At 43.6% G+C, this 72,089-nt stretch overlaps 3 protein-coding genes across 4 annotated transcripts; 2 read left to right on the top strand and 1 right to left on the bottom strand.

Moving 5' to 3' along the window:
- The first annotated feature begins 15,593 nt into the window (after positions 1 to 15,593).
- Positions 15,594 to 18,234, top strand: LOC123049599 (uncharacterized). Its single transcript, XM_044472494.1, has 4 exons — positions 15,594 to 15,883; positions 16,364 to 16,592; positions 16,905 to 17,057; positions 17,450 to 18,234. Exons 1-4 carry the CDS (start codon positions 15,641 to 15,643, stop codon positions 18,121 to 18,123), a joined length of 1,299 nt encoding a protein of 432 aa, XP_044328429.1. The 5' UTR covers positions 15,594 to 15,640; the 3' UTR covers positions 18,124 to 18,234.
- Positions 18,235 to 43,380: 25,146 nt separating this feature from the next.
- On the top strand, positions 43,381 to 44,960 carry LOC123049598 (uncharacterized). The gene is made up of 3 exons (XM_044472492.1): positions 43,381 to 43,952; positions 44,323 to 44,495; positions 44,601 to 44,960. Exons 1-3 carry the CDS (start codon positions 43,452 to 43,454, stop codon positions 44,737 to 44,739), a joined length of 813 nt encoding a protein of 270 aa, XP_044328427.1. The 5' UTR covers positions 43,381 to 43,451; the 3' UTR covers positions 44,740 to 44,960.
- A 1,189-nt stretch (positions 44,961 to 46,149) lies between these two features.
- LOC123053881 (nuclear transport factor 2) lies at positions 46,150 to 51,505 on the bottom strand. 2 transcript variants are annotated; one of them, XM_044477473.1, is made up of 9 exons: positions 51,132 to 51,505; positions 50,886 to 51,026; positions 49,650 to 49,962; positions 48,979 to 49,271; positions 48,738 to 48,897; positions 47,641 to 47,762; positions 47,495 to 47,560; positions 46,889 to 46,970; positions 46,150 to 46,513 (listed from the first exon to the last, which is right to left on the bottom strand). In XM_044477473.1, the coding sequence occupies exons 1-9, from the start codon at positions 51,186 to 51,188 to the stop codon at positions 46,398 to 46,400; spliced, it is 1,350 nt and encodes a 449-aa protein (XP_044333408.1). In that variant the 5' UTR covers positions 51,189 to 51,505; the 3' UTR covers positions 46,150 to 46,397. The 2 variants fall into 2 exon arrangements, with proteins under 2 accessions (XP_044333408.1, XP_044333409.1); XM_044477474.1 differs by having other exon boundaries at positions 47,641 to 47,759.
- Positions 51,506 to 72,089: the final 20,584 nt, after the last annotated feature.

Genomic DNA, 72,089 nt, shown 5'->3' with positions numbered 1-72,089 from the left:
CTATGTTAAAACTGCTTTATGTGATCTTGGAGGAGGTGTTAGCGTTATGCCTCTCTCTTTATATCGTAGACTTGATTTGAATAAGTTGACACCTACTGAAATATCTTTGCAAATGGCCGATAAATCAACTATTATACCTGTTGGTATTTGTGAGGATGTGTCTGTTGTGGTTGCAAACATTACTATTTTAACGGACTTTGTTATTCTTGATATTCCCGAGGACGATAGTATGTCGATTATCCTTGGTAGACCCTTTTTGAATACTGGAGGGGATGTTATTGATTGTAACAAAGGCAATGTCACTTTTCATGTCAATGGTAATGAGCATACGGTACACTTTCCGAGGAAACAACCTCAAGTCCACAGTATCAATTCTATTGGAAAATTTTCAACGATTACTATTGGAGGTTTTGAATTCCCTCTTCCTACTGTCAAGAAGAAATATGATATTCTTATTGTTGGGGACATGCATATCCCCGTTGAGGTAACCTAGTGTTTTTCGAAAATTCTCCGGTTTCATGTTATTCGGAAAGAGTTTGTTAACAAGACTTGATCAACCTTGTTAGTGGATTCCTTTTGATGAGCACGAGATGGATGAAGTTAGAAAGCACAATTCTCTGTACCCTCCTTTTACTTTCTGTTATTTAGATTAAATAAAGCAAAAATAGTACTTTTCTGTCTGTTTTCTGAATTATCCTTGCAATAAAAATACCCCAAAAATAAAAGTTCTCCAAACGTCCTGAAAATGAAATGTGATTTTTTGTAGAATATTTAAGAATTTCTCGCACTGGGAACACACCAGGGGGCCCACCATTTGGCCACGAGGGCACAGGGCGCGCCCACCCCCCTGGGGCGCGCCCCCTGCCTCGTGGGCCCCACGTGGACCCCCTCCACTTATTCCAGCACCCACTCACTTCGTCTCCCTCCAGAAAAAATCCTCCCATAGCTCAAACCCGTGTTTTAGCTCATCTTGCTGCCATTTTCGATCTCTTTGCTCAAAGCTCCATTCACATAACTGTTTTGGGGGATTTGTTCTTCGGTATGTGACTCCTCCAATGGTCCAATTAGTTTTTGTTCTAGTGCTTTATTTATTGCAAATTTTTGCTGCCAAGGTGACCCTGTTCTTGAGCTTGCATGTCAAATTTATATGGTCAAAAGTAGTTTTAATGCATGATATAGCCTCTAGGCACGTGTGGGAGTAGTTGCTATCAATCTTGTTGAGTTTGGTTCACTTTTATTTTGTGTCACTAAAAAAATTCAGAAATTTTTCAGAGAAAAAAAATGATGAAGAGATTGTTGAGGAGCTCTTCGAGCCGAAGCTCGAAGGATAAGCAGAATGAGGAGAATAAAAAGCCCAAATACAATCTTCCTCGCACTGCGGAGGTTCGGCCGTGCGAATGGCCTTGTGATGCATTCTTGAGAGCCTCCGGAATTTACGATGACTTTTATTACTTGGCTGAGAATGCAGGCCTCACCAACTTCCTCCACGACCAGCGCGAACAGTATCACCTACTCACAAATATTTTTGTGCAAAATTTTTATTTCCATGCTAAGAAATCACCACCTTCAGTGGAGTTTCACTTATATGATGAGGTTAAGGAGATGTCACTCCATGATATTTGTCGGGTCTGCAAGATACCCTTTGTGGGCAGCATCGAGGAACCACATTGTAGTGATGTGGACGGATTTATTGATAGAATTACTGTAGGGAAACGAGGAAAGTTTCCTATGCAAGAATTACTAGTATACATTTTCCTGTTCTACGTTACTTTGCGATATTTTCTAGTAGATGATTAATTGGTCGCGGGAACAGTGGAAATCTTAGTGCTCCTGATCTTGTCATTTTGCGCCATGCTTTGTTTCGTGATACAACTTTCAGCTTAGGCGCTATTGTTGCTAAACGATTAAGTCTGAATCGTACAAAGGGCCCCATCTTCGGAGGCATCTTTGCTTCATGCCTTGCTAAACACTTTGAGATACCTATTAGGCATTATGAGAAAGAGGAAAAGTCGTTGCCCCCTATTTTTCTAGATTATAAGAGTATGGTAGCACATGAATTTATTGTTAAAAATAAGAAGAAGATGCTTAAGTATAATTTGATAAAACTCACTGTGAGACTATTACCTTGCCTGCACCATCTTTGTTTAACATACTTTCAGGCACGTACCTCATCTTGCCCGAGGCCATTTATGCATACTGGAGGCTAACACAAGTCCCAGAGCCAGAGCCTGCGCCACCACTTGACCCTTATCGACAGTTTGTTTATCAGTGGGATCCGGAGGAGATCGCCAACCAGTGGCACCCTGAGGACCCTCCTCAGTACACTGGAGAGAGTAGCTTCAATCTATGGACATAGACCAACTTAGGCCAAAAGCCTAAGCTTGGGGGAGTACGTATTTCTCACCGACATTACATACATGTTCACACACTCATGTCAGTTGCCGGTGCTCATACTTTTTCATTCTACTATCCATGCTAGTTTATTTTCTTCTCTAAGCCTTCTTCTTGGGTGTCTGAAAAAACTTAAGGAAAACCAAAAAAAATTAGTTTTAGCTTTTAGCTAGTTTACTTTCCATGCCTGTAGTAGTAGTAATTAAAAGAAAACCCAAAAAGATTTCTCGTTCTTCTTTTGCTTGTTGGGAGCTTTCCCGTGTAAATAGTTTTATTTCTTTTCTTTTCTTTGGGGGTCGAGAGGAGAAGACCATGATGAAAATGTTGAGTGGCTCTCATATGCATTATTGTTGATTTAACCAAGAGCCCATTTTACCTTGTCTTCTCCCTTGTATTAAATGCTTGCAGATTCCAGCTTAGTCCAATGCACGTGCACTATTATTATTATCCACACCGTTCGGTCGTGCGAGTGAAAGGCAATAATGACGATATATGATGGACTGATTGAGATGAGAGAAGCTGGTATGAACTCGGCCTATCTTGTTTTTGTAAATATGATTAGTTCATCGTTCCTGATTCGGCCTATTATGAATGAAACATGTTTGCAATGACAATTAGAGATTATAGTTGCTCATGCCATGCTTAATTAGCTAGGAGTTTATAATGGTTTACTTTGCGTGCCAACATGTTATTAAAATGGTTGTGATGTGGTATGATAGGGTGGTATCCTCCTTTGAACGATTCGAGTGGCTTGACTTGGGACATGTTCACGCATGTAGTTGAAACAAAATCAACATAGCCTCCACGATATTTATGTTCATGGTGATTTATATCCTACTCATGCTTGCACTCATTGTTGATTAATCTTAATGCATGTTCATGACTGTTGTCGCTCTCTAGTTGGTCGCTTCCCAGTCTCTTTCTAGCCTTCACTTGTACTAAGCGGGAATACTGCTTGTGCATCCACTTCCATAAACCCCAAAGTTATTCCATATGAGTCCACCATACCTTCCTATATGTGGTATTTACCTGCCGTTACAAGTAAATTTGTATGTGCCAAACTCTAAACCTTCAAATGAAATTCTGTTTTGTATGCTCGAATAGCTCATGTATCAACTAGGATTGTCTATATCTTCCATGCTAGGTGGTTATTCTCACGATGAGTGGACTCCGCTCATCATTCACGAGAAAATGGCCGGTAACCAGGATGCCCGGTCCCATGCTCAAATCAAATCAAAATAATTGCAAACAAAACTCCCTCAGGATTGTTGTTAGTTGGACGGCACCCGTTGTTTCGGACAAGCCATGGATTGATGTTTGTTGGTGGTGGGGGAGTATAAACTTTACCATTCTGTTTGGGAACCGCTGTGTAGCATAGAAGATATCGAGATCTCTTGGTTGTTATGTTGACAATAAAAGTATGCCACTCAAAATATTATTTATCTCTGTTTCAAAACTCGAGCTCTGGCATCTCTGCAAATCCATGCTTCCCTCTGCGAAGGGCCTATCTGTTTACTTTTATGTTGAGTCATCATCCTCTTATTAAAAAGCACCAGTTGGAGAGCACCGCTGTCATTCGCATGCATTGCTATTAATTTACATTGAGTATGACTGTGACTGGATCTCTTTTACCATGAATTACAATGTCTAGTCAGTCCTTGATCTTCAGGGGTGCTCTGCATTTATGTTTTGTGGTCTCAAAAAGGGCTAGCGAGATACCATCTTGTTATATCATGTTATGATTGTTTTGAGAAAGTGTTGTCATCCGAGATTTATTGTTATTGCTCGCTAGTTGATTATACCATTGCTATGAGTAAACATGAGACCTAAATGTTCTAATCTTTGCTGAAAACTTGAATGCTAGCTTTACATATTTGCAACAACAAGATCAAACAGAGTTTGTAAAAGTTTTTCTTTATCACTTTTAGTTTGTCAACTGAATTGCTTGAGGACAAGCAAAGTTTTAAGCTTGGGGTAGTTGATACGTCTCCAACGTATCTACTTTTCCAAACACTTTTGCCCTTGTTTTGGACTCTAATTTGCACGATTTGAATGGAACTAACCCAGAATGACGCTGTTTTCAGCAGAACTGCCATGGTGTTATTTTTGTGCAGAAATAAAAGTTTTCGGAATGACCTGAAAATCCACGAAGACACGTTTTGGAATTAATGAAAAATGTTGGCGAAAGAATCAGCATCAGGGGCCCCACACCCGGTCCACGAGGGTGCAGGGCGACCCCCCCAGCCTCGTGGGCCCCCTGGGACTCTGATACGTCTTCAACGTATCTATAATTTATGAAGTATTCATGCTATTATATTATCCATCTTAGATGTTTTATATGCATTTATATGCTATTTTATATGACTTTTGGGACTAACCTATTAACCTAGAGCCCAGTGCCAGTTTCTGTTTTCTCCTTGTTTTAGAGTATCGCAGAAAAGGAAAACCAAACGGAGTCCAATTGACCTGAAACTTGACGGAGCTTATTTTTGGACCAGAAGAAGGCCAGGGAGTCAAAGAGTTGGGCCAGAAGAGTCCCGGGCTGCCCACGAGGGTGGGGGGCGCGCCCACCCCCCGGGCGCGCCTCCCTGCCTCGTGGACAGCCTGGAGACCCCCCTGACTTGTTCTCGACGCCAACACCTCTCATATATACCCAAACTTCCAGAAAGAAACCTAGATCGGAAATTTCTCCGCCGCAAGCCTCTGTAGCCACGAGAAACCAATCTAGGCCCTCTCTGGCACCCTGCCGGAGGGGGCCATCATCACCGAAGGCCATGGAGGAGGATCCCGGAGGGGCCATCATTGCCATGAAGGCCAAGGACCAGAGGGAGAACCTCTCCCCATCTAGGGGGGAGGCCATGGAGGAGGAAGCACAAGGGGGAGAACCTCTCCTCCTTTCTCTCGGTGGTGCCGGAGTGCCATCGGGAGGGGAATCATCGCCGCGGTGATCGTCTTCATCAACATCACCATCATCATCACCATCCTCATCTATTTTACGCGGTCCACTCTCCCGCGCCCCGTTGTAATCCCTACTTGAACATGGTGCTTTATGCCACATATTATGATCCAATGATGTGTTGCCATCCTATGATGTTTTGAGTAGATATCTTTTGTCTTTGGGTTGATTGATGATCTAGATTGGTACGAGTTGTATGTTTTATTTTGGTGTTGTCCTATTGTGCCCTCCGTGTTGCGCAAGCGTGAGGGATTCCCGCTGTAGGGTGTTGCAATACGTTTATGATTCGCTTATAGTGGGTTGCTTGAGTGACAGAAGCATAAACCCGAGTAAGGGGATTGTTGCGTATGGGATAAAGGGGACTTGATGCTTCAATGCTATGGTTGGGTTTTACCTTAATGATCTTTAGTAGTTGCGGATGCTTGCTAGAGTTCCAATCATAAGTGCATATGATCCAAGAAGAGAAAGTATGGTAGCTTATGCCTCTCCCTCATATGAAATTGCAATGACGACTACCGGTCTTGTTAACAATTGCCTAGGATAATTCTGCACACTGACCCATCATTATTCCACACTCGCTATTTATAATATTTAGTAATATATTCTAACTTTATGATAACATCACCTACTTTTATATTTTAGCTCTCCGATATCATGCAAAGTTATCCTCTTCATACCCACAACGTAGTTTTATTTCTTGTTTCTAGTTGGAAGCAAACGTTCGGTGTACGTAGAGTCGTATCAGTGGCAGATAGGACTTGAGAGAATATTGATCTTACCTTTAGCTCCTTGTGGGTTCGACACTCCATACTTATCACTTCCACCATTGGGAATCGCTACGATGATTCCCTGCACTTGGGGATTATCAGACTCCACCGACCTCAACCCCGACTCCATATATTCACTTTCGGGGAGAAAAAATCAGAGAGAAGGATTCATCGCGTTTTACGATACGGAGCCGCCGCCAAGCCCTAATCTTCCTCGAGAGGGCTGATCTGGAGTCTGTTCGGGGCTCCGGAGAGGGGAATCCGTCGCCATCGTCATCATCAACCATCCTCCATCACCAATTTCATGATGCTCACCGCCGTGCATGATTAATCCCATCGTAGGCTTGCTGGACGGTGATGGGTTGGATGAGATTTACCATGTAATCGGGTTAGTTTTGTTAGGGTTTGATCCCTAGTATCCATTATTTTAGAAGATTGATGTTGCTATGACTTTGCTACGCTTAATGCTTGTCACTAGGGCCCGAATGCCATGATTTCAGGTCTGAACCTATTATGTTTTCATGAATAAATGTGAGTTGTTGATCCTATCTTGCAAGTCAATAGTCATCAACTATGTGTTATGATCCAGTAACCCCGAAGTGACAATAATCAGGACCACTCCCGGTGATGACCGTAGTTTGAGGAGTTCATGTATTCACTAAGTGTTAATGCTTTGGTCCGGTACTCTATTAAAAGGAGGGCTTAATATCCCTTAGTTTCCCATAGGAGCCCGCTGCCACGAGAGGGTAGGACAAAAGATGTCATGCAAGTTCTTTTCCATAAGCACGTATGACTATATTCGGAATACATGCCTACATTACATTGATGAACTGGAGCTAGTTCTGTGTCACCCTATGTTATAACCGTTGCATGAGGAATCGCATCTGACATAATTATCCATCATTGATCCATTGCCTATGAGCTTTTCACATATTGATCTTTGCTTAGTTACTTTTCCATTGCCATTGTTACGATTGCTACAAAAACTGCTACTATTACTTTTGCCACCGTTACTTCCATACTACTTTGCTACTAAATACTTTGTTGCAGATATTAAGTCTTTCAGGTGTGGTTGAATTGACAACTCAACTGCTAATACTTGAGAATATACTTTGGCTCCCCTTGTGTCGAATCAATAAATTTGGCTTGAATACTCTACCCTCGAAAATTGTTGCGATCCCCTATACTTGTGGGTTATCATAGTGCAAAGAGGGGGTGCGGGAGGCCACCGAGGTGGGCACAACCCACCTGGGCGCGCCTAGGCCCCAGGCATGCCCTGGTGGGTTGTGCCCCCCTCAGGGCACCCCTATATGCTTCTCTGGCCCATTGGTGGTCTTCTGGTCCATAAAAAATCCACACAAAAAATTGCGATGTTTGTACTCCGTTTGATATTGATTTCCTGCGATATAAAAAATATGCAAAAAACAGCAACTGTCACTTGGCACTATGTCAATAGGTTAGTCCAAAAAGTAATATAAATTGACTATAAAATGATTATAAAACATCCAAGAATGATAATATAATAGCATGGAACAATCAAAATTATAGATACGTTAGAGACGTATCACGCTCCCACCACACGTGTGGGCGTTATCAGCGTCCTTTAATTTTGCGAAAAAACTAATGCCCACATGTGTGGCATCTTGCACATCGGCCACACGCCTCCATTACCACTCATTTTGCCACGTATGAACAGATGACATCAGCAGGAATCTTTTTGGTTTTCCGCTTAAAAATGTTTTATCTCCTAATTAAAAAATTGGATTAAAAATATGTTTTCACCGTTTAATCCGTCTCGACGAGATCTTCAAAACTAGACCCGATGTTGATATGTTTCGATGAGATTTTTTTGCCCAAAAGTTATCATGATTTTACACTGTAGTTGCCATAGTGCTTAAACTAAAGTTGCCATGTGGCAATTTTAGTTTGTAGAGCATGACAATTTTAGTTTTTTGATGATGACAATTCCAGTCCTTTGACCATGAAAATTATTTTTTGTATGAACCATGGAAATTTTAAGTGCATATATCATGGCAATTTTAGTTTATGGTTCATGGCAAGTCTAGTTTCTTAATTCCCCGTTTTAAAATATGTCAAAAATTACTTTTAAATATAGAAGAAAATAGCTGAAACATATCATGACAACTTCAGTGTAAATATCATGGCAATTCATATCCAATAGACATGGCAACTTTTAATCCAAAAAAACCGTCGAAATATATTTGATATGAGATCTATTTTCGAAGATCTCGTGAAAACGGATCTTTAATCGGATTTTTCTTTTAAGAGATAAAACATTTTAAAAACTAAAAATCCAAAAAGATTCTCACATGCATGCATGCGGTGACGTGGCGTAGTATGTGTGTTATAGGGCGTGTGGGTGGGTTTGGCTCCCACCACACGTGTGGCCGTTAGCGTTGTCCTAATTTTGACGATTTTTGTTTTCTTCTCCAAGTCGACTCCCTAGAGAGCATGGAAAATTTAGTTTTTTGATGATGACAATTCCAGTCCTTTGACCATGAAAATTATTTTTTGTATGAACCATGGAAATTTTAACTGCATATATCATGGCAATTTTAGTTCATGGTTCATGGCAAGTCTAGTTTCTTCATTCCCCGTTTTAAAATATGTCAAAATTTCCTTTTAAATGTAGAAGAAAATAGCTGAAACATATCATGACAACTTCAGTGTAAATATCATGGCAATTCATATGCAATAGACATGACAACTTTTAACCCAATAAAAACCGTCAAAATATGTTGATATGAGATCTATGTTCGAAGATCTGGTGAAAACGGATATTTAATCGGATTTTTCATTTAAGAGATAAAATATTTTAAAAACTGAAAATCCAAAAAGATTCTCATATGCATGCATACGGTGACGTGGCGCAGTCTGTGTGTTATAGGGCGTGTGGGCGGGTTTGCCTCCCATCACACGTGTGGGCGTTAGCGTTGTCCTAATTTTGACGATTTTCGTTTTCTTCTCCAAGCCGACTCCCTAGAGAGCAACTAATTAACGAGCGCTCTTTCAGGAGCCTCGCAACGATCAGCGCCACTTGGCGCGCTCTCAGCCATTCGCCACGTGTCGCGTTCCGGGCGCTCCCTCCAGATTTTGTTTTTTTTGCACGCGTTTTTGACTTTTTAAACGGGTTTTCCCGACGTTTTGGTTTTCCCCAGGTCTTCCTTAGCTTTTCGAGCAAAAAAATTCGAAAAAAAATTTGCACGAAAAAACGCATTTTCTTTTTTTTCGCGAGAGTCACGGTTTTCCTTCCGCGAGAGGCACAGTTTTGCTTTTGCGAGAGTCACGGCCGTGCCTCTCAGAAACGGAAAAAACGTGTTTTTTTTCTTTCACAAGAGTCACGGTTTTGCTTCCGCGAGAGGCATGATTGTGCTTTCGCGAGAGTCACGGCCGTGCCTCTCGGAAACGAAAAAAATACATTTTCTGTATTTTTTTCTTTCGCAAGAGTCACGGTTTTGATTTCGCGAGAGGCATGGTGGTGCTTTTGTGAGAGGCACGGCCGTGCCTCCTCGAAAACGGAAAAAACATGTTTTCTCTTCTTTTTTTCCTTCCGCGAGAGACATGTTTTTTTTTAACTTCGGCGACTTTATTTAATTCATAAGCATATCCTTTACAATAAGCGGAATCAGGAAATCAGGAGGTTTATCAAGCCACACCCTTGACTCCTGACCCAAGAAACTAAAACGAGCAATAGTATCAGCACACTCGTTTACATCATGCACACAATGATTTATTGTCACCTTGCCGAAAGAACTCATCAACCTTCGACAATCGTCAGTAATTACCGCACCTGACGCCCGGTAGTCATCCGGATTCTGGATAGCTTGAACAATCTCCATAGAATCACTCTCAATGGACAAAGAAAAAATGCCCATCTCCTCAGCAAGTCGTAGTCCCAATAATAGCGCAAACGCCTCCATCATTGGAGTGCCCATTGCATTTGGTTTATATTCCATGGCCGCTGCAACAAAACCTCCCTTCGAATCTCGTAAAATAGCACCACTTTCCCCAGCACCTGAGTCAACATGATATGAAGCATCAACATTAAGCTTTATACAGCCTGATGCTGGTCTAGACCATCTAGTGTGTCGTGGAGGAACTAGCTTCTTTTCTACTACCCAGTTAGCAACGATACCCCTAATCTGTAGAGACGAGCGTGCTGGCGTACCAATCTCTTTATCATGGGACACTTGACGTCTTTCCCACCAGATATACCAACACGCAACCATAGCCAATTCCACTGCATTTTCTCCCTGGAGTGAGACACCACCAGGTAAATTGGAGCATATTATCTCATCAAGTATCAATGAACCGGACCTATGCTGCTCAGCAATTGCGGCCACATTCGCGCCTAGGCCGAGTTCCTCCCATACCTCTCTAGCCTGCAACAGATAAATAACATGTGCTTAAGGTCTTCAGGATCTACCTTGCACACCGGACAAGTCACTGGAGTTTTAATGTGTCTGTTCGCTAAATTACAATAACAGGGCACAATTCCGTGTAGAGCTCTCCAAATAAAAATATGTACTTTGGGGGATACTCAAATCCCAAAGTAATTTCCATACCGGATGCGACATACTTCTTCCCACACCAGTATCAATACCCGCTCTAGTCCGATACTCCGCTTTCCATTTCGCATGATAAGCCGAACGGACAGTAAATCTCCCAGACTTGCATAATTGCCATGCTATGAAATCTGGTTGCTCTTGGGATGGAAGCGGAATTTGCATAATCCTTGTAACGTCAATTGGCCAAACATTGTACATCCCACTCTCCCGTATGTGGATCAATAAGATCTTTTACCGTCTCAAGAAGGCAATGCCCACGTGGTGTCATCACACGCCTATCATGGGCAGTAGGGATCCAAAGATCGGACCAAATATTAATACTTGCCCCATTGCCTGGTCTCCAAATAGCACCTCTTTTTAGGGTCTTTAATCTGGACATGATACTACGCCATGTGAACGAGACACCTTTTTTAAGAACCGCATTAAAAAGGTCCCTATCCGGATAATATTTCGCACGAAGTACCTAAGCACACAAAGACTCTAGTTCACTTAGTAGTCTCCAACACTGCTTAGCCAACATTGCTTGATTAAAACAGTGTAAATCTCGGAAACCCATCTCTCCTTCTTTCTTCGGAATACACATCTTCCACCATGCTTTCTAATGCAATTTCTTTTGGCTCTGTGAACCTCCCCACCAAAACCTAGCAATTGCATCACATATACTCTTGCAGATGTTCTTTGGCAAACTAAAAACTGACATAGCATAAACTAGAATGGACTACGCAACAGATTTTAACAAAACTTCCTTCCCTCCCGCAGAGATCATCCTCGCATTCCACCCATCAATTAGAGCCCAGACTCTATCAACCAAGTGTTGGAAACAATCACTACGCTCAATCCCCACATGAGAGGGTAATCCAAGATACTTATCCGTCATTGCCTCAACCACAATATTTAGTTGTGTACAAACTTCTTCCCTAACCTCGACAGTAGTATTTGGACTGAAAAAAATACTGGATTTTGCATCACTAACCAACTGGCCAGAACTCGCACAATACATGTCAAGTGCATTCCGAAGTGACGTGGCATTCGACGCATCCGCTCTCATCAAGATTAGAGAGTCATCAGCAAAAAGTAGGTGTGAAACTGATGGTGCCCCCCGACACACTCTAATCCCTTGGATACCACCGATCTCCTCCTCATGCGCTAACAGACTGGAGAGTCCTTCAGCACATATCAAAAACAGATAAGGGGACAAGGGGTCGCCCTGTCGTAGACCCCTCGTAGGAGTAAACATCTCTGTCTCCTCAGAATTAAACCACACCATGTAATTTACACTGGTTACACATGCCATAATCATCTGTACCCAGGAATTATCAAAACCAAGCTTGAGCATCATACCACGAAGGAAACCCTACTCCACTCGGTCATAAGCCTTGTGCATATCAAGCTTTACAGCGCATAACCCATTATTGCCTTGACGACGATGCTTGATTGCATGGAAACACTCATAAGCCACCAACACATTGTCAGTAATTAGCCTCCCCGGCACAAAAGTTCTCTGGGTATATAATATCAGGGAGTAATCCTTTTAATCTATTAGAAAGAACTTTAGCAATTACCTTGTAAACCACGTTACAAAGACTAATCGGTCGGAACTGAGTAATGCTTTCCGGTCTGTCCACCTTCGGGATTAGAATTATAGCTGTATCATTCCACCCCTCAGGGATCACCCTTGAATTTAGGGCTGTCAACACCTCATCGGTGATTTGATTACCCACCACATCCCAACATTTTTTGTAGAACACCGCATGAAGACCATCTGTACCAGGAGCTTTATAATCACCAATATTGAACATGGTTTTTTTAATTTCCTCCCTTGTATATGGCTTCAACAGAGACTCATTCATCACAGCTGTTACTCTAGGCTTAACCCGATGAAGCAAATTAACATCCATACCCAACACCTCAGAAGTGAACAGGCCGGAGAAGTACGATGAGATTAACTCCTTTAAGTCTTCGTTAGTTTCCCTCCATACTCCTGCATTGTCCTTCAACTTGAGAATGCAATTTTTCTTCTTTCGTGCCCGAGCGAAATTCTGGAAGAACTTTGTATTCCTGTCACCATGCTTGAGCCAATTACTAGTGCACCTCTGCATGTACTGGATCTCCTCTTGTTCTAGCGCAGTTTCTATTTCTTTTGTGATTCTTGCCGCCGTCTAACCGAGTCAGCATTCATTGGGCCTGCCAACACTCGGTCCAACTCCTTAGTCAGGTCCTTCACTTTTTTCAGTGGAGCCTTCAACACGTCTCTATCCCACTCATGAAGATCAGTGTGAAGCGCTTCGAGCTTAGTCATCACCGGGACGCCCGGCGGTGCATGATCCCATGACGTTTGCACTATATCCCTGAATTTTTCTTCCTTCAACCATTTGCCTTCGAATCTCCTATGTTTCCTAACCTTCGATTGAACAGTGGAGTAGGTTAGAGAATCCATCATGATCGGACGATGGTCCGAGCCTGTCATTGTAAGGTTATGTATGCCAGCATCCGGGAACCTAGCAGACCAACTAGTATTTCCCAGTGCCCTATCCAGGCGCTCACGAACATCACCTCTCTGCCATGTAAACTTATTACCAATGTATCCCAAATCATCAAGCTGACAATCTGTCACAATCCCTGAAAGCTTGCATATACTTCACCGGTCTCATCCTTCCGCCCTCCTTCTCGGAAGCATACAGAATTTCATTCAGGTCACCCATAATAATCCAAGGCAAATTCAGTTGCGCATGGAGATCTCGCAATCTCTACCAAGTTCGGTGCTTGTTCCTCCATACAGGTTCACCATAGACTCCTGTAATCCTCCAATCCATACTCGGCTCAGCTCCCTTGACTATCACATCAATAAAATTAGGTTGAGCAAACCTTAAACTCAGACTAACATGTTGCTTACAGAACATAATCAGACCACCACTTCTTCCATTGCTTGGTGAAATAAAAAAATTGTCAAATCCCAGTTTCACACGTAACCTCTCTTCCCCCGGACCATCAAGATGTGTCTCGGACAAGAAGAGAACGTCGGGACCATGCTGCCGAACAAGCTTCAGCAGCGAACGAATTGCCGAGGGCGATCCCAACCCTCGACAATTCCAGCATATGAGCTTCATTGCGAGCGGCGGTCCCCCTCAAAAGGGGCCGCCAAACCAGATGTATCATCATCCATAATCTCTATACCATCATCTCTCTTATACTTCTTATTCTCTTGTACTTTCATCTTAGAACACTCGCCATTCAGGCCTATATTATTTGTGACATCCGTTACACCCCCCATACCCTCCTTACCATCAGTAATCAGTAGGGGTAAATGAAACTTTGGTAACCGATCCTCTACTGCCAATCTTTTCCTTGGTAGTCGCTCATTAATCACTGGTTGTTGGTTCTGCAGAGAACTAGTTGCACCGCTCCCATCATAGGTCCCTTGCTTCCTCACATACTGCTGATCGTAAGACTTGCCATCACCTCGGCCACCTCCTCCTCTACCAGACTTTGAACGACCACCCCTACCTCTCGATGAGTTCGCTCCAGGGTGAGCGACATATTCACGTCTAGGTTGAAACCATAGGTCCTCTAGTGGCACCATCATAAAATCTCCATACCGAAACTTGCTTTCATCATGGACTCCATCCCCACACTGATTAGCCACATGGCCTATAGTTCCACAAACAGCACAGAAGCGTGGCATTTTCTCATATAATACTCTGAACTTTTGTGGGGGTTTACTCGGTTCCACACTGCCCGACAACCATCGAAGCAGTGGCTTAGCCAACATAATTTTCATTCGAACTCGCACAAACTTAACATACTCAACACCATCCACACCAAGCTCCACTTGTAAAACCTCTCACATCTTAGATGCTATGACCTCGGCAACCCTTTTATTATGTAGGAGATCCGGAAGCCCCATAATCCTAGTCCAGACCCTAATTGAGTCCAGCGCCATAGATTCCACATTGGTGAGCCCATCATACTCTTCAACCACTACTGCCTGATTTCTGAACAGCCAAGGACCTCCATGCATGGCCGTATTCCACTCCCCAAAGCACTTAAACTCTGTTGTGAAAGTATAATCATCCAGAGGAACAAACTTCACCTCCTTTGCACACGTCCACACGCCACTTGCATAGCAGAATAGAACGCCGTGTGACTGAAGGGCGACCTCACGCACCCTAAGGACCACAGCCCACCGTGAGCTGCGAACCGGTTGCTCGATAAATCCCGAGAAATCAACAACGTCTTCCTCCTCTTCCGTGATTTCCAGATTTTTCAAAAGCTCATCTAATCCTTCAGCCCCTTCTCTCCGGGCGGGAAACCCGCCGCCAAACCATCTCCATTCAATCCTGTCTCCGCCGTTGCCGCCATGATGCTCGGCAGAGCACTAGGAACCCTTCTACAAGCCCTGATCGACCAACAGGAGGAAAACCCTAGGTCGCGAGAGACACAGTTTTGCTTCCACGAGAGGCACGGTTGTGATTTCGCGAGAGGCACGGGCGTGCCTCTTTCGAAAAAGAAAAACCCCGTGCTCCCGGTTCGGTTTTTTCGGTCGGTTTCTTCGTGAAAAAAAAGTTCGTCAAAACCTATCAACATGGGGTCTAATTTTGAAGATCTCGACGAGAGGAACCCAACGGTGAAAACGGTTCGAGATTTGGACGTACGGTTTAAGAGACAAAACATTTTCAATAAACGAATCTACAAAAAAAGAGAAAACTTCCGGATTGCGACAAGTGGCGCACATGCAGCGCGTCACTTGTCGCGACCGCCGACCAGAGAAGGTGGGGTAATCTTTACAACGAGTATTTCTTAATTAGTGATTTCGGACTTCGTGTGAAACAGCTAGGGTGGTTGTGTTCTGGGCTTAAGCGGGCTTCTGCCCTTTTCCTAGTAGGCCGCCAGCCACAGCCCACAAAACACACCCGCGGACTCAGCGGGAACAGGGAACCATGTTGAGGGCGGCGGCGTCAAGGTGCGCCGGCGGCGCCATCCGGCGGCTGTCGGTGGCTTCGTACCCAGCAGCGGTAGGGGCGCGGAGGAAGCCTCCCCAGGACGAGGGGGACTGGTCCTACTACAAGGAGTGGTGGGGAGAGGACGACGGCCCCGGCGACGGAGCTCACACCGTCTTCCGCCGCCACTCCGAGCATGGCAATGGCGTCGTCTCCGTCGTCGCCTACCCAGCCTCCATACCGGTAGCTTCCCCTTACCTTCTCCCTACTTCCCTCTTGGTCTATTTCTTGCTTGAAGAAATGGAGATGAACAGCTCGTCGTCTCCTGCCAATTTTACAAAGCTAACGGGGGAACATTGTTTGCCGATTAGAGCCACTAGAAGTTGTATCATCCAAATACTAGAAACTTAGACATCAAATTTATTGGCATAGATTTGTCGTTTAGATCCATCCTGGTTCCTGGCAAAAGGGGTTAATTTTGATGCAATTTCACCTCTTGTGGTTTGGAACATGGCCACGTGGGGCAAAATGCTACTGCTCTGCATTATGTCTAATTTAAATGTTTGTATGCTGCTTATCATGATAAGCACTTTGATTCTGTGCCGCCATGATCAGTCGCGAGTCTTGTGATTTATCGCACTGTAAACATTAATGGATTTTTGCAGATTTTAGCTCAACCTATTTTGGACTCATACGGAAATACAAATTGATGTGTTGTGACAGGCCAGCGATCAGTGGCCAGTGATGGAGAGATGGCTTCAAGAAAGAAATTTGGCAATATACCCAGAATCAAGTGGTGCTGACCAATTTAAGATACTAGGCTACCAATGGCGAGTAATGCGCTTTAACGACCATACACGGCAAAGTACTGCAAAAGTAATGGCGTGTTACCGGTTTGGCGGTGATAGGGCATTATACTCAATGCAGCAACCCAATTGTTTAGCTGTTCCTTGTGAGTTCATTTGTACTATGTTCACACCTATGCTGATTGATGATAATGTATTCATGCTGGTGTTTATTTATTTTTGTTTCATTTTGCATCTGTTATTCTGTAAGCATACCTTAGAAAGACGGCTTCATACAAATCAGTAAACATGATTCCTCAATTATTTCTTAGCTGCAAGTTTTATATGCCATCGAGATCACAAGAAGAATTTCTGGTAGATGTGCACGGACCTGCTATTTGCAAAACTAAAGCAACTTTGTTGGCACTTGAGCTTTGTCTTTTGCTTTGGTACTATCATCTGACCGTCATTATTTGCAGATGTCAAGAGCATGGTATCAGCAGGGTTGACAGCACTCCCTAGTTGTTCTTATGATCTCCCTCAAGCAGTTTCTGAGCCGAACACTATGAAAATTCTTTGTATCGGTCATGGTGGCGGCAGCATACCATTGTTTTTGGCTAGTAAATTCAGAGGTATGTACTACCACAGGTTTTACTAATGATTATTACTGCATAGATCGATACTGGATTTTTATTTGTTTTGCTGATACTTTGTTTCCTGTACAGTGAACTTGAAATGAAGTTATTATCTTCTGGTCTTTGTTGGTCAGTTAGAAACTATACCTGGCTTGGCTTGTTTGACTGCAAAAAAAGTGCAGTACTAATAAGTAATAACTTGCACGTGAATACACGATATATTTTAGATGTGCAAGTGCATTCCCAGCTCTAAATAGTTGGGAGTCAGGTCATTTGATGGAACATTTGGTCTAAAATACATACTATTCCTATTGTAGTTCTAGTTGTAGATCCTTGATTCTGCAGTTGTCCACCTCATCGAAACACTCAACATATTTCATCTGTTTCAGGTGCTGATGTCCACATTGTGGAAATCGATCCAGTCGTCGTTTCAGCCTCGGTCGAATCCATGGGCTTCCCGGCATCATGCGCGAAAGGGTTATCAGCGCACACCATGCAGCCCACCGACGGCGACGAGCTGCTATGGAACGGCGTCCACGACCGCATCTCCCTCCACATAGAAGACGCGGAAGACTTCATCGCCGGCGACAGCAACGTCTACGACCTGGTCTTCATCGACGCGTACGACGGGAACGACATATTCCCCCGCAAGCTCTGGGACGCCGACGGGGCGTTCCTGAGGAACCTGGAGGAGAAGGTCCACCCGCTCCACGGCACCGTGGTGGTGAACCTGCACTCCGACTCGGGGCCGTCGTCCCCCGACGTCGACGACGAGGCCCCCTTCGAGAACGTGCTCCCCATGGGCAGGTACGTCTCCCACGTCTGCCGGGCATACAAGCGGCATTTCGGGCTGGCCTTCACGGTGGCCTCCCCCTGGCTCTGCAACATCACGCTGGTCGCCTGCCGTGATAAGGCGATACTGAAGGGCGCGCCGGTAGGGCGCAGCTGTAGGGATTTTGTTCTCAGCAAGCTTCTGTCTAGGTCGAGCATGGTTGAGCAGGCGCTGGACCTGCCGTTCCCCTGTCTGCAGTACGTCAAGAATGGCTTCACGCTGGTTGAATGATGTGTTTGTTCATTTGGACGGAAGGCGCGAGAATAATCTGATCTTTTATGCACGACCCTCTCTTGTTGGCACAATTTGCTATCCCACGCCACATTGCTGGGTGTTCCTGAATCCTGAGCTCGTGCGGGGGGTCTCTTGTAACCTGCCGGCGAGCAGTTGGCGGGCATCAAGTTGATGAATGTGTTGTCTGCCTCTTCTCTTTTTCGAGATTCATCTTCACTTTTATACCATCAATCCTTCAGGCAATGGCACCCTGTATAGGGTCGATTCTCAACAGGTCACGTCCTTCTCGGCTGCTCTTGTCGCTTGTCGCCTTGGCGATCTCAGCAGACGACGGTGGTGCACGCCTGCTCCTACTATGTGCAGCAAACCAAAACTGCACAAACAAACGTTTTAGCTGGCATGCAATGCACTGATCATTACTCAGTATTAGCTGTGGAAACTGAAATATGTTCCCGAACAGGATCCGTAAGCAACTCAGCCTGGAGGTCCAGGTTACACGGCGTGTAATTTTGACTTGTGAGGAGATGTGGCCAGAAAGTCTGGGGCGGGCACGTGAGACACATGAAACCGGACGCCGGTGGCTTAGTTTTTGGAACGGTGGGTGCGCGCCCACGAGGTTCCTGCGCTTCCAAATTGACCCGCGATCATCTCCAAGCAACGCCCGGTTCACAAATGGCTTAATCTACAACCCTCTTGTCCTAGCTGTACAGAGGCGGGGGTTTATTCTCCTTTCAGAAAACCCTTTTTGATAAAAGAAAAGTTATGCAGAGACCGGATGTATATTTATTGTGGTTATATTCGGTTGAGTCAATAAAATTCACCATTTGTCGAGAAAAGAACCCTCTTGTCCTAAAGAGTAAGGGGAACTTTCAGCTATCCTTGGCTTGCATTTGCAGTCGAAAACAAAATGTACACACCGCACGCATGTAGAATTGTAGAGCACCATTCCACAAACACAAGCTTGGAATTAAAGCATGAGGCGCCGCCGCCGGCGGTGAGAAGTCACGAGATGCGTGCGTATCAGCCCGGTTGAAGCGTTTCCTTTTCCTTCCTGGATCGATATATCGAGCAGAGACGTGTTTTCGGTCTAGAACTTTGGACGTGTTTGGTTGCCCGCATCGAGCCTAACCAGGCCCGCGCGGGAAGGAAGAGGCCTGTTTAGTTGTCTGGTTTTCCTGTTGGGCCTGCATCGCACGTTCCTCACAGCAGCCTTGAGTCTGGCTCATTGGAAACGCTCGGATCGGCAGTTTCTCGCGAGCCATGCTGAGTGCGGCGCGAGGTCGCACGGGCGGAAGCGAGGCCAGAGCGAGTGAAAGATCGTGGATGTCGCCTAGAGGAGGGGGGGTGAATAGGCGCTTTAAAATAATTACGGTTTAGGCTTGAACAAATGCGGAATAAACCTAGCGGTTAATTTGTCAAGCACAAAACCTACAACAACTAGGCTCACCTATCTGCACCAACAACTTATGCTAAGCAAGAAAACCTACTTAGGTGATAGCAAGATATATGACAAGAAACAATATGGCTATCACAAAGTAAAGTGCATAAGTAAAGGGCTCGGGTAAAAGATAACCGAGGCACGCGGAGACGACGATGTATCCCGAAGTTCACACCCTTGCGGATGCTAATCTCCGTTTGGAGCGGTGTGGACGCACAATGCTCCCCAAGAAGCCACTGGGGGCCACCGTAATCTCCTCACGCCCTCGCACAATGCAAGATGCCATAATTCCACTAAGGGACCCTTGAGGGCGGTCACCGAACCCGTACAAATGGCAACCCTTGGGGGCGGTCACCGAACCCGTACACTTTGGCAACCCTTGAGGGCGGTCACCGGAACCCGTCAAATTGCTCGGGGCGATCTCCACAACCTAATTGGAGACCCCGACGCTTGCCCGGAGCTTTACACCACAATGATTGAGCTCCGAACACCACCAACCGTCTAGGGCGCCCAAGCACCCAAGAGGAACAAGCTCAAGGGTACCAAGCACCCAAGAGTAATAAGCTTCTCAACTTGTAACTTCCACGTATCACCGTGGAGAACTCAAACCGATGCACCAAATGCAATGGCAAGGGCACACGGAGTGCCCAAGTCCTTCTCTCTCAAATCCCACCGAAGCAACTAATGCTAGGGAGGAAAATGAGAGGAAGAACAAGAAGGAGAACACCAAGAACTCTAAGATCTAGATCCAAGGGGTTCCCCTCACATAGAGGAGAAAGTGATTGGTGGAAATGTGGATCTAGATCTCCTCTCTCTTTTCCCTCAAAAACTAGCAAGAATCCATGGAGGGATTGAGAGTTAGCAAGCTCGAAGAAGGTCAACAATGGGGGAAGAACACGAGCTCAAAGGATAAGGTTCATTGGGGAAGAAGACCCCCTTTTATAGGTGGGGGAAAATCCAACCGTTATGCTCACAGCCCGAACAGAGCGGTACTACTGCTCGTCCTCACGGTACTACCGCTAAGGGTAGCGGTACTACTGCTTGCGAGCGGTACTAAAAAAATACATCCGTGCCTACCACCGCTGGACTTGTGACGAGTTTTTGGTCCGGAGCGGAAGTGGCCGCGGTAGTACCGCTCCAAGCGGTAGTAAAAAATTACATCCGCTCCCATCCGCGGTAGTACCGCTGCAGCCTTTTCAGAACACCAAAACTACCACAACTTCTGCAAACGGACTCCAAATTCGACGAAACCAAGTTTGTTGGAAAGCTAGCGACAAGGGCTAACACAATCTTGATAGAAATAACAATAAGAAGCAAATTAGAAAAGGCCTAAGGGAAAATGGTGAGAACCCTTCCTCGAATAAGACCGGTAAAACCTCCAACACCGAAAACATTATAGAAGACGCATGTGAACTCCATTTTCGATGAACTCAAGCTTGTAATCAAGATGACCACAAGCTCTAAGACTCACAAAGAGAACCAAACAAGAACCAAGAAACATGATGCAAGGATGCAATGGTTTGAGCTCTCTACTAACGATACGATCAAGCTACCAACTTGAGAGCCCCCCTTGATAGTACGGTAAACGATCCTATAACCCGGTCTCCCAACTACCACCATGAGACCGGTAAAATAGAAAACCTATCAAGGGCAAACCTTTTCCTTGCACATGATCCACTTGAGCTAGATGATGACGATCTTGTCCTCCTCAAGATGGACCACCTTTCTTGATTGCGTTGGGTCGATGGAGACTAGATGATTGCTCCCCCATACTCCACTATGGGTGAGCCACTCTTCGGCACATCTTCACAAGTCCATTGTCACCACAATGGACGGCAAGCTTCAAGCACTTGATCTCTTAGTGATGCATCACTTGAACTTGCACACCGCATCCTAACCCCACAAAGAACCCTCACGAAGACCATGGGTTAGTACACAAAGCGTAATTGACAATGCTTACCATACCATGGGATCACTTGATCCCTCTCGGTACATCTTCTACGCTTTGTGAGTTGATCAACTTGATTCACTCTTGACTTAGTCTTGATCAACCTTGAATATTTCCAACTCTCTTCATTTGGATGATGTCTTGAAGGTAAATCACACAAACTTCTTCTTCAAGACATGCTTGCAATAAGCTCAACACTCACATAACCAATCTTTGGATAATTCCTTAATAGCACCTTGGTCAACTCATAAACTCCTTGAAACCAACACATGGACTTCAAGAAGAGCCTATGGACAAATCCTTCAAATATAACTCAATGAAACCATTAGTCCATAGAGAGTGTCATAAATTACCAAAACCACACATGGGGGCACCGCATGTCCTTTCAATCTCCCCCATTTTGGTAATTGATGACAATCACTTTCAAGAGAGTTTATATAAGAAATTATGCATCACCATGCAATGCAACAACCAATAGTGCATGCGTATGAGATGCAAATGCTAAGGAAAAAAACAAAGCAAGAGGAGATAACTCTCTAACCTTCTCCACAAAACTCTCTGAAACTTCTCCCCCACTGGCATCGATTGCCAAAATGGACGAAAAGCTAAGAAGGCCAATATAAATTATGGTCCTCCATAAACTGTGTATTTCTCAACAAGAGAGTGGAATGCAATACACATATCCAAAGGTAAATACTTGGAGGAACACAAACTATATTGAGGCACAAAGATTGCTAAAGAATGATATGCCACAAAGACATAACAAAGAGAGAGACAAGCAATCAAGCAGTCAAAATATACCAAATGAAGTAAGCAATCAAAGGATATCAATTGAACCAACTAGACCAAAGATCCTACGAGCCACATGAATAAAGGATATTATGAAATGAGCGAAGGAGTGTTCTAAAGAAACTAGAGAAGCTCCCCATGATTTGTGCACACATAAGAATTTTTGTATTTGAATACAAAGTGCACAAAATAGGATCATAGCTCCCCCAAAATCAATAGAAACTTACAACAAGTTCAAGTGATCATATAGGAAACAAAGCCTAGCACTTGCAACAAACAAATGGTTGAGCAACAAGTAAAAGAGGCAACTTAAGAATGGGCTCAACCAACATGATGTGTGTGAGTCAAGGCAATGCACTTGAGAAGACTAATGTAAGGATGAGCATAAGCATCAACATAGTCTTGGATAAATGAGATGCACGGTGCATGACATGTCCTCCCCCCACACACCCAACTAGCAAATGGGTTCACAAGCTCGCTAAAATGAGAATTAGCAAGAAAGCTTGCGACCACCCATGGTGAAGATAGAAGATGAAAGCCTCATCAAGACGAGGGATACCAATTGAGATGGCAAAAGCCTCGTAGAGATAAGCATGAGGAAAATAATCTTCACCACATAAGAGTGCATCAAGATGCAACGAGATAAGACACGCACTCAAGGCAAGAGCTTTCACGGAGCCACCAAAGAAATAACAATAAAGACAAGGTGGACGTGAAAGAAAGGATATCATCTAGAGATGTAATTTCTCTCAAGTGTATAAGGTTCTAGGTAGACGAGATCATGATGATATATATCTACAAAGAAGGATGTACACCCGAAATAGTTACAACACGAAGGAACAAGATATCCAAGAGGAAGTCATACATATACCAATAAGATATTTGCTTGGAAGCATAGCACATGGCTAGATATGGTCTTATAGTATATAAATGAATTCCTACCACACACCCATCGAAGACATCACAACTAGCAACATGAGATCATTGTTGAGATGCTTTGAGAAAGGAAACAAGTAACACAAGAACTAATCAAGAAATTCATGCCATGATGGAACCTACACAAGGTTGTATGAAGGAAATGTATGCATGAGTAGATACTTGTTACCGAGATAGCATTGGAAGGATGTAGTAGATACCAATTGAATGTAAATGATAGTAGTTCATTGAGCGTCCTAGCTTGACTCCAATAAGCACATGGTGACACCACCTTCCTTTTGAATGAGCCGAGCATCCAATGCATCTCTAGTTGTTCCTAGAACAACACCACAAACAAAATGGTACCCAAACTCATTGGGACCAAAGAGTTAGCAAACCAGCAATACATATGACAAACTCCACATAAATATGTTCATATAGACAAGAAAATGAATTTTTCATGCACATCTCATCCAATTTGATACTTGGTGGAGTTTCCCCTATATATTGGGTCAAAGAAAGAAAGCATGTCAAAGAAACTACATGGAGTAAATATGCATGCTCAAGACTTTCAAGAACCGAGACCAAAAGACAAAGAAATACCAAGCGAAGAAAAGATACCAAATGAATAAATCATCACTTGAAAGATACATCAAGGAATGAGATATCCATTGATACACGCAAAAAAAAGATGTCAAACTCCCAAAAGAGAGAATGGTTCCAAACAAACCAAGCCCTCTACAAAGTTTCATGATGGCACAAAGTACCAAAAAGAAACGGCTTGCCTTCCACAAACACACACTTGATAAGGATCACAAGACGAGTGTTTTATAGAAAATAGGATAGCTCCCCCAAAACTAGTGCATTATATAGAATTTGCATTTGAATACAAAGAGCACAAGATGGGATCACCACTTTCACTATATCTATACAAACACTAGAAAAGCTCAAGGAAATAACAAGATCCACAAGTGGTATGGAAAACAATGAGAGTTGACACAATCCTAGGCAAGAGAAAAGGCAAATAAAAGCAAAGGCCAACGTAAAGATGATCAAAAAAATTTACCACACATAAGTGAGAACAAATTGTCAAAAGACAAGAAGTATTTGGAAATGATTCCCGTTGGTAGATAGCAAGGATATCCAACATCATCTTCACACCAAACACAAGAAAATTGCAACTTGTAGAGCTAACATGCCACCTAGGAACAAGATAATTTACAATATCAATTCTAGGTGATAATATCTCAAATGTACACATTTTCTAGGCTTGTAATATGCACATAGCATATTAATCCCCCATAATGTGATACCAATTAAAGATAGACAAGAGGCAATTAAAAGGATCCAACAAGAGATAATTAATGGACTATTTAGAATTTCAATTTCTCATGAGAAGACATACCACATAGCGACTAGATAATCTTGTAATATCAATACTAAGTGGTATTCCCCATGTACCAACCTTTATAGGATTGCGAAGTGCACAAAGCACATCACTCCCCCATAATGGGATATTCCATTAATCTCTCACAAGAGCCAACTAAGCTACAACCAAGATGCACTAAGGCTCAACGAACGACACACATGTACATGATGTGCAAACCAACATACACAAAGGCAATTTGGAGACACGTCATATACAAACACATGCAAGGAACAAAACCAAAGCATGCAAGGGGGCAAGTAACTTTCAATGTAAGCAAATTAAGTACAAGTTACCGCAAGGAGGCACATTGGATATAAGATAGAAACTTGATAACCCAATTGACTTGGCTTGAGACAATAAGAATGATGAATCCCTCTTCATTCTTCGTAATGTAGCCATGTCTCCAATGACCTCCAACAACACCTATTGAACAAGTTTGAGCTTGTTGGTCCCCAACCAAGTTGGGTCCTAAGAGGTTAGTCACAATAGGCTTGGCTACCCAAATGGTTCTCTTCTTGAAACCACTTTGAGTACCAACAAACTTGGCAAACACATTGCCAACCTTATCCTTCCCAAGAGAATAGATATCATCAATAATAATTGGGTTGGATAAGTTACCACTAGTGCATGAAGAAGCGAGGTGGCCTTTCTCACGACATAGGTAGCAATGTCTACTCTTCACTTTCTTCTCACTTGATTTATCAACTTGATAAGCATTAGCTTGAGTCTTCTTGGGAAGAGGCCTTTCTTCAACTTGAGGTTGAGCATGAGAATGCACTTGTAGCCGCTTCCCTTGTTGCTTGTCACTAATGGCCTTCTTCTTCAATGGGCAAGATCTAACATGGTGCCCTTCAATTTTGCACTTGAAGCAAAGAATCTTGGCCAAATTCTTGACGTGTTCTTGGCCCTTCTTCTTGTTCATCTTGGACTTCTTCTTCTTGTTGGAGTTGAATCCAAGTCCACCTTTGTCATTGGGGGATTTTTGCACGCTCAAGATGTTGTTGAGTGTAAATTTCCCTTCATGACTCTTTTCCAAGTTTTTCTTCAAAGAAGTGACTTGGGCCTTGAGATCTTTGATTTCCTCTACATGGTTAGTCTCAACACAAAAGTATAAGCTTCATTGTTAGAGCAACAAGGCAAGGAAAGCAATTCATCACAAGATGTACCAAAGTTATGCATGGATGAATCACGAGGACTAGCACAAGGCAATATAGCATTTTGACTAAAAGTAGTGCTAGTGTCCACATGAGGCTCACTAGATGTTACCTTAGCAAGCATGGCCTCATGAGCTATCTTTAGCACATTATGGGATACTAGAAGATCATCATGAGAGCTTGAGAGCTTTTCATGGCTTTCTTCCAATTTCCCATGATTGCTAGATAGCAACTCAAGTTGAGCCCGTAGCTCAACATTCTCCTTCAAAATGGATGTTTCACATGTAATAGAGTTAGTAGCACAAGCATCATCAATAATAGCAAGAGGAGAAGGCAACTTTACAAGCTCTTTTGAATATGAGGCTTTAAGTTGCGCATGAGACTCGGTGAGTTTGATGAGCTCACCCTTGATGACCCTTGAGCCATTTTCGAGGTGCTCAAAATCCTCAAGGAGTCTAGCATGAGCAACTTCAAGCTTAGCATTTTTAGTTTCAAAAACATTGGCCACTGAAAGATCGTCGATGTCGCCTAGAGGGGGGTGAATAGGCGCTTTAAAGTAATTACGGTTGAGGCTTGAACAAATGCGGAATAAACCTAGCGGTTAATTTGTCAAGCACAAAACCTACAACAACTAGGCTCACCTATCTGCACCAACAACTTATGCTAAGCAAGAAAACCTACTTAGGTGATAGCAAGATATATGACAAGAAACAATATGGCTATCACAAAGTAAAGTGCATAAGTAAAGGTCTCGGGTAAGACATAACCGAGGCACGCGGAGACGACGATGTATCCCGAAGTTCACACCCTTGCGGATGCTAATCTCCGTTTGGAGCGGTGTGGACGCACAATGCTCCCCAAGAAGCCACTGGGGCCACCGTAATCTCCTCACGCCCTCGCACAATGCAAGATGCCATGATTCCACTAAGGGACCCTTGAGGGCGGTCGCCGAACCCGTACAAATGGCAACCCTTGGGGGCGGTCACCGAACCCGTACACTTTGGCAACCCTTGGGGGCAGTCACCGGAACCCGTCAAATTGCTCGGGGTGATCTCCACAACCTAATTGGAGACCCCAACGCTTGCCCGGAGCTTTACACCACAATGATTGAGCTCCGAACACCACCAACCGTCTAGGGCGCCCAAGCACCCAAGAGGAACAAGCTCAAGGGTACCAAGCACCCAAGAGTAATAAGCTTCTCAACTTGTAACTTCCACGTATCACCGTGGAGAACTCAAACCGATGCACCAAATGCAATGGCAAGGGCACACGGAGTGCCCAAGTCCTTCTCTCTCAAATCCCACCGAAGCAACTAATGCTAGGGAGGAAAATGAGAGGAAGAACAAGAAGGAGAACACCAAGAACTCCAAGATCTAGATCCAAGGGGTTCCCCTCACATAGAGGAGAAAGTGATTGGTGGAAATGTGGATCTAGATCTCCTCTCTCTTTTCCCTCAAAAACTAGCAAGAATCCATGGAGGGATTGAGAGTTAGCAAGCTCTAAGAAGGTCAACAATGGGGGAAGAACACGAGCTCAAAGGATAAGGTTCAATTGGGGAAGAAGACTCCCTTTTATAGGTGGGGAAAAATCCAACCGTTATGCTCACAGCCCGCACAGAGCGGTACTACCGCTCCAAGGAGCGGTACTACCGCTAGGGCGGTAGTACCCCTTTGAAAAACAACAGCGAGGAGGCAAAAGGCCAGTAGAACCGCCGGAGCGGTACTACCGCTCATCCCCACGGTACTACTGCTCGACCTCACGGTACTACCTCTAGGGATAGCGGTACTACCGCAAGTGGTAGCGGTACTACTGCTTGCGAGCGGTACAAAAAAAATACTTCCGTGCCTACTTCCGCTGAGCAAAACACGAGATTTTGGTCCAGAGCGGTACTACCGCTCAGGAGCGGCGGTAGTACAGCTCTGGAGCAGTACTACCGCTCAGGAGCCGTGGTAGTACCGCTCCAAGCGGTAGTACCGCTCCCAAGAGCGGTACTAAAAAATTACATCCGCAACAGCCCCTTTAAAGGACACCAAAACTGACACGACTTTTGCAAACGGACTCCGAATTCGACGAAACCAAGTTTGTTGGAAAGCTAGTGACAAGGGCTAACACAATATTGATAGGAATACCAACAAGAAGCAAATGAGAAAAGGCCCAAAAGAAAATGGTGAGAACCCTTCCTCGGATAAGACCGGTAAAACCTCCAACATCGAAAACATCATAGAAGACGCATGCAAACTCCGTTTTCGATGAACTCAAGCTTGTCATCAAGATGGCCATAAGATCTAAGACTCACAAATAGAACCAAACAAGAACCAATAAACATGATGCAAGGATGCAATGGTTTGAGCTCTCGACGAACGATATGATCAAGCTACTCACTTGAGAGCCCCCCTTGATAGTACGGCTATCGATCCTATAACCCGGTCTCCCAACTACCACCATGAGAGCGGTAAAATAGAAAACCTATCAAGGGCAAACCTTTGCCTTGCACATGGTCCACTTGAGCTAGATGATGACGATGTTGACACCCTCAAGTTGGACCACCTTTCTTGATTGCGTTGGCTCGATGAAGACTAGATGATTACTGCCTCATAGTCCACTATGGGTGAGCCACTCTTCGGCACATCTTCACAAGTCCATTGTCACCACAATGGACGGCAAGCTTCAAGCACTTGATCTCTTCGTGATGCTCCACTTGAACTTGCACACGGCAATCTTGATGACGATCACCACTTGATGTCATCCTCTCCATGGGTTGAGTGATATCTTCCTCTTGACGCAAGCCCATGAACACGTACCTAACCCCACATAGAACTCTCACATAGACCATGGGTTAGTACACAAAGCACAATGGACAATGCTTACCATACCATGGGATCACTTGATCCCTCTCGGTACATCTTCTACGCTTTGTGAGTTGATCAACTTGATTCACTCTTGACTTAGTCTTGATCAACCTAGAATCTTTCCAACTCTCTTCATTTGGATGATGTCTTGAAGGTAAACATGAATGATCACACAATCTTCTTCTTCAAGACATGCTTGCAATAAGCTCAATTCTCACATGACCAATCTTTGGATAATTCCTTAATAGCACCTTGGTCAACACAAACTCTCCTTGAAACCAACACATGTACTCCAAGAAAAGCCTATGGACAAAACCTTCAAACTCAAGGCAACCATTAGTACATAGAGATTGTCGTCAATTACCAAAACCAAACATGGGGGCACCACATGTTCTTTCAATCTCCCCCATTTTGGTAATTGATGACAATCACTTTCAAGAGAGTTTATATAAGGAATTATGCATCACCATGCAATGCAACAACCAATAGTGCATGCGTATGAGATGCAAATGCTAAGGAAGAAAAACAAAGCAAGAGGAGATAACTCTCTAACCTTCTCCACAAAACTCTCTGAAACTTCTCCCCCATTGGCATCGATTGCCAAAATGGACGAAAAGCTAAGAAGGCCAATATAAATTATGGTCCTCCATAAACTGTGTATTTCTCAACAAGAGAGTGGAATGCAATACACAAGTTTGACGGTAAATACTAGGAGGAAACCAAACTATATTTAGGCCCAAAGTTTACAAAAGAAAGATATGCCACAAAGACATAAGAAAGAGAGGAACAAGCAAACAAGCAATCAAAAGATACCAATTGAAGCAAGCAATCAACGGATATCAATTGAGCCAACTAGACCAATGATCCTACGTGTCACATGAATGAAATGAATTATGATATGAGCAAAGGAGTGTTCTAGAGAAACTAGAGAAGCTCCCCATGATTTGTGCACAATTTAGTTTTTTAACTGGATACAACGAGCACAAAATAGGATCATCACTCCCCCAAGATCAATAGAACCTCACGACAAGTGCAAGAGAGCAACAGAGTGTTCTAAAGACACTAGTGAAGCTCTTCATGATTTGTGCACTTCTTACAATATTTGCATTAGGATACCGAGTGCACAAAATAGGATCATCACTCCCCAAAAATCAATAGAAACTCACAACAAGTGCAAGTGAGCATATAGGAAACAAAGCCTAGCACTTGCAACAAACAAATGGTTGAGCAACATATAAAAGAGGCAACTTAAGAGTAGGCTCAACCAAAATGATGTGTGTGAGTCATGGCAAAGCACTTGAGAAGACTAATGTACGAATGAGCATTAAGCATCAACATAGTCTTGGATAGTGGAGATACAAGGTGCATGACATGTCCTCCCCACACACACCAAGCAAAAGGGTTCACAAGCACACTAAAAATGCAAAATAAATAACCAACACTTGTGACAACCCATGGTGAAGATAGAAGATGAAAGCTTCATCAAGACGAGGGATACCAATTAAGATGGCAAAAGCCTCGTAGAGATAAGCATGAGAAAATAATCTTCACCACACAAGAGTGCATTAAGATGCAACGAGATAAGACATGCACTCAAGGCAAAAGCTTTCACGGAGCCACCAAAGAAATAACAAGAAAGACAAGGTGGACGTGAAAGAAAGGATATCATCTAGAGATGTAATTTCTCTCAAGTGTATAAGGTTCTAGGTAGACGAGATCATGATGATATATATCTCCAAAGAAGGATGTACACCCGAAATAGTTACAACACGAAGGAACAAGATATCCAAAAGGAAGTCACAGATATACCAATAAGATATTTGCTTGGAAGCATAGCACATGGCTAGATATGGTCTTATTGTACATAAATGAATTCCTACCACACAACCATCAAAGACATCACAACTAGCAACAATAGATCATTGTTGGGATGCTTTGAGAAAGGAAACAAGTATCACAAGAGAGAATGAATAACATGCCATGATACAACCTACACAAGGTTGATGCAAGAAATGTGTGCATGAAGTATATGAAGATACTTGTTACCGAGTTAACATTAGAAGGATGTAGTAGATACCAATTGAAGGTACAAAGTAGTTCATTGATCATCCTAGCTTGACTCCAAAAAGCACATGGTGACAACACCTTCCTTGTGAGTGAGCCGAGCATCTGATGCATCTCCAATTGTTCCTAGAACAACAACACAAACAAAATGGTACCCAAACTCATTGGGACCAAAGAGTTAGAAACACCAACAATACATAGGACAAACTCCACATAAATATGTGCATATAGATATGGAAATGAAATTCATGCACATCTCATCCAATTTGGGACTTGGTGGAGTTTCCCCTATATATTGGGTCAAAGAGAGAAAGCATGCCACGGAAACTACATGAAGTTAATATGCATGCTCAAGACTTTCAAGAACCGATACCAAAATAGAAGGAAATACCAAGTGAAAAGAATACCAAATGGAGAAATCATCACTTGGAAGATATGATTAAAAGATACATCAAGGAATGAGATATCCATTGGAACCCACAAAATGGTATCAAACTCCCAAAAGAGAGGATGGTTCCAAACAAACCAAGCTCTCTACAAAGTTTCATGATGGCACAAGTACCAAAAAGAAACGGCTTGCCGTCCACCAACACACACTTAAAATGGATCACAAGTTTAGTGTTTTATAGAAAATAGGATAGCTCCCCCACGAGTTGTGCATTATAGAGAATTTGCATTTGAATACAAAATGCACAAGGTAGGATCACCACGTTCACTATATCAAGGAAAACACTAGACAAGATCAAGAAAACAACAAGATCCTCAAGTGGCACGGAAGGCAATGGGAGTTGACACAAACTTGGCAAGAGATAAGGCAAATAAAAAGCAAATGCCAACGTGAAGATGATCAATAATTTCTACCACACATAAGTGAGTACCAATTGTCAAAAGACAAGAAGTATTTGGAAATAATTCCCGGTGGTAGATAGCAAGGATATCCGACATCATCTTCACACCAAACACAAGCAAATTGCAACTTGTAGAGCTAACATGCCACGTAGGAACAAGATAATTTACAATATCAATTCTAGGTGACAATATCTCAAATGTACATATTTTCTAGGCTAGTAATATACATAGCATATTACTCCCCCATAATGTGATAGCAATTAAAGAAAACTTAACAAGAGGCAAAAAGAGGATCCAACAAGAGATAATTAATGGACTATTTAGAATTTGAATTTCTCATGAGAAGACATACCACATAGTGACTAGATAAGCTTGCAATATCAATACTAGGTGGTATTCCTCATGTAACCACATTTATGGGACCGTGAGGTGCACAAAGCACATCACTCCCCCAAAATGGGATGTTCCATTAATCTCTCACAAGAGCCAACTAACATACACACAAGATGCGCAAAGGCTCAATGCAGTACACACACGTACATGATGTGCAAACCAACACACACATAATTGATTACTCAAGATAAGCAAATTGGAGGCACAACATATACAACCACATGCAAGGAACAAAACCAAAACATGCAAAGGGGCAAGTAACTTTCGATGTAAACAATTTCAGTACAAGTTACCGGAAGGAGGAACATTGGATCTAGAATAGAAACTTGATAACCCAATTGACTTGGCTTGAGACAATAAGAATGATGAAGTCCCCTTAAATCTTCATAATGTAGCCAAGTCTCCAATGCTCTCCAACAACACCTATTGATCAAGTTTGAGCTTGTTGGTCCCCAACCAAGTTGGGTCCTAAGAGGTTAGTCACAATAGGCTTGGCTACCCAAATGGTTCTTTTCTTCACACCACTTTGAGCACCAACAAATTTGGCAAACACATGGCCAACATTATCCTTCCCAAGAGAATAGATATCATCAATAATAATTAGGTTGGATAAGTTGCCACTAGTGCATGAAGAGGCGAGGTGACCTTTCTCACGACATAAGTAGCAACGTCTACTCTTCACTTTCTTCTCACTTGATTTCTCAACTTGAGAAGCATTAGCTTGAGGATTCTTGGGAAGAGGACTTTCTTCAACTTGTGGTTGAGCATGAGATCGAACTTGTGGCCGCTTCCCTTGTTGCTTGTCACTAATGGCCTTCTTCTTCAATGGGCAAGATCTAACATGATGCCCTTCTACTTTGCACTTGAAGCAAACAATCTTGGCCGAATTCTTGACTTGTTCTTGGCCCTTCTTTTTGTTCATCTTGGACTTCTTCTTCTTCTTGGAGTTGAATCCAAGTCCACCTTTGTCATTGGGGGATTTTTGCACTCTCAAGATGTTGTTGAGTGTAAATTTCCCTTCATGACTCTTTTCCAAGTCTTTCTTCAAAGAAGTGACTTGGGCCTTGAGCTCTTTGATTTCCTCTACATGGTTAGTCTCAACACAAGCACTAGAGGAAGTATAAGCTTCATCGTTAGAGCAACAAGGCAAGGAAAGCAATTCATCACAAGATGTACCAAAGTTATGCATGGATGAATCACGAGGACTAGCACAAGGCAATATAGCATTTTGACTAAAAGTAGTGCTAGTGTCTACATGAGGCTCACTAGATGGTACCTTAGCAATCATGGCCTCATGAGCTATCTTTAGAACATTATGGGATACTAGAAGATCATCATGAGAGCTTGAGAGCTTTTCATGGCTTTTTTCCAATTTCCCATAATTGCTAGATAGCAACTCAAGTTGAGCCCGTAGCTCAACGTTCTCCTTTAAAATGGATGCTTCACAAGAAATAGAGTTAGTAGCACAAGCATCATCATTAACAACAAGAGGAGAAGGCAACTTGGCAAGCTCTTTTAAATAAGAAGCTTCAAGTTGAGCATGAGACTCGGTGAGTTTGATGAGCTCACCCTTGATGACCCTTGAGCCATTTTCGAGGTGCTCAAAATCCTCAAGGAGTCTAGCATGAGCAACTTCAAGCTTAGCATTTTTAGTTTCAAAAACATTGGCCACCTCAAGGGCTCTATCATGAGATTCCTTCACTCTAGATAACTCTAGAGCAAAAGTCTCCTCAAGAGATTCCTTGGTGGTTTGTTCAAGTTCAAGAGCTTGAGAGAGGTCCGCAATCTCATTAGCGTAATCATGCTCATGACCTTCCATTTATCAATGGTGACCTCATGCTCCTCAAGACGAGATTCCAACTCATCAATATATTTCTTGCCCTCAATAGCAATAGACATGATTTCCATGAAGTTGGAACAAGCAATTTTATTCTTAAGAAGAGCTTTAAAATTATTTCCCCCTTAACTTTTAAGGAGGCAACATTATCATTCTCTTCATCATAATCGACATCATCATCACTCTTGCCATCATCAATATTATCACAAGATATATTGGGATTCAAAGTGGGAGATACCTTTGAAGCCTTGGCCATAAGGCAAAATGCAATAGATGATGATGTGGGATCCCTTGAAGCACCATTCAAGACCACATCTTGTTCCATGGAGTGTTGGGTTTCCTCTACATTGTTAGCACAACAACTCGAGGAAATACATGCATTTTTATCATGCCAATAAGACATAGCAAGCATATCATCATGAGATTTAGTCAAGCAATTTGTACATGATATGCAAGGACTATCAACACAAGCATGTGAAACATTTGGAGTGCTCGAAGTGCTAGAGTCCAAAGATGAAGCATCGCAACAAGAAAGTGATGAAGGATTATCAAAACTAAGCCCACTATCATCATTGCAATGAACACCACTACTCACCATGTCATTACCTTGTGGCAAACCACATGTAGGTGAAGTAGAAGAAGTTGAGAACACAACACGACCGGAGGTGGAGGGAGAACAATCATCCCCACAAAACTTGGACACGCCATATTTATCTTGAAGCTTTGTCCACAACTCATGAGCATCCCGGAAAGGCATGAGTTGAAATATAACTACATTGCTCAAAGCATCAAAAAGCACATTAGAAGCTTGAGCATTGAGATAAGAGTTTTTCTCATCCTCTAAAGATAATCTTTGTGGATCCTTTGGAGGAGAAAAACCCATATCTACAATTCGCTCTAAATTTGGGTCCATGATCCTAAAGTGATTAAGCATGCGAATTACCCAAACATCAAAATTTGTGCCATCAAAACTAAGAGTGTCAGAGAATCCTAAACCCCTAGTCGACATCCTTACTCTCTAGGCGGTTAAGCCCTATAAAGAGAGACGAGGCTCTGATACCAATTGAAAGATCGTCGATGTCGCCTACAGGGGGGGTGAATAGGCGCTTTAAAGTAATTACGGTTGAGGCTTGAACAAATGCGGAATAAACCTAGCAGTTAATTTGTCAAGCACAAAACCTACAACAACTAGGCTAACCTATGTGCACCAACAACTTATGCTACGCAAGAAAACCTACTTAGGTGATAGCAAGATATATGACAAGAAACAATATGGCTATCACAAAGTAAAGTGCATAAGTAAAGGGCTCGAGTAAGAGATAACCGAGGCACGCGGAGACGATGATGTATCCCGAAGTTCACACCCTTGCGGATGCTAATCTCCGTTTGGAGCAGTGTGGAGGCACAATGCTCCCCAAGAAGCCACTAGGGCCACCGTAATCTCCTCACGCCCTCGCACAATGCAAGATGCCGTGATTCCACTAAGGGGCCCTTGAGGGCGGTCACCGAACCCGTACAAATGGCAACCCTTGGGGGCGGTCACCGAACCCGTACACTTTGGCAACCCTTGGGGGCGGTCAACGGAACCCGTCAAATTGCTCGGGGCGATCTCCACAACCTAATTGGAGACCCCGACGCTTGCCCGGAGCTTTACACCACAATGATTGAGCTCCGAACACCACCAACCGTCTAGGGCGCCCAAGCACCCAAAAGGAACAAGCTCAAGGGTACCAAGCACCCAAGAGTAATAAGCTTCTCAACTTGTAACTTCCACGTATCACCGTGGAGAACTCAAACCGATGCACCAATGCAATGGCAAGGGCACACGGAGTGCCCAAGTCCTTCTCTCTCAAATCCCACCGAAGCAACTAATACTAGGGAGGAAAATGAGAGGAAGAACAAGAAGGAGAACACCAAGAACTCCAAGATCTAGATCCAAGGGGTTCCCCTCACATAGAGGAGAAAGTGATTGGTGGAAATGTGGATCTAGATCTCCTCTCTCTTTTCCCTCAAAAACTAGCAAGAATCCATGGAGGGATTGAGAGTTAGCAAGCTCTAAGAAGGTCAACAATGGGGGAAGAACACGAGCTCAAAGGATAAGGTTCAATGGGGAAGAAGACCCCCTTTCATAGGTGGGGAAAAATCCAACCGTTATGCTCACAGCCCGCACAGAGCGGTACTACCGCTCCAAGGAGCGGTACTACCGCTAGGGCGGTACTACCCCTTTGAAAAACAACAGCGAGGAGGCAAAAGGCCAGTAGAACCGCCGGAGCGGTACTACCGCTCGTCCCCACGGTACTACCGCTCGACCTCACGGTACTACCGCTAGGGATAGCAGTACTACCGCAAGTGGTAGCGGTACTAGTTCTTGCGAGCGGTACAAAAAAATACTTCCGTGCCTACTTCCGCTGAGCAAAACACGAGATTTTGGTCCGGAGCGGTACTACCACTCAGGAGCGGCGGTAGTACAGCTCTGGAGCAGTACTACCGCTCAGGAGCCGCGGTAGTACCACTCCAAGCGGTAGTACCGCTCCCAAGAGCGGTACTAAAAAATTACATCCGCAGCAGCCCCTTTAAAGGACACCAAAACTGACACAACTTTTGCAAACGGACTCCGAATTCGACGAAACCAAGTTTGTTGGAAAGCTAGCGACAAGGGCTAACACAATCTTGATAGAAATACCAATAAGAAGCAAATGAGAAAAGGCCCAAAATAAAATGGTGAGAACCCTTCCTCGGATAAGACCGGTAAAACCTCCAACATCGAAAACATCATAGAAGACGCATGCAAAGTCCGTTTTCGATGAACTCAAGCTTGTCATCAAGATGACCATAAGATCTAAGACTCACAAAGAGAACCAAACAAGAACCAAGAAACATGATGCAAGGATGCAATGGTTTGAGCTCTCGACGAACGATACGATCAAGCTACTCACTTGAGAGCCCCCCTTGATAGTACGGCTATCGATCCTATAACCCGGTCTCCCAACTACCACCATGAGAGCGGTAAAATAGAAAACCTATCAAGGGCAAACCTTTGCCTTGCACATGGTCCACTTGAGCTAGATGATGACGATCTTGACACCCTCAAGTTGGACCACCTTTCTTGATTGCGTTGGCTCGATGAAGACTAGATGATTACTCCCCCATAGTCCACTATGGGTGAGCCACTCTTCGGCACATCTTCACAAGTCCATTGTCACCACAATGGATGGCAAGCTTCAAGCACTTGATCTCTTCGTGATGCTCCACTTGAACTTGCACACGGCAATCTTGATGACGATCACCACTTGATGTCATCCTCTCCATGGGTTGAGTGATATCTTCCTCTTGACGCAAGCCCATGAACACGTACCTAACCCCACATAGAACTCTCACATAGACCATGGGTTAGTACACAAAGCACAATGGACAATGCTTACCATACCATGGGATCACTTGATCCCTCTCGGTACATCTTCTACGCTTTGTGAGTTGATCAACTTGATTCACTCTTGACTTAGTCTTGATCAACCTAGAATCTTTCCAACTCTCTTAATTTGGATGATGTCTTGAAGGTAAACATGAATGATCACACAATCTTCTTCTTCAAGACATGCTTGCAATAAGCTCAATTCTCACATGACCAATCTTTGGATAATTCCTTAATAGCACCTTGGTCAACACAAACTCTCCTTGAAACCAACACATGTACTCCAAGAAAAGCCTATGGACAAAACCTTCAAACTCAAGGCAACCATTAGTCCATAGAGATTGTCGTCAATTACCAAAACCAAACATGGGGGCACCACATGTTCTTTCAGCCACCTCAAGAGCTCTATTATGAGATTCCTTCACTCTAGATAATTCTAGAGCAAAATTCTCCTCAAGAGATTCCTTGGTGGTTTGTTCAAGTTCAAGAGCTTGAGAGAGGTCCGCAATCTCATTAGCATAATCACGCTCATGACCTTCCATTTTATCAATGGTGACCTCAAGCTCCTCAAGATGAGATTCCAACTCATCAATATATTTCTTGCCCTCAATAGCAATAGACATGATTTCCATGAAGTTGGAACGAGCAATTTTATTCTTAAGAAGAGCTTTAAAAATCATTTCCCCCTTGATTTTTAAGGAGGCAACATCATCACTCTCTTCATCATAATCAACATCATCATCACTCTTGCCATCATCAATATCATCACAAGATATATTGGGATTCAAAGTGGGAGATACCTTTGAAGCCTTGGCCATAAGGCAAAATGCAATAGATGATGATGTAGGATCCCTTGAAGCACCATTCAAGACCACATCTTGTTCCATGGAGTGTTGGGTTTCCTCTACATTGTTAGCACAACAATTCGAGGAAATATATGCATTTTTATAATGGCAACAAGACATAGTAAGCATATCATCATGAGATTTAGTCAAGCAATGTCTACATGATATGCAAGGACTATCAACACAAGCATGTGAAACATTTGGAGTGCTCGAAGTGCTAAAGTCTAAAGATGAAGCATTGCAATAAGAAAGTGATGAAGGATTATCAACAATAAGCCCATATCATCATTGCAATGAACACCACTACTCACCATGTCATTACCTTGTGGCAAACTACATGTAGGTGAAGTAGAAGAAGTTGAGAACGCATCACGACCGGAGGTGGAGGGAGAACAATCATCCATACAAATCTTGGACACGCCATATTTATCTTGAAGCTTTGTCCACAACTCATGAGCATCCCGAAACGGCATGAATTGAAAAATAACTACATTGCTCAAAGCATCGAAAAGCACATTAGAAGCTTGAGCATTGAGATAAGAGTTTTTCTCATCCTCTAAAGATAATCTTTGGGGATCCTTTGGAGGAGAAAAACCCATATCTACAATTCGCTCTAAATTTGGGTCCATGACCCTAAAGAGATTAAGCATGCGAATTACCCAAACATCAAAATTTGTGCCATCGAAACTAAGAGTGTCAGAATCCTAATCCCCTAGTCAACATCTTTACTCTCTAGGCGGTTAAGCCTAACAAAGAGAGACGAGACTCTGGTACCAATTGAAAGATCGTGGATGTCACAAAGATAACTACTAGGTGATAGCAAGATATATGACAAGAAACAATATGGCTATCACAAAGTAAAGTGCATAAATAAAGAGCTCGGGTAAGAGATAACCGAGGTACGCGGAGACGACGATGTATCCCGAAGTTCACACCCTTGCGGATGCTAATCTCCGTTTGGAGCGGTGTGGAGGCACAATGCTCCCAGAGAAGCCACTAGGGCCACCGTAATCTCCTCACGCCCTCGCACAATGCAAGATGCCGTGATTCCACTAAGAGACCCTTGAGGGCGGTCACCGAACCCGTACAAATGGCAACCCTTGGGGGCGGTCATCGAATCCGTACACTTTGGCAACCCTTGGGGGGTCAACAAAACCCGTCAAATTGCTCGGGGTGATCTCCACAACCTAATTGGGACCCCAACGCTTGCCCGGAGCTTTACACCACAATGATTGAGCTCCGAACACCACCAACCGTCTAGGGCGCCCAAGCACCCAAGAGGAACAAGCTCAAGGGTACCAAGCACCCAAGAATAATAAGCTTCTCAACTTGTAACTTCCACGTATCACCATGGAGAACTCAAACCGATGCACCAAATGCAATGGCAAGGGCACACGGAGTGCCCAAGTCCTTCTCTCTCAAATCCCACCGAAGCAACTAATGCTAGGGAAGAAAATGAGAGGAAGAACAAGAAGGAGAACACCGAGAACTCCAAGAACTAGATCCAAGGGGTTCCCTTCACATAGAGGAGAAAGTGATTCGTGGAAATGTGGATCTAGATCTCCTCTCTCTTTTCCCTCAAAAACTAGCAAGAATCCATGGAGGGATTGAGAGTTAGCAAGCTCGAAGAAGGTCAACAATGGGGGAAGAACACGAGCTCAAAGGATAAGGTTCATTGGGGAAGACCCCCTTTTATAGGGGGGGGGGGGAATCCAACCGTTATGCTCACAACCCGAACAGAGCGGTACTACCGCTCGTCCTCACGGTACTACCGCTAAGGGTAGCGGTACTACTGCTTGCGAGCGGTACTAAAAAAATACATCCGTGCCTACCACCGTTGGACTTGTGACGAGTTTTTGGTCCGGAGCGGAAGTAGCCGCGGTAGTACCGCTCCCAAGAGCAGTAGTAAAAAATTACATCCGCTCCTGTCCGCGGTAGTACCGCTGCAGCCTTTTCAGAACACCAAAACTACCACAACTTCTGCAAACGGATTCCGAATTCGACGAAACCAAGTTTGTTGGAAAGCTAGCGACAAGGGCTAACACAATATTGATAGAAATAACAATAAGAAGCAAATTAGGAAAGTCCCAAGAGAAAATGGTGAGAACCCTTCCTCGAATAAGACCGGTAAAACCTCCAACACCGAAAACATCATAGAAGACGCATGCGAACTCCGTTTTCGATGAACTCAAGCTTGTAATCAAGATGAGCACAAGCTCTAAGTCTCACAAAGAGAACCAAACAAGAACCAAGAAACATGATGCAAGGATGCAATGGTTTGAGCTCTCTACTAACGATACGATCAAGCTACCAACTTGAGAGCCCCCCTTGATAGTGCGGCAAACGATCCTATAACCCGGTCTCCCAACTACCACCATGAGACCGGTAAAATAGAAAACCTATCAAGGGCAAACCTTTGCCTTGCACATGATCCACTTGAGCTAGATGATGACGATCTTGTCCTCCTCAAGATGGACCACCTTTCTTGATTGCGTTGGGTCGATGGAGACTAGATGATTTCTCCCCCATACTCCACTATGGGTGAGCCAGTCTTCGGCACATATTCACAAGTCCATTGTCACCACAATGGACGGCAAGCTTCAAGCACTTGATCTCTTAGTGATGCATCACTTGAACTTGCACACCGCATCCTAACCCCACAAAGAACTCTCACGAAGACCATGGGTTAGTACACAAAGCGTAATTGACAATGCTTACCATACCATGGGATCACTTGATCCCTCTCGGTACATCTTCTACGCTTTGTGAGTTGATCAACTTGATTCACTCTTGACTTAGTCTTGATCAACCTTGAATATTTCCAACTCTCTTCATTTGGATGATGTCTTGAAGGTAAATCACACAAACTTCTTCTTCAAGACATGCTTGCAATAAGCTCAACACTCACATAACCAATCTTTGGATAATTCCTTAATAGCACCTTGGTCAACTCATAAACTCCTTGAAACCAACACATGGACTTCAAGAAGAGCCTATGGACAAATCCTTCAAATATAACTCAATGAAACCATTAGTCCATAGAGAGTGTCATCAATTACCAAAACCACACATGGGGGCACCGCATGTCCTTTCAGCGAGGGGGGATGGCGGGAGATGGAAATCTGTCGCGCCGTCCCGGCGCCAAATTAGCCTCACCCCCCTTTCACTCGCTCACCCATAGCCACTGCCCCTTTTTTTCCCTACTGCCTCACCACCGGCGGCGGCTGCGATTTCAGATCTGCACTATAGGCGGCGGCGGCGGAAGAGGCGGCGGCGTTTGCGGCGGATCTGGTGCTGCCCTTGCTGTTGGCCACCGTCTGGTCGACCTAGTCTGTGCCATGGCTCCCCCTACGCCGTCCTCGTCTCCGATGCCGGTAAGTAGCACCCCCTCCCCCCTTTGTTAATTAGCTCAGTGGTTAGGCCGTTAAGCTAGGTGTAGGATCGATTTCCCACTGAACGAACCGTCGATGTCGACTAGGTTATGGACGCACGGATGAGGCTGATAATCCAGGCAGCGGCACTGATTAGTGTGATTCAGGCATGGGTCATGTTCATGCACCAGAGAGTTGTTCGTCGTGCTGGGAGACCTTTGATCCGCTATGGTCCATTCCTTCCCCGGGAACAGGAGAGGATCCAAAATCTGAACTACATCTACAACTGCAACGACGTCGAGGCTCTGTGGATGCTTAGAATGAAAAGAGCACCATTTACCAGGCTTGTCGAGACCTTCAGGAGCAGGGGGCTGTTACAAGATAGCATCAACACCAGTGTCGAAGAGCAAGTGGCCATGTTCGTCCATGTTGTTGGCCATAACCAGAGGTTCAGGGTCATTCACAACACGTTCAGGAGATCAATGGAGACCATCTCTAGGTACTTCAAGCAGGTGCTTTATGCTGTTGGGGAGCTTAGAGGAGAGATGATCTGGAGACCATCTGGCTAGACTCCACCCAAGATTCGTGGAAGCCCAAGATGGTATCCATACTTCAAGCCTGCAAGGTGAGCATTGACAATATACACTTTTCATGTCTTGATATGCTTGTATTGTTCAAGTTGGGCACTAACACAGGCTTGTGATGCCATTTTCAGGATTGTATTGGGGCAATAGATGGTACTCATGTCACTGCCAGAGTTCCTAGGTCACAGTCAGCAGCATACAGGGGGAGGAAGCACTACACAAGCCAGAATGTGCTTGCTGTTGTTGACTTTGATCTGAAGTTCACATATGTGTTGGCTGGCTGGGAGGGGTCAACGCATGATGCTAACATTCTCACTGACAGCATGAGTCGACCTGATGGGATCAACATCCCCGACGGCAAGTTCTACCTTGGAGATGCTGGCTATGCATGTCGCCCGGGTATTCTTTCACCCTTCAGGAAAACAAGGTACCATCTCAACGCGTTCTCTGGTAGGAACTATCCTAGGACTGCACAGGAGCTGTTTAATCTCAGACACTCCAGCCTTAGGGTAACTGTTGAGAGGGCATTTGGAGCTCTGAAGAATAGGTTTAAGATCCTGGATCAGAAGCCATTCCACCCATACTCCACTCAGGTTAAACTAGTTCTTGCTTGTTGCATTATGCATAACTGGATCCTCCAGTGGGGCTTTGATGAACACGTGCCCGAGGAGGAAGATGTCGAGCCTGACGATGTTGTTAGCTCCGGCCATGGTGTGGAGGCATTTGACAATGACGCTTGGAAGAATAAAAGGTTGGAGTGGGCAGAGGCGATGTGGCTTAACAGAGGTCAGTGCAGGATTTGAAGAAGATGGAAGACGAACAAGAAGCAGCAGCAGCAGTAGCAGAAGCAGCAGCTGAAGCAGAAGCAGAAGTAGAAGAAGAGGAGAGGAAGAGGAAGATCTGGTAACACCGATGAACTATCCCCTATTTAGCCAATGGCTCTTAATAATTTGAACTGTCATTTGATAGTAGTTAGGATAAACTGTCATTTGTTTAAGTAGATGGCGCTACATGTTCAGATTCTGTGTGGTAAGCTCATCACTAGTTAAAAGTGATGACAACACCTTATGCACGTTGCAACCAAACACCATGTAATATATGCGCCTAATGCAATGCAGTCAACCAAACCCCGGGTTAAAAATGGTTGTCTCATGCAACTAGGGGCATGTAGGCAACCAAACTATATGCATATGGGGTTTTTTTGGCCTCCATCCCCTCAAACCGGCTCAATAGAGCCAGCCTCGTCGGGAAAGCTGAATCGGCCCTGTAACCAAACACGTCCTTTGTTTCTTGTAGGATCGATAATGGTTCACGTGCATGCGCCGACCGCCATACAAGCACAAGCAACGCGGTTCCTGTGCTATTAATAAAATCGATCAGCCACGAGACGAGAGGTGAGATCTCGACTTGGGAACTCTCACAAGAAGACGCCGAGAGGAGAGGAGAGGATGCTGCTGAGGAGCTCCTCCACGCCATTCCTGCGCTCCTTCCTCACCTCCTCCTCCTCCCCTACGCCCCCTTCCTCCCTCCAGCTCCGGCGGGCCTTCTCCGACGGCCACCTCCCTTCGCTCAACCCCTCCTCCTCCGGCGACAACGACAGCAACAGAACCACCGGCCTCCACACCGAGCTCTCCTTCTCTGTCTACAACACCTTCAGCAAGGCCAAGCTGGAGCCCCACCAGGAGCAGGAGATGGAGGAGGAGCAGGAGCAGGCGCCGCAGCCTGAGCTGCCGGAGCTGCCGCTGTTCCTGGCGAGGGGCATGGGGATCGACCGCCTCGCCTCCGGCCTCTTCACCGCCGGCATGGGCTCCGAGGCTGCCCTGGCCAGGATGGCCAGCGGGGTGGACCAGAAGGCGGTGCTGGCGCTGGACGCCCAGTACAAGGAGATGGTGGACGAGCAGCCCGGCAACGCCCTGTTCCTACGCAACTACGCGCAGTTCCTGCACGAGGTACGTATGATCTAGCGGCTCTACTATCTTCTCATATTTACTGTTAGTTTGCCACTCCTAGCTATAATCACTTTCTTGAAAAGTTCTACTATCTCCTCGTTGATGTTCTTGGCGTTCATTAGTTGTAAGTAACTAGAGATCAATACGTTGGTGGCATCCGTAATCTACAGTCAGCGCAAATGAGTTTTGGAACTGTATGTGTCTGCCATTCTCCCAAGTCCCAACCACTTGAATCATGTTAGTGGGTTTCAAAGATGTCGGCTAGACTCTTTCTTCTTTCTGCAGAAAACAAAAGTACTGTGCAAAATTTAACCAGTAGTCCAGTACTGCTCATGACTTGATGCCCTGTACGAACTGATGAATGAATCAGGTGAAGTGTGACTCGAGAAGGGCGGAGGAGTACTACTCGCGCGCGATGCTCGCCGACCCAACCGACGGCGAGATCATGTCGCAGTACGCGAAGCTGGTGTGGGCGGTGCACCGCGACCACGAAAGGTCCCTCACCTACTTCCAGAAGTCGGTGCAGGCGGCCCCGCGGGACAGGTACGCTCCCTCCACCACGCAAATACTGTCCTAATAATAAATCTAGGCTCCTTCGAGCGGGCCGGCATGGCTGACCGTGGCGGTGTGTGGCAACGTGCATGGCAGCCACGTCCTCGCGGCGTACGCCAGCTTCCTGTGGGAGCAGGACGAGGACGAGGACGACGACGGTGGTCTTGGGGGAGGCGAGCAGGGATCACCCGGGCGTGCTACGCAGCCGAGGCAGCTGGCTTCCACGGCCGTTTGACTACCAGGGTGGCCGAGATGGGCTAACGATGTGCTTGCTGAGGATGATCATGCTTGTAGTATTGTGTTTCCGTGTAACCTGCAAAATGTTTGGACGGTCGAGGTGCGTGCACTTGCTACAGAATAAAGAACGTAAACGGTTGAGGGAATGGAAGGCTGGACCTGTAAACATTGGTGATTCCGTCTGCAGATGCTAAGTTGTCACTATGTTTATTGGCTAAATTATAGGAGTACTAAGGGGGTGTTTGTTTCAAGGGACTTTTTGGTGTAGCGACTAGAAAAAGTTTCTTTTAGGGACTAAAAGTTACTTTATGGGACTAAATGAAGAAGACTCTCAAGGAGTCTTTTTGGGACTTTTGGGGACTTTTCCAACAATGCCCCTCCCTCCATCCATTGGCCGGACGCCCCCATGATGTTGTTTGGTTGTTATTTTTCTGTATACTAGGGGTAACATGATCATTTAATAACCTCCATGGAGGGACTAAGGACTTTTTAGTCTCTGTAAACAAACAGGGAAGGACTTTTTAGGGACTATGGACTTTTTAGTTGGGACTAGAAAAAGTTTTAGGACTTATGAACCAAACAAGGCCTAAGACCCTGCAGGCTCTATGTATTACCTTGTTATTACCTGCTTGTGGAGTCCCCATGCTGGGTTTTAATGCTGGAGAGTGGCGCCTTGATGGGCTGGCACAGGTCTTTATGCTTCCGTGGGAGGAGACTGCAACTTCAATAGTTGCGTCACCACCCGAGCATCTCCAAACCGATGATGTAAAAGTTGATGCTCTAAAATTGAATTTTGCAGTAGGAGAGAGAAGGTTTTTGGGGCATCAGCAAAGTTTTTGCTGCAACAACAGTGCCTTAGAATTTGGAAACCAATTGAAACATAAGATCCAACAGTAGAGAGGCAGGGAGGTGGATCTGACTGTCGCCGAGCAGATACTAAAACGCAACTTTCTGCAAAAACGCGCTGAGCACCCAGCTATTAACCAAAGTTGGCACTTCAAGACTAACAAATACTCCCTCAAGTGAAGGTGCGTATGTCTACCACTCGTCGCAACCCAGCGCCAGAGGCCAGAGCTCACCAGCAACGCACAATGCGGTACGAAGCCATGACCTGTGTGAACCAGCCTTCACCTACAGCGTCGTGCTTCACAGAAACTACAGGATTTTGTAAGCTACAGCTACAGCAATATCCACAAATTAAAAGGTCTGATGAAGTCTGGCGTGCTAATGGTAGACCAGGAACAGCACCAGCACAGCCTTTGCCGGATGATGCACGACGCCGCGTGCAGCTGAGCTAAAGCAATCCAAGTGACCCTGCAAGGTACGGTCCCATCCCAGATATATGTTACACGCCACTGCAATCCACCTGACGACTGACAATCGGAATACTTTTGACAGTGTTCTCAAATGGCCAAGGATCAACTAACACTGATCCATTTTTTCCCCATGTTTAGTTCATACCAGATAGGCGACACGATCATGTAGCAAAAACACTAAAAGAGTCCCATCTAGAAACGAGTCATGCTCAATAGCAGCTAAGCAAAACGCAAGTTCTACAGGTAATCGCGCTTTGTTGTGACAAAAATATGGCCAGGCCGCACCAGATTGAGAGCACCAAATGGGATGCGACCATTCCCCAGCAGAGCAAATGTGAGACTAGTCGTAGCCGTCGTATTGGTGCCCGCCCCTCCTTTGGTAACCATTTCCCTTTGACCGTGCAGCGTAATCCCCGTCGTAGCGCCCACCATATTGACCCCTTCCCCGCCCTCGCCCTGCAAAGTGAGCAAGTTCCAAAAATAAACAAGACTTGTTTATTAAACTTGATTTTGATCAAATACAATACAGGGGTAGTTTTCCCGCTTCTTTGAAAGTACTCCCTCTGTAAACAAATGTAAGACGTTTTGGCAGTTTAAGGATTATGATGAATTTTTATCATGTAGTCATGTTCTTAGGGTACTTGACAGTGGAGAAATTAAATTGCACTGGATAACATGAAAGACCATAGTACTGTCCCCAAATAATGAGGTTCCAGAAACCTCATCCTATGTGTCAAGCATATGTTTAGTACAGAACAAGACATACCCTACGAACAGCAACAGTTGGCACAAAGATAGTTGGAAAAATATATCTGCTAAATTTATACTTACTTCCACCGCCGCGAAAGACTCCACTGCCAGGCCTCCTCTCCTCAACATGTACTAGACGTCCATTCAACTCTATTGGAGATGCCTGATGTACAAAAGATCACCATAACAAGATGTGTTCAGGTATAATATGACATCATATAGATGGCATTCAGCCATTCACAGACCACTCTGTTTAGCACATTTTATGGACATCAAACAATGGCTCAAACTAGAATGCAAATAATGAAGATTCTTGATCTAATCATGCAATCTAATCTACTATAATAGTTTGCTTGTCTGGTGAAGTGGAGGATAAAAGATCTTGACTATGTTGCTTTGCTTATGCAACAAATAAAGTCCATGGCTATTCTATGTAATTTTGACCTTTCAGCAAAATATATTTTTTGTTATGTTTTTTACAGTAGAATGTGAAAACATAAATGTTAGGCACTTGGGCATTCAGCCACCAAACTCAGGACAGGATGCAAGAAACTAATTCACAATGTAGTTGTACGAAGTGATTCAAGGCATATTCTTTATAACCCCCTTTTTTTCTTTTCAATCCAGGGTCACCTGCACAAGTTGTGCTATAAATAATGCAGAAGCATGAGAAACTGAGAAACTCACATCCAACGCATTCTGGATGCCACTCATGTTTTCATACTCAACAAATCCAAAGAAAACTCCAGCCTCCTGCATATTAGTACACAAATTAGGAAACCCAACAAAAGGAATTAGAGGAAAAGCCTAGAGCTAGATAGAAGGCAAGATACCTTGCGACTACGTATAGCAACTCCATCAGGTTTAATTCTTCCAAAAGCCTGAAAGACCTTCTCAAGATCGAAGACTGAAGTAGCTGGAGAAAGATTACCAACATATACTGATAGGAACTCTTCTGATAGAAAAGAAAAACAATCATCAGTCAATACACAACCAAAAAGATTATGTCCACAGGAATTATCAGACAGACACTAATACCTAGATATTGCAGATGAAAATTAGTGTTTTTCTTTTGCAAGGAATATAAAATTTATATAACAAAACAGGTTCGAATGGCTCTGGACAAGAGACCAAAAGTATGCATAATGTCATGCAAGTTCAAAGGTATATTGCTCGGTTTCCTGCGCTTTACATACGCCCAAAAAAACTTCACTTAACTACCAGGTCAGAAAACCCACATGTGAAGAAAAAGATCCACATACAGAAATCATTAGCATATTAACGAATCTAATAGAACATGCTAGATTTAAGTTTCCATTAAGCTCTTCCAGCAAGAAAAATACAGCATTACCCGGTTTCCAATTCTTAAACACATAGTTAACCAGCAGCAGGTGGACAGCTAGCTTGCATGAGTAAACAATGATTGTGGAGGGGGAAATCATCAAACGAGCAATAAGATACCGCTACCATTAACCCCCATAATTCATGATTATACAGCCACTCTCAAATATCAATAACAAATAACATAAGTTACTGCAATACAAAACACACACACAAAACGAAATGTGACACAAGTTTAAAAACAAACAGAAGACAAAGCATGTAAACATATTCAAACAAGAGCTTCCACAGTTAGGATTTCACCTAACTGCTGGATAAAAAATGGGCATTAAGGGCCGGTTTTGGCAATGTTCCAGAATTTTCATGCAATATGTGTATGGTTGGGCTTATTCTTGGCTTTTGCACCTAGGCTTAAAAGCCAAAAAGGCAACTGTTTATGGGCTTTTGGCTTCGGCTTTTGGAACAGCTAATCATTAGTGGGTAGATAAGTTTTGCCAAATGTTAGTACTTAGTAATAACAAAGAAAAAACATAGGGCAGGTCCCAACAAAGGAGTCATGAGAGTAAAAAAAGTTAGAGTAGAAAGAAACCTTCATCCTCAGGAACACTGACATCACGACGAGTGCCCAAGTTCGATTTTTCTTGCACTGGCACAGGCTGAGTTTGTCCAACCAGCTGTGATTCTGTGGTCCCTGTCATAGCCCTGTTAACCAGAGTGGAGTGGATAACCTGACCAGCATTTGCTCGCAGCTGACAAATTTGCAACCGATTAGGCATCAAGTTAAAACTAAGGATTGAGAATGAATAAAATTACAACATATGTTAGCTTACCACTGAAGCATATGTTTGCTTAGGCGGTTCTCCTACAGGCTCTTCTTCAGGTGTAGGTGGGGAAGGAGGGTGGGGAGGAGCAAGAGATGCATCCTGTTTAACATCTGTCGAACTAGGGAGGGAGGGAGCAGGATCTTCAAAATGAGTTTCTCCGTTGACTGCAGACTCAAATTCCAAAGGATCTTGCTGCTGCATTTCATGATTCTCATATATAATACCATTAGCCCTTTCGTCGGTATCAGCAGGAGCTGCAAACCCCTTTAATTCAAGTTCTTCAGCCACATAATCAGATGCTGAGGGATCAACCAACAAAAAAAATGTTTATCATTTGGACCATGGCTACAGTTGGAACAAACTTTTTCTCAATAAATAATGCAGAAGAATACATCAATGAACTGGAAATAAATGAATAAAGTAGGATTATGTAGAGAGGAGTACTGCCCATGTAAAAAGGGTTACCACCAAAATTACGACCAAAATAATAGCACTTAGAGTGGAAAGGAGGAGGTAAATGGAAAACAGACCAAAATAAACATATTTGTCAAAGAGAACCAGCACCGAAATGAACTTTAGATAGAGAGAGAAGAGCCGAAATGAAGTTGATTTACTGACAATATATCATAGAACAGTTATCATGTAACTCAAATTATAGAGGTGTCAGGAAGCAATACCTGTTTCGGTCATGGTATTATGAGCAGCCATCTGGGGAAATTGGTTAGCATAACCGTAATCAGCAACTTGGTAATGATCATCATACTCATCACAGATGAGCTGAAAGATGTCACTGTCTACAAAAAATCCATCTGGTTTGACCTGAGGAGCAAGAATGATACTCTGGGAGAATCTCTTGCGTAAAGGGTAGCCTTTCAATTGCACTAGGCCAGTAACCAACAGAGTGATGGATCCAGCCCATGATTCCAAGAAATTAGCCGTTTTAATCTCGACCTTTTGAACATTCATGGACATCAATATATCATTGATTTCCTGCATATTTTTGAAAGAACAAATGGTGAGAGAAATCAGAAACATTCAGTTTGCAAGCTGAAACCATTAACACAAGAGGATGTGAAATATAAATTATAGATCCCATTACTTCAATGCCCAATTTTCAAGAAACTGAACTATGAAACATCCGAAAGCACAACGAGACCAAAGAATTATAATCCTCAGAGAATCAGCATTAACCAGAGACCTTATGAACTGTGATTACTAATTTATCATAAAACATAACTAATAAAAAACAAAGATAACCAGTAATCCAAAGAAACCTTATAAACTGTGATTACTAATTTATCATAAAAACATGACTAATAAAATACAAAGATCGTCTGGTAAAAAAATGATGTTATAAAATGATGTTTCTGCATTTAAATTGCACAAAATGGGAAAGCAACTTAACATACAAGATCAAACCAAAATCCATATATTTTGCTCTGTATACCCTCGAACACTAATATGTTTACTTCTAGGAATTGAATAACAAAACCGGGAAAAGAGTGAAAACCAAATGGACAACACAAGAGGTTCTACATTAACTGATACAAACACCAACACCAGTAGGAAACAGTTGGAGCACCAGATCCTGAATCATAAAAACTTATCAATTTGGTATTAGCATTTCTCCTAATAGATCGTCTTACGGAACTTTGCAACTGCTGCCTAGCGCTCCAAAAGATCAGCAAGCAACAGAAGATGTCAACATAAACCAAGGCGTCCAAAATTAAGACATAAGGCACATTCAGTCGGATGCATATAATCACCAAAATTCCACCAAACAGGGCTGACATTAACATGCATTACACACGACCCACTTGTACTTGGCGCAACACAGCATGGCGATGAGCCTCGGCGCCAAAGGGGAGTAAATACAGCAGAATTGCAGGAACATGGCTAGATTGGGTTCATACCTCGGCCGTCTCCCCGAACTGGGACTCCATGGTCTGGCAGTCGACCCTCACCACGGTGCTGCCGTTGGTGTAGAACTGCCGCGCCAGCTCCGGGGTGCTGGCCAGGACGCTGTAGTAGCCGGCGAGGAAGTAGGACCCCACCTGCGGGCAACCAACCACAACCAAAAAAACCTACGCGTCAGGCAAAAACCCCAACCACCGCGCGTGGTTTCTACTCGGCGTGTTTCGGGCCGGCGCGGCGCTCACCTCGAAGGCGTAGGGGTGGCCGGCGATGCGGTGCTGCTCCCGCCGCAGTTCGTCCATGGCCGGCGAAAACCCTAGCGGGGCGGACCTCGGCTAGGGGACGGCGCGCCCTCTCGCGAGGCGCGCGCGGCGAGGGGACGGGCGGGGCGGGGCGCAGGCGGCTAGGGTTTGCGGGGGTCTGGTGCTCGTCGCGTCGCGTCGGCTTGTGGGTGCGGGGAACGGAGGCGAATGGGGGGTCGGAGACGGGGGATCGAAACGGGGAGGGAGGGGAAGGGAAGGGAAGGTTTTAAAATGGGCTCGCTGGTCGCCGCCTGGCTGCCTCGCTGGCCTGTTTACTGCCTTCCCCCTTTCGCCATCCCGTTTCCTTTCCGGGAGCCGTCCCGGTCGTCTCTGGTTCGGTTGGTCAAGTCGCGCGAGACGCGGGTGGTTGCGGTCCGGTCTCCAGGGTCCGGCGGTGCCCTTTGCGGGTGGGTCCCGGGAAAAGTGGCTCGGCAGGCGGGGCTGAGACTATGGGGACCCCACCGTGCTATAGCACACGAACATTGGGTCTGGTGTTTGACGCGGAAGATCGTTCCACGAAAACCTTTTTGGAATACTAAATACTACTCCCTCCGATCAAATTCTTAGTTCAAAAAAACCACGACACTTCTTTTGGATTGAAGGGAGTACTAAATTCAGAAAACAATACTAGTGTTAGGAAAAATAGATTTTTTTTTGCCTTTTTTACACATGATACATTGATATACTCACCTATGAGGTTTAATGAAGAAATGACATTCATGGTATTTTGAACAACAATGCCAAAGTAAAAGTTATATTCAAAAACATTGTTTGAAGGAATAGTAAGATCATACCGTTTCTTCACTGTGGATTACCCCGGGTGTCATTCCTTCACTAAACTTCACGTGTGAGTACAATGGTCGAGCAAGGTTGATACCCCAAAATTTCACATTTTTAAAGATTTTTTCTAGTATTATTTTGAATTTGCTATTCACATTTGTGCGCATGGAACCATATTCACCCTTGTATTTTCGGTGTGATGTTACCCTTAAAAGAATAGCAAAGAAACAACAAAGTTAGACAAGGTAGAAAAAAAGTATTCTCTGCGTTCACAGATGTAAGATATTTTAGCCATTTCAATATGGACTATATACGGGCTGAAACGATTGAACAAACACACTAAAACGTGTCTATATGCATCTGGTTCGGAAAAAAGTTAGAGCATCTAATATTTGTGAATTGAGGGAGCATCTCTTTTTATAACTGCATGCAAAATTTCACAAAGAATGAGACGTGTCTTGATCTAAAAAAAATCAATGCTCTATTCCTTTGTGGAGCACTGGTTTTATTTTATTTCAGGTCACTATATATGTCTTTTTTAAAGCATGAACATGCTTGTTGTTAAAACAATCTTTTTTTTCTTTTGGTTTAATATTTAACATGTGGGATCGGGGGCTAAAACATTTTTTTAATTTAAACATGGATGAGAACATAGACATACACTCACACCACCACACACATACTCACACCACACCTGCTAAAGACCAGGTCGGAGTTGTAGAGCTTCAAGATTGATGAAGTAACCAATAACCATATGTGCCTCGCTATTGACGAGGACGTAACTCATAGTTGAAGATAATCCATATTAGCGAGACACCATGATGTTATGTGCGGGTCTTTGGTGGGCTAAGGTACCACAACCATACTTGGGCATACCTCGGACCGGGCCGGGCTCCAGGCCAGGCCAAAAAAAGCCCTGTGCTGAAAACCCAGGCCTAAGCCCAGCCCGGCACGATCATCGGGCCTACTAAATCAGGCCCGAGCCGGACCCGAGCCCGAAAAAGCCTGACACGGCCCGGCCCGACTACGGCTAAAATTCTATTTTGTTCAAGCCCGAGCCCAGCCCAACCGCCCAACGGGCTCGATTTTCAGGCCCGAGCCCGGCCCGATGGCACGCTCGGGCTCAGCTTGGCCCGGGATTTTCGGGTCGGACCGTCCGGGCCAGGCTGCCCATGGCCAGGTATAACCACAACCTTCCTAACCATTCAATAGCTTGTTAATTTCTCTAAAATGCTTTCCCTTTTTTCATCTCTGTTGTTATTGTTGATCTCTTTATATTTATTATTTATTATGGTAGCATGTCAGTACTGGGTACAATTTCAATACTGGGTACATAATATGGACTATAAAACCAATTTCGCTCTACACAATAAAATGGCGGTTGCATATAGGGTAGATCATGTTGATCTCCATTTCACAATGTGTAATATTCTGGCGGAGCGGTAGACTATTATAAGTGAGCCGCCATAAGAAATGATTGTTCTCTGCCGTGACATTGAGCTTTCAATACCAATTGCCATACTTCCTGTTCTTGTCAGTTGCCGCTCAAGCCTTGCGGCACGCTGCTTGGCCATATCCTCAACCTATCGTTGCACTTTGTACGTCGACCTCACAGCGAACAACCCTTTTGCACCATGTTCCATGCCCAGCTATCTCTAAGCCAAGTAACTCCATTAGAATGCTATGCGTCGGCATAGGGCCTAAAGAATATCTTCAACTGGTGTTCTGCACAAAGGAGTCATTGTGCTGCTGCGTCCAACAAGAGGAAGCTACAGGAGAGGGGGAAGGTATGCCCTTTTCCCAGCCGAAACATTGAAAGAGTGGATTGCATCCCTATTTTATTCTAGTGAGAGACAATGCGAGGAGAGAAGATATATACAAACGAAACAGACGTATCATCGCAACCGCAAACTCCCCTTTAATAGTAGAGATTTCATGCCCAGATATCTCTAAGCTAACTAACTCCAAGATAATGCTATGTGGCGGCCTAGGGAGGAATACCTTCATTAGCATGTCACACACATGAGTCACTGAAAGTGCTAGTTATCGACTAGACGGGGGTGAATAGGCAATTTTTATAAAAGTCTTCAAAACACGAGGTCTTTGAAGACAGACAATCAAAATGGAACCTATATGATATGCAGCGGAAGATAAACTACTCTAGACAGGCCATAGTCAAGTAAGCAATGAAAGCGCAAAGACTAATAGCAGCTAGGTAGTACAGATCGGAATGGAAGACAATATGAAGCCAAACAGGTAATAGTCTTTGCACAGTGAAGTCAAACAGACCAGGCAAACAAACAATGACTTCACGAAGACAAACTGAAATGTAAAGTAGATAGGATAGAACCGGTACCTCAATGAAGACAAGGATTTCATAGATCAGTTCCAGTTGCTGTGACAACTGTACGAATGGTCAGGGAGGCTGAGCTTGAACTCAGAAGACCACGTCTTCACCTTATCCCCCTTGAGCTAAGGACACCCAGTCCTCGCGCAATCACTCTGGTAAGTCTTCAAGGTAGACTTCCAAACCTTCACAGACTCCGTACACCGGCGATCCACAGTGACTCTTGGATCCTCAGAACGTGACGCCTAACCGGCTGGAGGATACACAGTCCTCAAGTGTAACAAGTCTTCAGGTCACGCAGACAGAAAAGCTTCAGTGATGCCTAACACTTTTTGCCGCTGGGTGTTTTTGGGCTTTGTCCTCGCAAGGATCTCTCTCTCAAAGGCTTCGGAGGTGGGTTGCTCTCAAACGACAAAAGCCGTGCACTAACTCTAAGCAGCCACTAATTTATGGTGTAGGGGGTGGGCTATTTATAGCCAGGAAGCAACTCGACATGATATGTCCGAAATGACCCTGGGTCACTAAGGAACCGACACGTGTCCAACGGTCGAATTTCAAACACACGTGGCAGCTTGGCTTGGGCTACAAGCAAAGCTGACTCATCCAACTCTGGATAAGATTTGCTCTCATGGTCTTCGCTCGAAGACATGGGATTTCGGTTGAGCATCACGTCAGTCTTCTGACTTTGTTCACTTGGACCCCACTTAATAGTACGGTGGTTCCTATGACTTAAGAAAGAAGAAAATGAAACTACGAAAGAAACTATGTCTTCGCACTCCATAGTCTTCAAGTGAATGTCTTCACACGTCATTATCTTAGTCATGAATGTCTTCACGAACCACCATTATCTTCAATGTCTTCATACATTTTTAGGGGTCATCTCTGGTAGGAAAACTGAATCAATGAAGGACTTCTACATGTGTGATGTCTACTGCGCAACCTTCTCCTTGTAGACGTTGTTGGGCCTCCAAGTGCAGAGGTTTGTAGGACAGTAGCAAATTTCCCTCAAGTGGATGACCTAAGGTTTATCAATCCGTGGGAGGCGTAGGATGAAGATGGTCTCTCTCAAACAACCCGGCAACCAAATAACAAAGAGTCTCGTGTGTCCCCAACACACCCAATACAATGGTAAATTGTATATGTGCACTAGTTCGGCGAAGAGATGGTGATACAAGTGCAATATGGATGGTAGATATAGGTTTTTGTAATCTGAAAATATAAAAACAGCAAGGTAACTAATGATAAAAGTGAGCGTAAACGGTATTGCAATGCTAGGAAACAAGGCCTAGGGTTCATACTTCACTAGTGCAAGTTCTCTCAACAATAATAACATAATTGGATCACATAACTATCCCTCAACATGCAACAAAGAGTCACTCCAAAGCCACTAATAGCGGAGAACAAACGAAGAGATTATGGTAGGGTACGAAACCACCTCAAAGTTATTCTTTCCAATCAATCCATTGGGCTATTCCTATAAGTGTCACAAACAACCCTAGAGTTCGTACTAGAATAACACCTTAAGATACAAATCAACCAAAACCCTAATGTCGCCTAGATACTCCAATGTCACCTCGAGTATCCATGGGTATGATTATACGACATGCATCACACAATCTCAGATTCATCTATTCAACCAACACATAGAACCTCAAAGAGTGCCCCAAAGTTTCTACCGGAGAATCACGACAAAAACGTATGCCAACCCCTATGCATAGGTTCATGGGCGGAACCCGCAAGTTGATCACCAAAACATACATCAAGTGAATCACGTGATATCCCATTGTCACCACAGATACGCACGGCAAGACATACATCAAGTGTTCTCAAATCTTTAAAGACTCAATCCGATAAGATAACTTCAAAGGGGAAACTCAATCCATTACAAGAGAGTAGAGGGGGAGAAGAAACATAAGATCCAACTATAATGGCAAAGCTCGCGATACATCAAGATCGTGCCAAATCAAGAACACGAGAGAGAGAGAGAGAGAGAGAGAGAGAGAGAGAGAGATCAAACACATAGCTACTGGTACATACCCTCAGCCTCGAGGGTGAACTACTCCCTCCTCGTCATGGAGAGCGCCGGGATGATGAAGATGGCCACCGGTGAGGGATCCCCCCTCCGGCAGGGTGCCGGAACAGGGTCCCGATTGGTTTTTGGTGGCTACAGAGGCTTGCGGCGGCGGAACTCCCGATCTATTCTGTTCCCCGATCGTTTTAGGATATATGGATATATATAGGCGGAAGAAGTACGTCAGGGGAGCCACGAGGGGCCCACGAGGGTGGAGGGCGCGCCCAGGGGGGTGGGCGCGCCCCCTGCCTCGTGCCTTCCTCGTTGCTTTCTTGATGTGGACTCCAAGTCTCCCGGGTAGCTTTCCTTCCAAAAATAACTTCTCCAGAAGGTTTCATTCCGTTTCGACTCCGTTTGATATTCCTTTTCTTCGAAACACTGAAACAAGGAAAAAAACAGGAACTGGCACTAGGCTCTGGGTCAATAGGTTAGTCCCAAAAATAATATAGAAGTGTTTAATAAAGCCCATAAACATCCAAAATAGATAATATAATAGCATGGACCAATAAAAAATTATAGATACGTTGGAGACGTATCAGCATCCCCAAGCTTAATTCCTGCTCGTCCTCGAGTAGGTAAATGATAAAAACAGAATTTTTGATGTGGAATGCTACTTGGCATAATTTCAATGTAATTCTTCTTAATTGTGGTATGAATATTCAGATCCGAAAGATTCAAGATAAAAGTTCATATTGACATAAAAATAATAATACTTCAAGCATACTAACTAAGCAATTATGTCCTCTCAAAATAACATGGCGAAAGAAAGTTCATCCCTACAAAATCATATAGTTTAGTCATGCTCCATTTTCGTCACACAAGAATGCTCTCATCATGCACAACCCCGATGACTAGCCAAGCAATTGTTTCATACTTTAGTAATCTCAAACTTTTTCAACCTTCACGCAATACATGAGCGTGAGCCATGGATATAGCACTATGGGTGGAATAGAATATGATGATGGGGGTTATGTGGAGAAGACAAAAAAGGAGAAAGTCTCACATCAACGAGGCTAATCAATTAGCTATGGAGATGCCCATTGATTGATGTTAATGCAAGGAGTAGGGATTGCCATGCAACGGATGCACTAGAGCTAATAAATATATGAAAGCTCAACAAAAGAAACTAAGTGGGTGTGCATCCAACTTGCTTGCTAATGAAGACGTAGGGCACTTGAGGAGGCCCATTGTTGGAATATACAAGCCAAGTTCTATAATGAAAAATTCCCACTAGTATATGAAAGTGACAAAACAAGAGACTCTCTATCATGAAGATTATGGTGCTACTTTGAAGCACAAGTGTGGTAAAAGGATAGTAACATTGTCCCTTCTCTCTTTTTCTCTCATTTTTTGGGCCTTCTCTTTTTTATGGCCTTTCTCTTCCTTTTTTTGATTACTCACTTGGGATAATGCTCTAGAAAATGATGATCATCACACTTCTATTTATTTACAACTCAGTGATTACAACTCGATACTAGAACAAAGTATGACTCTATATGAATGCCTCTGGCGGTGTACCGGGATATGCAATGAACCAAGAGTGACATGTATGAAAGAATTATGAACGGTGGCTTTGCCACAAATACTATGTCAACTACATGATCATGCAAAGCAATATGACAATGATGAACGTGTCATGATAAACGGAATGGTGGAAAGTTGCATGGCAATATATCTCGGAATGGCTATGGAAATGCCATAATAGGTAGGTTTGGTGGCTATTTTGAGGAAGATATAGGGAGGTTTATGTGTGAAAGAGCGTATCATATCACGGGGTTTGGATGCACCGGCGAAGTTTGCACCAACTCTCAATGTGAGAAAGGACAATGCACGGTACCGAAGAGGCTAGCAATGGTGGAAAGGTGAGAGTGCGTATAATCTATGGACTCAACATTAGTCATAAAGAACTCACATACTTATTGCAAAAATCTACAAGTCATCAAAAACCAAGCACTACGCGCATGCTCCTAGGGGGATAGATTGGTAGGAAAAGACCATCGCTCGTCCCCGACCGCCACTCATAAGGAGGACAATCAAAGAACACCTCATGTTTCAAATTTGTTACATGACGTTTACCATACGTGCATGCTACGGGACTTGCAAACCTCAACACAAGTATTTCTCAAATTCACAACTACTCAACTAGCACAACTTTAATATTACTACCTCCATGTCTCAAAACAATCATCAAGCATCAAACTTCTCTTAGTATTCAATGCACTCATAAGAAAGTTTTTACTAGTCTTGAATACCTAGCATATTAGGATTAAGAAAATTACCATGCTATTTAAGACTCTCAAAATAATATAAGTGAAGCATGAGAGTTCATCTATTTCTTCAAAATAAAACCACCATTATGCTCTAAAAGATATAAGTGAAGCACTAGAGCAAACGACAAACTACTCCGAAAGATATAAGTGAAGATCAGTGAGTAGTCGGATAATTATGCAACTATGTGAAGACTCTCTAACATTTAAGAATTTCAGATCTTGGTATTTTATTCAAACAGCAAGCAAAGCTAAAGAAAATAAAATGACGCTCCAAGCAAAACACATATCATGTGGTGAATAAAAATATAGCTCCAAGTAAAGTTACCGATGAACAAAGACGAAAGAGGGGATGCCATCCGGGGCATCCCCAAGCTTAGGCTCTTGGTTGTCCTTGGATATTACCTTGGGGTGCCTTGGGCATCCCCAAGCTTAGGCTCTTGCCACTCCTTATTCCATAGTCCATCGAATCTTTACCCAAAACTTGAAAACTTCACAACACAAAACTTAACAGAAAATCTCATGAGCTCCGTTAGCGAAAAACAAAACACCACTTCAAGGTACTGTAATGAACTCATTATTTATTTGTATTGGTGTTAAACCTACTGTATTCAAACTTCTCTATGGTTTATAAACTATTTTACTAGCCATAGAGTCATCAAAATAAGCAAACAACACACGAAAAACAGAATCTGTCAAAAACAGAACAGTCTGTAGTAATCTGTAACTAACGCAAACTTCTGGAACTCAAAAAATTCAGCCAAAATAGGGCGACCTGATAATTTGTTTATTGATCTGGTGCAATTGGAATCAGTATTTTATCACGTTCTGGTGATTTTTAATAATCGTTTTCGTGAACAGAAAGTTTCTGGAATTTTCAGCAGGATCAAATAACTATCATCCAAGAAGATCCTATAGGTCTTACTTGGCACAAACACTAATTAAAACATAAAACCACATCTAACCAGAGGCTAGATGATTTATTTATTACTAAACAGAACCAAAAAGCAAAGAACTAAAATAAAAATTGGGTTGCCTCCCAACAAGCGCTAACGTTTAACGCCCCTAGCTAGGCATGATGATTTCAATGATGCTCACATAAAAGATAAGAATTGAAACATAAAGAGAGCATCATGAAGAATATGAATAGCACATTTAAGTCTAACCCACTTCATATGCATAGGGATTTTGTGAGCAAACAACTTATGGGAACAATAATCAACTAGCATAGGAAGGCAAAACAAGCATAACTTTAAAACTTTAAGCACATAGAGAGGAAACTTGATATTATTGCAATTCCTACAAGCATATATTCCTCCCTCATAATAATTTTCAGTAGCATCATGAATGAATTCAACAATATAACCAAAACCTAAAGCATTCTTTTCATGATCTACAAGCATAGAATTTTTATTACTTTCCACATAAGCAAATTTATTCTCATGAATAGTAGTGGGAGCAAACTCAACAAAATAACTATCATATGATTGAGAATTAAGATCAAGATGACAAGTTTCATGGTTATCATTATTCTTTAAATCATACGTGTCATCACAATAATCATCATAGATAGGAGGCATGCTTTCATCATAGTAAATTTGCTCATCAAAGCTTGGGGGACAAAAAATATCATCTTCATCAAACATAGCTTCCCCAAGCTTGGGACAAACATTAATTGCAGCAAATATATTCTCAAAAACATCATCTTCATCAAACATAGCATCCCCAAGCTTGGGCCTTTTCATATCATAAGCATAATCACTCTCATCATCAATAGTATGGATAGCACCAATAGTATAGCAAACATTATTATCATATTCTTCCAAGCAAATGCCAAAAAGATTTTCAAGATCATAAGAAGTGTCACTATCTTCCCAATCATAATCATCACAACAAGCAATAGGCATAACGAGATCATCATCAAGTGCATCATCTTCCACAATTATTTTTGATTCATTTTCATGAGGCACAACAATAATAGGAGCAACATTATTTGGGAGAGATATCTTTTTACCTCTCTTCCTTTTTCTTTTCTTCTTCTTCACCACATCATGTGTGGGTTCAAGCCTCTTTTTTGAGCTCCTTATTGATGAGATTGGTTGAATAGAAAGCTCCTCCTCGTTACCTGATTCATCATAAGAAATAATAGGAGGATATTGGGAAGTCTCTTCCCTTTCGTTAGCATTCTCTTCATCTTCTATTTGTTTTCTTTTCTTTATGTAATTGGCAATATAAGGATTTTCAATGCAATTCACCGCACAATACATATAAATCTTCTCTAGATCAAAATCAAGAAATCTATCAAGATTAAACTTTGGAATACCCTCAGTTATACGTTTCATTTCCTCATACCCCAAAAGAAGACTAAGCTCTTTATGATGCTCAAGGGTAATCAAATTATCACAATTTTTGGATACGATTTGGTCATGAAACAATTTGCATTGGAGATTTAAATGACCATGTTCATTGCAAAGTTCACAAGGGGCGCGAAAAATATTGAATTTTTCAGCACAAACATCAAGACTTTCTTGCAACAATTTAGTTTCTAAATACTTATGCCTCTTGCAATATCTATCTTTCCTATTTGGTGTGTACTTGCAAACCCAATGTACTCCACAAAAATTGACATGTTTATAGGAGACATTTTCATCATAACTAGTGCAATCATCATTAGTACTATGGATATTCAAGGAGTTCATACTAACAACATTGCAATCATGCTCATCATTCAAAGATTTAGTGCCAAACATTTTAATACATTCTTCTTCTAACACTTTGGCACAATTTTCCTTTCCATCATACTCACGAAAGATATTAAAAAGACGAAGCGTATGAGACAAACTCAATTCCATTTTTTTATATATTTTTCTTTTATAAAGTAAACTAGTGCTAAAACAAGAAACAAAAAGATTCGATTGCAAGATCTAAAGATATACCTTCAAGCACTCACCTCCCCGGCAACGGCGCCAGAAAAGAGCTTGATGTCTACTATGCAACCTTCTCCTTGTAGACGTTGTTGGGCCTCCAAGTGCAGAGGTTTGTAGGACAGTAGCAAATTTCCCTCAAGTGGATGACCTAAGGTTTATCAATCCGTGGGAGGCGTAGGATGAAGATGGTCTCTTTCAAACAACCCTGCAACCAAATAACAAAGAGTCTCGTGTGTCCCCAACACACCCAATACAATGGTAAATTGTATATGTGCACTAGTTCGGCGAAGAGATGGTGATACAAGTGCAATATGGATGGTAGATATAGGTTTTTGTAATCTGAAAGTATAAAAACAGCAAGGTAACTAATGATAAAAGTGAGCGTAAACGGTATTGCAATGCTAGGAAACAAGGCCTAGGGTTCATACTTTCACTAGTGCAAGTTCTCTCAACAATAATAACATAATTGGATCACATAACTATCCCTCAACATGCAACAAAGAGTCACTCCAAAGCCACTAATAGCGGAGAACAAACAAAGAGATTATGGTAGGGTACGAAACCACCTCAAAGTTATTCTTTCCAATCAATCCATTGGGCTATTCCTATAAGTGTCACAAACAACCCTAGAGTTCGTACTAGAATAACACCTTAAGATACAAATCAACCAAAACCCTAATGTCGCCTAGATACTCCAATGTCACCTCAAGTATCCGTGGGTATGATTATACGACATGCATCACACAATCTCAGATTCATCTATTCAACCAACACAGAGAACCTCAAAGAGTGCCCCAAAGTTTCTACCGGAGAATCACGACGAAAACGTGTGCCAACCCCTATGCATAGGTTCATGGGAGGAACCCGCAAGTTGATCACCAAAACATACATCAAGTGAATCACGTGATATCCCATTGTCACCACAGATACGCACGGCAAGACATACATCAAGTGTTCCCAAATCTTTAAAGACTCAATCCGATAAGATAACTTCAAAGGGGAAAATCAATCCATTACAAGAGAGTACAGAGGGAGAAGAAACATAAGATCCAACTATAATAGCAAAGCTCGCGATACGTCAAGATCGTGCCAAATCAAGAACACGAGAGAGAGAGAGAGAGAGATCAAACACATAGCTACTGGTACATACCCTCAGCCCCGAGGGTGAACTACTCCCTCCTCGTCATGGAGAGCGTCGGGATGATGAAGATGGCCACGGGTGAGGGATCCCCCTCCGGCAGGGTGCCGGAACAGGGTCCCGATTGGTTTTTGGTGGCTACAGAGGCTTGCGGCGGCGGAACTCCCGATCTATTCTGTTCCCCGATCGTTTTAGGGTATATGGATATATATAGGCGGAAGAAGTACGTCAGGGGAGCTACGAGGGGCCCACGAGGGTGGAGGGCGCGCCCCCTGCCTCGTGCCTTCCTTGTTGCTTTCTTGACGTGGACTCCAAGTCTCCCGGGTTGCTTTCCTTCCAAAAATAACTTCTCTAGAAGGTTTCATTCCGTTTTCGACTCCGTTTGATATTCCTTTTCTTCAAAACACTGAAACAAGGAAAAAAACAGGAACTGGCACTGGGCTCTGGGTCAATAGGTTAGTCCCAAAAATAATATAAAAGTGTTTAATAAAGCCCATAAACATCCAAAACAGATAATATAATAGCATGGAACAATCAAAAATTATAGATACGTTGGAGACGTATCAATGTGTTATGTTGCAATTCTCACAAACACATTAGTCCCTCAACCACGTTTGTCATCAATACACCAAAACCAATTAGGGGTGATACTAGATGCACTTACAGTCACTGTGTTGTCGCGTCCATTAAGAGGAAGTTGCAGGAGAGGGGGAATGTGTGCCTTTTTTCGGAGCCGAAACATGGAAAGAGTGGATTGAGAGACGTGCGAGAAGAGGGAAGATGTACGAACGAAATGACGATGAACGAAATGGACGTACCATCGCAATAGCAGACCTTGCCTTTAATAGTAGAGAAAAGTCGATTTATACCGCTATAAAAAAGGAAAACTAAATGACGCGTTTTTTGGGGGAAACTCTTACCATCACTCCGCGGATCGCAGCAGCCGCGGCCACCCCCCACTCCGTTACACGTGTCCCAGTGAGAGCCCGCATACTATCCTTTGTCGAACGCACTTCTGCAACATGAGCTATGTTTCTGAAACATATGTAGTGTTGCAATGGTGTACGACGTGTCTACGTTTTGCAACAAAACTACTCTTGCAAAAAATTTCTACAACAAGACCTCGGTTGCAAAAAAAATATTGCAACAAAAACTCAATCACAAAAAATGCAACAAAACATCTATTGCAAAAAAATCTTACAAGACATGTGTTGCAATGGTGGGACGCGCTCGGCCGCTTGATGCGGCAAATCTGACGGCCAGCGATCCGGCTGATCTTTTAAAAAGACCAGCCGACGCCCGACGGACGCATAGCACGCCTTTTTTGTTTGTTTGGATGGGTTCTAAACGGTGCGTTAAGGGTAAATTTTGCATAGGTACCCGAAGCCCAATAGACAAGTCGGCCCAACCTGTCGGTAGTCTGCCTAATGGCCCAATGACAAGATTAGTCCAAACCAAAACCCAACCTCCAAAAAAGAAGTCCAAACCAAAACCCTCACCTCTTCCTCCCCTTCTCCCGTCGCCGCCAGCGCCGTCGCCTCCTCCTCCCGCCGCCCTCGTTCCGATGGCCGACGCACCGGAGCAACCTACGTCAGACCCACCCACACCGCCGCAGGAGTCTATCCAAAGGCCTAAGAAAAATAAGAAAGACCGGAGGAAGAAACCGAAGAAAGCCGCCCCCTCCTCCTCTGGCGCCACCATGGTCGAGGACCCCTTCCTCGTCCTCGCCGGCGGCAAGGAAGGAGGTAACGAGCTGACTTTCCAGTACTGGGCTCCACGTTGGTTCGGTTTGTCTCTGTGGTTACTGACGTGCCTGGGGATTCGGCGCAGGGTTCCTGGAGCTGGAGGAGATCGACGGGGCCGACTTTGGGATCTTCGGGAGCGTCATGGAGGACGTGGGGGCAAGTGAGAAGAAAGCATGGAATGACTAGAAGAAGAAGAAGAAAAAGAAACACAAGCGAGGGGATGCCAAGGCTTGGATGGCGATGTAGGCGGCGATGGTGATGGTGATGGCGATTGTGCAGGCGATTCGGTAGCTGAGAGCGAGGAGGAGGGTGAGAAGGGTGAGAAGAAAGGAAAGAGGAAGAAGAGGAACAAGAAGAAGAGGAGGGTGAAGGATAATGATTCAGAGAGCAAGAAGGATGTTGCTGATGACAATGTGGAAGGTGCTTAGTTTCTCATTTTCAGCTTGTGTCTTCGGACCATTTGCTTTTGTAGCTCTTAGACTGTAGTTTTTGCATTCTTTACTATGTGCTTCTATTAGTTGTGATTTGCCAAATTTATAGTTAATAATACTGTTGTGTGCTTCCAGATATGCAAGATGACATTGAAAATATGCAACAAGACAACAAAGATGAGGTGAAATTGGGTGAGGATGAACTTTATGCATGGCTAGCTAAGATTGCATCCCCTTCTTATCAAGGCAATGCACAGGCTTGGGTTCAATGAACCAACACCTATACAGAAGGCTTGCATTCCTGCAGGGGCTCATCAGGGCAAGGTTTGTCAATGTTAACTCATAGGCCACTGGCCATTGGCTTTTTCTACAAGAAAATGGTGACACTATTCTTTACTGAAAATATAGTATTGTTCTTATGCTTGTTGCTTTCATAAGTTGCCTAATGGATATACTATTTTATTAAACTGATAGTGCTATTTTTCGTCCCTCCTAGTTAATACTCCAGATGAAGCCTTAGGTCTTTTAACCATGCTCTTGTATAATTTTTTACACTGCAACAGGATGTTATTGGAGCAGCTGAGACAGGTTCTGGCAAGACACTTGCTTTTGGTCTCCCTATTTTGCAGCGCCTTCTTGAAGAATGAGAGAAGACCACAAGATTACATGTAGAAGATGAAAAATCGGTGGAGGGAAGTTCTACAGGAGGCCCACTCAGAGCACTTATTTTGACACCCACCAGAGAACTTGCCAAACAGGTATAAGGATGACCTACCATAGTGCAATTTACATTTGGCGTGGAATTTAATTGTTTGATGATGCTGTAGCAGTGTAGCTATAAATCTACGCTCTCCATCCTATTGCCCTTACCGCTTAATTGGGTTCAAATTTCCCTAGCTTATTCAGTTTGAGTTCTGAATATCGTTGGTCCTGTAATTTCTTCTGTGCAAGCTTTCACCTCTATTAGAATATGAGGTACTATGAGTGTGTTTGGTTGAGGTCACCAGGTAGAATGTAATGGGACGATTCCGTCCCGGGAGCCCGTTCTAGTGTTTGGTTTGTCCAAGGAAGAGGAACCCACCGGTTCCTCGGAACGGCATATGCCCCCTTTATGCCGAACCGAGTGATTCCTCCAAATTGAGCGGACCGCACGGAACAGCTCGCTCACGCGCCTCGCTCCGCTCCGTCTCTCATCTCTCCCTCACATCCGGCAGGCACCGGAGGCAGCGCCAGAAGGAGGCGAGCAGCGGCAAGCAGCAAAAAGGCGGCGGCGGATCGACTCCAAGTCGTGCTCCTATCCTCACCGTCGGCAGGCAGCAACAGGCGCCGGTGTCCCCTCCTCTTCTTGTCGGATCTGTCTAGGTCCAGCGACGGCGGCGGCCATCTCTGGTAGCCGGCCGACTCTCTCTCGCTCCGCCCCCACCAAGAGCAGCAAGGACCCGAGTGCTCGTGCGTCGTCGGACCCCGCGCCATGGCGCTGCTGCTTTCTCTTGCATGTGTCGTGCTCTTGGCCGGCCCTTGCTGCTCGTGGCCTGCACTTGCTGCTGCTACTGTTGCTTTGTGCCGTGCTGCTACTACTGTTGCCTTCCGTGCTCCCGCTGAATTTGATATTTTGTGCGCAGAATGCAGATGACAGAAACGTGATGAAATTTTGAGGCAAAGTGTTGCTGATAGCTGATTAGTACTACAAGATCGTCCACTTTTTGTTTTTGTTCTGAGAAGATTGTAATCACACACCACATTGCATGGCTGGTGTTTTTATTCGCGTGCAGATTGTGCTTGAGTTTCATGTTAAGTTGCAAAGGTTCGATGCCTGGGTGATACACTGATACTAGCTGCTTGGATCTAACACTTGTTTTGGGTGTATACCATCATTTAGAATTGAAAGAATTGTTGTAGTGATGATTTTTTTGCCACTATATATGTGTCGTATTCGCGTTTGACACCAATGTTCAATATATTGTAGATAATCACAACAACACAAGTGGAGGGATGAACAAATCCATTCCATTCCATCTCTGAAACCAAACACCAAAATTTAACCATTCCATTCCATCAAATTGCCCCTACCAAACACCGAAATGTAACCATTCCATTCCATCAAATTCGTGTTTGCCTTTACCCTTTGATCCTATCCTACCCACTCGGTATTTAGATTTTGATGCCTTAAAAGAGCATAAGATTCTCAAGGGAAGGGCTGATAACTTCACTTATAATTTGTTGTTTAACCAATCACATGTTGTGGACACATATTTGCCTGCTCCTGCTCTTTTTTACTATAACAGTAAGGAAAGATATTTTGTTCTTGAGAGCGAGGCCCGAGCTCACAACGCAGCAGTGCTGGCGGCACGGCGTGCCGAGGCATCCGCACCGTGAGCCTCCGTGAGCTACCACGCTGACTACTACCCTCCAGGCTACTGATCGATTACCAAGTTAGGCCAAAAGCCTAAGCTTGGGAGAGTACGTGTTCTCACCGACATTATATTCATGTTCACATATTACTCTAGTTTTCGGTTCTCACACTTTTTCATTGTATCATCCATGCTTAGATTTATTTTATTGCTTTCTTCTTGTGTGTTTGAATAACTTTAGAAAAAACAAAAAAAATAGTTGTAGTAATTTACTTTCTATGCATGCTTAGTAGTAGTATTAAAAAGAAAATCGAAAAAGATTTCCTTGTTCTTCTTTTGTTTGTTGGGAGCTTTCCTGTGTAAATAGTTTTTCTCGTTTTTGCTTTCTAGTTGCTTGTTGAAGAAAACCAAAAACTCCAAAAACATTTCAGTGTGTTTCTCTGAATTTTTTTCTTTTTTATTTGAGTTGTGCCGAGTAGAAGACCACGATGAAAATGTTGAGTGGCTCTCATATGAATAACCGTTGAACTAATAAAGAGCACATTTTACCTTGTCTTGTCCTGTTGAATAAAATGTTTTGCAGATTACAACTTAGTCCATGGCACTCTTGCACTATTATTATTTTCATATCGTTTGGTCGTGCAAGTGAAAGGCAATAATGACGACATTTGATGAACTGGCCGTGGCAAAGAGAAACCAGTATGAACTCGACTTGTTCTGTTTGTGTAAATATGTTTAACCTAGTATCCAGGCTTCAACCCATTATGATTAAACATGTTTGCAATGACAATTAGAGATTATAGTTTCTCATGCCATAAGTAGCTGGGAGCTGATAATGATTTATCTTGGATATCAACATAGCGTTAAAATGATTGTGATGTAGTATGATGATATGGTATCCTGCTCCGAATGTTCGAGTGACTTGACTTGGTACATGTTCATGCATGTAGTTGAATCAAAACCAACATAGCCTTTATAATGTTTATGTTCATGGTGTTCATATCCTACTCATGCTAGTGTCCAATGTTACTTATGCATAATGCTTGGTCATGATCGTTGTTGCTCTCTAGCTGGCCGCTTAGCAATCTTAATTGCTAGCCTTTGCCTGTACTAAGCGGGAATTCTGCTTGTACGTCAAAAACCTTGAACCCAAAGTTATTCCAGATGAGTCCACCATACCTATCTATATGCGGTATTACCCTGCTGTCCTAAGTAAATTTGCATATGCCACCTCTAAAAACTTCTAAAAATTATCCTTTTTGTGTGCCTGGACCGTTCATGGAACGACAGGAGGTGGTCGATATCTTCCGTGCTAAGCGGGTTATCCTCAGGTCGAGTGTTTATTCACTCGCCATCGCACGAGGAAATGGGCGGTAATAGGGATGCCCAGTCCCAAACTGCAAACATGAAAAAGAGTTCATCTCTGAAATAATCAAACAAAAACTCCCAATGGAGTCAAAACCTTTACTTTCTGCTTGGGAACTGCCACTAGCGTGCTTAGCATGGAAGATGTTGATAACTGATGGTCGTGAAGTGAATAAGAAGGGTGCATGTCTCAAAATATCATTTATCTCTGTTTTAAAAATTGAGCTCTGGCACCTCTGCGAATCACTGCTTCCCTCTGCGAAGGGACTATCTATTTACTTTTATGTTGTGTCATCACCTTCTAAAAACAAGCGCCAGAAACTGAGTAGAGCACATCTGTCATGATTTATGCATTGTGTATAGCTAATGTTGGGTGCATCATGACTGGATCTTTTCTACCATGAATTACAATGTTTAGTCGCTGCTTGAACTTTGGAGGTGCTCTACATTTATGTTTTGCGGTCTCAGAAACGGCTAGCGAGATACCACTATTGTCATATTATATCATGGTTGTTTTACAACATGTTGCTGTTTGAGATATCTTATTATTGCTCGCTAGCTGATTATGTCATTGATATGAATCATTATAATCTTTAAGAGTTATTGTTGACATGGTTAGTTATAATGTTGGCTGAAAACCTAGGTGCTCTTTAAGCTTATTTATTCAAACAAGAGCAAAAGAGTTAGTAAAAGTTTTTCTTTCTCACTTTCAGTTTATCAACTGAATTGCTTGAGGACAAACAAAGTTTTAAGCTTGGGGGAGTTGATACGTCTCCAACGTATCTACTTTTTCTCACGCTTTTCCTCTTGTTTTGGACTCTTTTGCATGATTTGGATGAAACTAACTCCGGACTGGCACTGTTTTCAGCAGAACTACCATGGTGTTGTTTTTGTGCAGAAATAAAAGTTCTCGGAATGGAACGAAACTTTGCGAGGATTTTTTTATATCAATAATAAGAATTTCTGGAGCCAAGAGCCACCACAGAGGGGCCCCTGGGTGGGCACAACCCACCAGGGTGCGCCCCCCTCTCGTGGCGCGCCCACATGGGTTGTACCCACCTGGTGGCCCCGCTGACGACCCCCCTGATACTATAAAATCACATATTTCCAGAAAAAAATCAAAGAGAAAGAATTATCACGATCCACGAGACGGAGTGATACGTCTCCAACGTATCTATAATTTTTGATTGCTTCATGCTATATTATATTCTGTTTTGGATGATTAATGGGCTTTGTTATACACTTTTATATTATTTTTGGGACTTACCTATTAACCGGAGGCCCAGCCCAAATTGCTGTTTTTTTGCCTATTTCAGAGTTTCGCAGAAAAAGAATATCAAACGGAATGAAACCTTCAGGAATGTGATTTTCGGAACAAACGTGATCCAGAGGACTTGGAGTCTATGTCAAGAAATCAACCAGGAGAGCATGAGGCAGGGAGGCGCGCCTACCCCCCTGGGCACGCCCTCCACCTTCGTGGGGCCCATGTTGCTCCACCGACGTACTTCTTCCTCCTATATATACCTACGTACCCCAAACCAACAGAAGCATACACGAAAACCTAATTCCACCGCCGCAACCTTCTGTACCCGTGAGATCCCATCTTGGGGCCTTTTCCGGCGTCCTGCCGGAGGGGGCATTGATCACGGAGGGCTTCTACATCAACACCATAGCCTCTCCGATGATGTGTGAGTAGTTTACCCCAGACCTTCGGATCCATAGTTATTAGCTAGATGGCTTCTTCTCTCTCTTTGGATCTCAATACAAAGTTCTCCATGATTCTCGTGGAGATCTATTCGATGTAATCTTCTTTTGCGGTGTGTTTGTTGAGACCGATGAATTGTGGGTTTATGATCAAGTTTATCTATGAACAATATTTGAATCTTCTCTGAATTATTTATGTATGATTGGTTATCTTTGCAAGTCTCTTCAAATTATCAGTTTGGTTTGGCCTACTAGATTGATCTTTCTTGCAATGGGAGAAGTGCTTAGCTTTGGGTTCAATCTTGCGGTGTCCTTTCCCAGTGACAGCAGGGGCAGCAAGGCACGTATTGTATTGTTGCCATCGAGGATAACAAGATGGGGTTTATTTCATATTGCATGAGTTTATCCCTCTACATCATGTCATCTTACTTAAAGCATTACTCTGTTCTTTTGAACTTAATACTCTAGATGCATGCTGGATAGCGGTCGATGTGTGGAGTAATAGTAGTAGGTGCAGGTAGGAGTCGGTCTACTTGTCACGGACGTGATGCCTATATACATGATCATACCTAGATATTCTCATAACTATGCTCAATTCTATCAATTGCTCAACAGTAATTTGTTCACCCACCGTAATACTTATGCTCTTGAGAGAAGCCACTAGTGAAACCTATGGCCCCTGGGTCTATTTTCCATCATATTAATCTTCCAACACTTAGCTATTTTTATTGCCTTTTATTTTACTTTGCATCTTTATTATAAAAATACCAAAAATATTATCTTATTATATCTATCAGATCTCACTTTCGTAAGCGACCGTGAAGAGATTGACAACCCCTTTATTGCGTTGGTTGCGAGGTTTTTATTTGTTTGTGTAGGTGCGAGGGACTTGAGCGTGGCCTTCTACTGGATTGATACCTTGGTTCTCAAAAACTGAGGGAAATACTTACGCTACTTTACTGCATCACCCTTTCCTCTTCAAGGGAAAACCAACGCAGTGCTCAAGAGGTAGCATGGAGCCGCCGCCAAGCCCTGTTCTTCCTCGGGAGGGCAGATCTGGAGTCCGTTTGGGGCTCCGGAGAGGGGGATCTTCATTCTTTGTCATCACCAACCCATCTCCATCGCCAATTCCATGATGCTCCCCATCGGGAGTGAGTAATTCCTTCGTAGGCTCGCTGGTCGGTGATGAGTTGGATGAGATTCATCATGTAATCGTGTTAGTTTTGTTAGGGCCTGATCCCTAGTATCCACTATGTTCTGGGATTGATGTTGCTATGACTTTGCTATGCTTAATGCTTGTCACTTTGGGCCCGGGTGCCATGAACTCAGGCCTGAACCGTTTATGAATTCATCATTATATCCATGTTTTAGATCCAATTTTGCAAGTTATAGTCACCTACTACGGTTATGATCCGACAACCCCGGAGTGACAACAACCGGGCCCACTCTCGGTGATGACCGTAGTTTGAGGAGTTCATGTATTCACTATGTGTTAATGCTTTGTTCTGGTTCTCTATTAAAAGGAGGCCTTAATATCCCTTAGTTTCCAATATGGACCCCGCTGCCACGGGAGGGTAGGACAAAAGATGTCATGCAAGTTCTTTTAATAAAGCACGTACGGAATACATGCCTACATTATATCGATGAATTGGAGCTAGTGCCGAATCGCCCTAGGTTATAACAGTCGCATGATGAATATCATCCAACAAGTCACCGATCCAATGCCTACGAATTTATCCTTATTGATCTTGCTGCGTTACTATTACTGTAACATC

Source organism: Triticum aestivum, chromosome 2D (genome assembly GCF_018294505.1).
Source record: "Triticum aestivum cultivar Chinese Spring chromosome 2D, IWGSC CS RefSeq v2.1, whole genome shotgun sequence".
Taxonomy (NCBI): Eukaryota; Viridiplantae; Streptophyta; class Magnoliopsida; order Poales; family Poaceae; genus Triticum; species Triticum aestivum.
Note: the sequence above shows the minus strand (reverse complement) of the source record. Positions and strands in the feature narration are given on the sequence as shown.

Coding starts and splice junctions, on each gene's coding strand:
- LOC123049599 (XM_044472494.1), top strand. CDS start 15,641: ATGTTGAGGGCGGCGGCGTCAAGGTGCGCCGGCGGCGCCATCCGGCGG. Junction 16,593..16,904: donor CAATTGTTTAGCTGTTCCTT/GTGAGTTCATTT, acceptor CATTATTTGCAG/ATGTCAAGAGCATGGTATCA. Junction 17,058..17,449: donor TTTGGCTAGTAAATTCAGAG/GTATGTACTACC, acceptor CATCTGTTTCAG/GTGCTGATGTCCACATTGTG.
- LOC123049598 (XM_044472492.1), top strand. CDS start 43,452: ATGCTGCTGAGGAGCTCCTCCACGCCATTCCTGCGCTCCTTCCTCACC. Junction 43,953..44,322: donor ACGCGCAGTTCCTGCACGAG/GTACGTATGATC, acceptor TGAATGAATCAG/GTGAAGTGTGACTCGAGAAG. Junction 44,496..44,600: donor CAGGCGGCCCCGCGGGACAG/GTACGCTCCCTC, acceptor CGTGCATGGCAG/CCACGTCCTCGCGGCGTACG.
- LOC123053881 (XM_044477473.1), bottom strand. CDS start 51,188: ATGGACGAACTGCGGCGGGAGCAGCACCGCATCGCCGGCCACCCCTAC. Junction 48,898..48,978: donor AGCAAACATATGCTTCAGTG/GTAAGCTAACAT, acceptor CAAATTTGTCAG/CTGCGAGCAAATGCTGGTCA. Junction 47,561..47,640: donor TTGCTATACGTAGTCGCAAG/GTATCTTGCCTT, acceptor ACTAATATGCAG/GAGGCTGGAGTTTTCTTTGG.